This window comes from Jaculus jaculus, chromosome 9 (assembly GCF_020740685.1).
Source record: "Jaculus jaculus isolate mJacJac1 chromosome 9, mJacJac1.mat.Y.cur, whole genome shotgun sequence".
NCBI lineage: Eukaryota > Metazoa > Chordata > Mammalia > Rodentia > Dipodidae > Jaculus > Jaculus jaculus.
The window spans coordinates 56,546,923-56,619,011 of record NC_059110.1 but is presented as its reverse complement, the minus strand read 5'-3'; the positions used below and the strand labels follow the sequence as shown (position 1 = coordinate 56,619,011).

The following is a 72,089-nucleotide window of genomic DNA, read 5'->3' as shown; positions in this document are numbered from 1 at the left end:
GGGGAGTCTCGGGGCACGCAGGGGGATCGGGGGACACCTGGGCGCCCAGGCGCTGGACGCTGCGGGGCGCTTTGAGCGCACCTGTCGCGTGTGGCTAGGGAGCGTTGGGCGCGCTGGGGGGGAGGCGGGGGCGGGGCGCGCGGGGGGGGCTCGAGGCTCGTGGGGGGGGGGTGTGGGGGTCTCAGGGCGCACGGGGGGCGCGGGGGTGCAGGGCACGCCTGGGCGCCCGGGGCGCGGGGCGCTTGGGGCGTGCCTGCTGTGTGTGGATAGAGAGCACGGAAGGCGCGGGGGGGTAGGGCGCGTGGGAGGGTGGGGCGGGCGTGGGGTGGTCTCGAGGCACGCGGGGGTGGGGCGCAGGGGTCTTGGGCGCGCAGCGGCGCGGGGCAGGCCTGGGTGCCCGGGGCGCGGGAAGCCTTGGTTCGCTTGGGCCGCGTCTGCCGTGTGTGGATAGGGAGCGTGGGGCGCGCTGGTGGGGAGGGGCGTGCTGGGGGGGTGCGGGGGGTGCGGCGGGTGTGGGGCACGGGGGTTGTGGGGTGCGCTGGGCCGCCGGGGCGCGTGGGGCTTGATGTGCACGGGGCGCCGGGCCGCTGGGCGCGGGGCCGCGCCCGATGCAGTTATTCGCGGCGGGCGGGGTGGCGGGGCGTGGGTCGCGGGGGTGTGTGCTTCCCTCTTTTATCCCAATCTGTGCCCTCCCTCTTCAGAAAGTTCCTAATTTCCCTTGAATACTTGCCTTTTTTTCCCTCGTTGTTTGTAGTGCAGCTAGGTGGTCGCCATCTTGACCGGAACTCCAAATAGCCTTTATTATATTGAGATATCTTCCTTCTGTTCCCAGTCTCTGTAGGACTTTTATCATGAAGGGATGTTGGATTTTGTCAAATGCTTTCTCTGCATCTAATGTGATGATCTTGTGATTTTTGACCTTCTGTCCATTTATATAATGTATTACAGTTATAGATTTTCATATATTGAACCATACCTGCATATCTAGGATAAAGCCTCCTTGTTCTGGATGAATGATCTTTCTAATATATTGTTTACTCTATTTGCCAATATTTTGTTGAGAATTTTTACATCTATGTTTATGAGGGGAATTGGTTTATAATTTTCTTTTTTTGTTCTATTTTTACCTGGTTTGGGTACCAGAGTGATGCTGGCTTCAAACAAGGAGTTTGGTAGAATTCCTTCTTTTTCTATTTTATGGAAAAGCTTAAGAAGCAATAGTGTTAGCTGTTGCTGGAATGTCTGGGAAAATTCAGCAGTGAATCCATCTGGGCATGGGCTTTTTTTTTTTTTTTTTTATTTGGGAGATTTTTTGATAACTGTTCAGATCTCCATGCTTGTTTTAGGTCTATTTAAATGATTAATCTCACTTGATTTCATTTAGGTAGGTCATATAAATCAAGGAAATCATACATTTCTTCCAGATTTTCATACTTTGTGGAGTATATGTTTTTATAGTAGGTCCCTATGATTTTTTTGAATTTCTCTGGCATCTGTTCTGATGTTACCTTTTTCATCTCTAATTTTATTAATTTGTGTCTCTTCTCTCTTTCTTTTGGTCACATTTGCTAAGGGTTTATCAACCTTGTATATCCTTTCAAAGAACCAACTCTTTGTTTCCTTGATTCTTTGGATTGTTTTTTTCAGTTTCTATTTCATTAATTTATGCCCTAATCTTTATTATTTCTTCTTGCCTGCTGATTTTGGGTTTGCTTTGTTCTTCTTTTTAAAGGCTTTAAGGGGAAGCATTAGGTCATTTACTTGTGACCTTTCTAATTTATTTTTCTTTTTTTCATTTTTTGTTTTTCGAGGTAGGGTCTCACTCTGTTCCAGCCTGACCTGGAATTAAGTATGTCATCTCAGGGTGGCCTTGAACTCATGGCAATCCTCCTACCTCTGCCTCCCGAGTGCTGGGATTAAAGGCGTGTGCCACCATGCCCGGCTTTCTAATTTCTTCATATTGGCACTAAAAGGTATAAATTTACCTCTTAGGCCTGCCTTCACTTTGTCCGAGAGCTTTGTTTTGTATTCATTATCATTTGACTCTATAATTTTTTTTTTATTTCCTTCTTGATTTCTTCTTTGACCCATTCATCGTTTAGTAATGTGTTGCTTAATTTCCATGATTTTGTGTATGCTCTATGATCTTTCTTGCTATTGATTTGCAGTTTGATCCAATTGTGGTCAGATAGAATGCAAGGGATTATTCCTGTACTTTTTAAGATTTGCTTTGTGTCCTAATATATGGTCTATGTTAGAGAAAGTTCCATGTGCTGCTGAAAAGAATGTATACTCTGCAGTATTTGGATGAAATATATCCTTATATATCTGTTAGTTCCATTCCTTCTATGACCTCATTTAGTCCAGATGCCTCTTTGTTTATTTCTTCCCAGCATGACCTGTCAATTGATGAGAGTGGGCTGTTGAATTCACCCACTACCACTGTGTTTGGTTTTATCTTTGTCCTTATTTCTAACAGTGTTTGTTTGATGAATTTGGGGGCCCCCATGTTAGGTACATATATGTTTAGGATTGTAATGCCCTCCTGTGGAAGGTGCCTTTAATCAACCTAATGTGGCCTTCCTTATCTTTCTTAACTAATGTTGGACTGAAGTCTACCTTGTTAGATATTAGGATAGCAACTCCTGCGTATTTTCTAGTTCCATTTGCTTGAAACACCATTTTCCAACCTTTGACCCTAAGATAGTGTCCATCCTTTGTGGAACGGTGGGTTTCTTGTAGGCAACAAATTGTAGGATCCTGCTTTTTAACACAGTCTGCAAACCTTTGTCTTTTGTTTGGTGCATTGATGCCGTTGATATTAAGAAATATTATTAAAAGGTGTGTATTCAATTTTGCCATTTTTTTTGTAGTTCTTCCGGTTTTACCTTTGCTCACTTGTGTTAGCTAGTATTTGAGTATTATTTGTTTTTTCCTGGTTCCTTATATGTGTGCTTTTCTTTTTCTTCAGCATGGAAGATTCTTTCAAGTATTTTTGGTAGAACTGGCTTTGTCTTCAAATACTCCTCTAGCCTACTTTTGTCGTGGAATTTCTTTATTTCTCAGTGTATTTGAATGGATCACTTCACAGGATAAAGTAATCTTGGTTGACAGTTGTCATCTTTCAGAACTTGGAATACATCACTCCACACCATTGGCTTTTAAAGTTTGTGTTGAGTAATCTGATGTAATCCTGATAGACTTGCCTTTGTAGGTAACTTGGTTTTCTCTTTGACTGCTTTCAATATGTTTTGTTTGGTTTGTATGTTTGGTAGTTTGATTATAATATGGCGAGGAGAGGTTCTTTCCATGTTTTGTCTGGCTGGTGTTTTAAAGGATTCCTGTATCTGCATTGGCACCTCTTTCACAATTTGGGGGAAGTTTTCTTCTATGATTTTGTTGAAGATGTCAAGTATGCCTTCTTTATTTCATGAAATTGGTATCCTGAATCTTCTTTGATTCCTTTGATTTCCTCTTTGACTCCTTTGATTTGTTCTCTGACTTCTTTGAACATATTTACAATCATTCTTTTGAAATCTTTTTCAGGCATTTCCTCTAACTCGTTCTCACTGAAGGTCATTTCTGATGCATTAATACTTTTAGGTGGATTTATATTGTCTTGCTTTTTAGTGTTTCTTGTGTTACAATGTATATATTTTTGCATCTTGGATTTCTAGCTAGCTGGGTATTCTTAGCTGTAGCAATTGATTTGATGTTATATATTTTCAGGGTAGGAGCTTAAGGTGTTAGATGTGGCTCTTAAGATTCTGAGAGTATCTACAAAGGTGCTCCTAGGGGTTGAGTTTCCCTGCTATGGGAGTATTCAAGTAGGCTGAGTGGAATAAAACACAGGTAGATTCTAAAAGTTAACTAAACACTGTACCCATTCAGTCAAAAACAGCCCCAAGTATGTGTGCCAGAGTAGTTATTATAACAACCAGATCCTCTATCAACATAGAGGTTAAAATTTCTGGTCTGTTGAGGGATCCCAGTCAGCTCGTGACCGAGTGAGACCCTTCCCTGATGCAAACCTAGTTACCTTGGATGAGTTTAGTCTCAGTCAAGTTGCTGCCTGGGTCGTCGGGCTGCTGTTCCGATTTCTCAAGCTGGGCACTGGCTTTTCCTGGGGGCAAACCAAACCTGGCAACTGTGGCCCTGCAGATCAGCACCCCCACTGCTGGAGCTGCTGCTGTGAAAGCTGCCTCTGGTGGGTCTGTCAGCAGCTCAAGCTGCTGCTGCTGGGCCCACTGCTGCTGTTGCCTCTGCTGCTGCTGCTGCTGCTGCTGCTGTAGCTGCCACTTCTGGAGCTACTGCTGCTGCTGAAGCTGCTGCTGCTGGGTCTGCTGTTCTTGCCGCTCCTGGGTCTGCTGCTGCTGGGGCCGCTGGTACCGGTTCCGGAGCTGCTGATGTTGCTGCCGAACTCTGCTCCTGCTTGGGTCCCACTGTCGGCTCAAGTTGGCATGGCCGGGTCCCGGGATGCTGCTCTGTTCACTGGAGCTGGGCTCAAGTGGTGGGGGATGGGAGGGAGCCGCAGTTGCTCTGGGTCTCTCGCTGTTCCACGTGTTCTTCTACCTCGGGGTCTGCTCCTCCATTGCTCACTGCCGCTCTTCCTTCACGTTTCCTGAGTTGCGGAGAGCGCCGGTGTGAGCGGAAGCTCCCGCACCTGGCTTTTCCTGTGGCTGGAGCCGAGCCTGGCAGCTTTCTGGTGCGCCCCGCCGCCATCACTGTTGGCAGAGCTGCCGGCCTGTGCGGGCTCTGGATGCTCTGGATCTCTCCTACTTCTCTGCTGCTGCTTCAATTTCCTATACTCCTCACTTTTTAGTAAAAGTGCATATTTTGCTGAGTTTTTTTGGTCCTTTTTCTCCCCAGGCTGCTTTGGCGTTGTACCTACGCTGCCATCTTAACCAGAAGTCCCTCAGTTTGTCTTTTATTTTGGTGTCATGATCTTTTCCTCTTATGATGGTCTTGTGCAGATAGTTTCAGGCACTATGAGGTCATGCATATCCAGGCCATTTTATGTCTGGAGGAAGCACGTTGTAAGGACTCCTACCATTACTTTGGCCCTTACATTCTTACCACCACCTCTTTCGCATTAGACCCTGAGCCTTGGAAGGTATTTGATCTCTTAACAGTAAGTTCCTCTAAATAGTTTGTCTTGGATTTTCTTTTCATAAAATCTTGCTATGCTTAAGATGTTGTGAACTTTTTTTACCTATTAAAATTTCAGAATAGGTTATCCATGATTGCAGGAATGGTATTATTTACTTTTGGAAATTTCCAAGCCATTTTCTGCTCAAATAATACTTGGTTTACTTTTTCCTTCCTCTGGAACTCTGTAAGTTAATATATATAGATTTCAAATTGCCCCATATGTCTCCTAACTTTTTTTCATATTTTATTTTCCCTATTTTGTCAGAATTATTTTTCTTACCTTATGAAGGCCATAATGCAGCAGAAATGATTCAGTCTGGGGAAACCTACTGCAGACAAATTGTAGTTTCCTTGCACATTGTCATGACTCATAATATTACTTAGGTTGGGACCCAAAGACCCGTGAGTTCAGACCAATTTGCTAATCCATGGTGAATTGTGATACCTTTAAACCTCTGATATAGTTTGAACATACCATGAATAACACAATTCAGGGTGGTTAACTACATATCAATAACTTATTGCAACCAAAGACCCTTATCTCAGTACTCTAAGACAATATACAATTATATCTCACTACACTGTCTTTCTGATGATTAATCTACATATTTTTACAGCTAGCTGATCACTAGTATTCAATAAGCTGTGAATTCAGTATTCACCTGAATATTCTACAACACATACATGAATATATATGTTGACTAATTAGATGATGATTAGAATGTCACAAGAATAAGTTCTGAGGAACTTGCATGTTTATCACCAGTGGGAAGATTTTCAAGAGAAACCTAAACTTTGAGGGAGTAGACCAAAACACTATCATGTTTTCTTAGTCTTAGCAAGCCATAGGGCAGCCTGTTTTCAAAGAATTGAAAATTAAATTTCACTTTTACATAGTAGGATTTATAAAGATGTGAATAAGGGCAGACATAAATTTACAGCATTAAATACTTTAGAACATTGGGTAATCCAAGAAATTGTGACATTATTAATGTGAGAAATGCAACTCAGTCATTTTTGGCAATTGCTTTAACCCATGTATATAGAGTGGACCTTGGCTATTTTCCAATGGCCATTTTGTTAAGGCTTGCTCCCCTATACATAGCCCTATTAGGAGAGGTAGTGAACTTCTTAAGGGGATTCTCACTGAATTCTGTGCAGCATTGAGGGAATGCCCCTGTAAATAATACCTCCAAAGCACATACACTGTATTTGGGAAGGTTCAGAATTTCAAGTTAGATTGAAAGATAATAGGTGTTTTGTCCTTTCATTACCAAGTTAACTTGATGGTTGCATTTTCTTTCACATTGTCCTTAAAAATAAAATTTTGTCAATTGTGACTTTACTATAATAGTATTTCTGATATTGTTCATTTTTTATATTGATCTTTTAATTGACAATTATCACACATACACATAAACTATTTTAAACAGTGGCAAGTGGCCCTGGCAAACCAATATTCATTCTCTCTCTCTCCCCCCTTGCAAATAAATATGTAAATAAAAGGAGTTGGAGAGTTTGTCACCTCCAGGAGTTGGAGGGGCATGGTTCTACATACAGCAAGTGAGGAACAGTATGGTACATCCTGGGTACAAGGGAGTAAGGCACTTCAGGAGGGCATGGGAGAGGGGTCATGTCAAGTGTTGTAGGGAGGGAGAGCAAAGGACATTTGTATTTGGAGAATGTGTTACTTCTGTGAGTTGGAGGGAGTGGACCCCATGTCAGGAGTTGGAGAGAGGGAGAGAAAAGGGTGTTGGAAGTTGGAGGGACAGAGGGAGAAAGCCCCATGTTGGGAGTTAGAGGGAGAAAGTGGTACTTTAGAAGTTGGAGGCAGGGCTGGAGAAATGGCTTCTTTTTTAACGCTCTTGCCTGAAAATCCAAAGTATAAAAGAAAAAAATAAATGATACTGTAACAAAAAAGAAATGTCAAGAAGAAAAGTTGTGATTTGTCACACTTGTTTTTTTCTTTGTTTTGCTTTATAAATTTTTATTGAGAACTTCCATAATTATAGACAATAAACCTTGGTAATTCCTTCCCCCCACTTTCCCCTCCACAATTGCACTCGTCATCATATCCTCTCCCCCTCTCAATCAGTATCTCTTTCATTTTGATGTCATCATCTTTTCCTCCTATTTTGATGGTCTTGTGTACACAGTGTCAGGCACTGCAAGGTCATGGTTATCCAGGCCATTTTGTGTCTAGAAGAGCACACTGTATTGTATCCTTTCCTTCTTTTAATTCTTACATTCTTTCCACCACCTCTTCCATAATGGACCCAGACTCTTTCTTTGTGTGTGTTCAGGTCATGAATAATATTAGTTGCAGTTTTCAGCAGCATCTGATGCTTAATAAATAAATATAATAAAATACTATATCCAGAAAAAATTCACATGAATTATAGAAGACTCTTCCTAAGTTTTTAAGTCATATCTTCCTGATTGTGTATGTAACTTATTTGCAATATTTTCTAATGTGTACAAACCCTTTCATTCTTAGCTGTATCCAATAATGGGCAGTTATAATAGCAATTTAAAAATAAAAATTCTAATAAATATTGCATAAGTAACAGATTAAGTAAGGTTGCAATACATTGCAAAACTAAGTATTACTTTGCAAGTGGGATAAACTGAATGTTTTATTGAACTGTGAGAAATTCTCCTAAATAGCACTAATTACTGCAATGACTCTTCTAACCAATTCTCAAGCAATTTTAACTATAGAAATGAAGACATTCCTTCCCATAGTGGACAAATTCTAAAAGAGCCTGCCTTGTTCTGATTGAGCATCACTACAGACAGTGCAGTAGTCAACTACCTTTCTTGGTGAAAGGAATCACACCTGTGCTCATCACACAGGTGAGCAGGAACACATGCTGTTCAATAGTATATCTTAGATTTGAGCACATGGGTGAAGATTGTTAAATATTCCAAACAAAGTTGGTGGTAGCAGTTGTCTTCTAGTTGTGGGACGAAATACCTAACCTGAAGAAGCTTATAGAAGGAAAAGGTTTATTTTAGATTTGTACTTCTAAGGGGAAGTTTCAGATAGCTGGGTTTCACATTTTGTCACTTTAATGGGGGCGTGGGTGGGGTAGGAGAGCAAGAAGAGCTCACTATGAATACCAAGTGAGGTTGGACTGATAATCCTCAAGTTTCCCCCATCCACACAGTGACAATTCTTCTCCAGCAAAACTTCACCTCTTATGGGACACTCAGTTGGGGATTAAGTGTGAGTTTTAATCATAAACACATAAGGCTATGGGAAACATTTTACAGTAGAACCACTACATATGTTAAGAAATTAATTTAACTGGGCATGGTGGCGCACACCTTTAATCCCAGCACTCAGGAGGCAGAGGTAGGAGGATTGTCATGAGTTCAAGGCCACCCTGAGATGACAGAGTTAATTCCAGGTCCGCCTGGACCAGAGTGAGACCTGAGACCCTACCTCAAAAAAAAAAAAAAAAAAAAAAGAGAAATTAATTTAAATGACCAAGTGAGGGAAATAGGAACTCAGTGTCAACTGTATCTCTACCTACTCTCCATATTGTGCTGGCATCTAAGAACACTTCTTACACTCATAATGCCTTGTATACACTTTAGTTTGCATTTCCTGTTTCACCATCCTTGACTTCTACAAGGTGGGGAACATTAGCTCACTGTGCACTTTTTACATGGGAGTTCTCTGAGGACGGGTTGATGTAGATTGAGAGCAAAAGGGCATGCCCTTCTCTTATGATGGCATAAATGCAAGAGGTACCAACCTGTACCTTCAAGGGCTTCTTGAGATTATCTGTACCTGTGTCTTTTTGCTTAGCTATCCATCAAAGAAAATTATCTGGCCTGTCCTTAAGTAAGTAATTAGAAATCCATTTATTCCATTACCACAGTACAAAAGTACCTCGCCAATACATGGGAAAAGAAATGGAAATCCAGATGGATGACTTTAATAGCAATGCTATCATATTGTTATCATCTGGTTATTTGTTCAATTGCAATTATGCAGCCATAACTACACAGGGGATTATAGTATATTTTAATCATAATTCTCAATACTTTCTCTTGTCCACTGTCCCCATCTGCTTTCCATTGAACTTTTTCTTCCCAACTAGTCCCTCTTATACTTTGATGTCCTTTTTGTTTGTGTGTATGTGTGTGTATTCCACTGAGTCTAATTAGGATCATTTACATGAGCATAACCATTGAATTTATTACCTCACAGATACTGTTATTACCTCAACAAGACCTGCAAAATGTTGAGCTCATTGTAAGTTTTAAATCAATAGTGGAGGACATGAGACTCATATCCATCTCTTAGAAACTATTGATAGATAATGTTTTAAGTAGAAAAGTGAGGGATAGGTGCAATGAGAAGAGAACATTTACTACAGACCTACAAGAAATAAGCCACTACCTGGATAGATGAGCCAGAATTCAGTTAATATTACAAATGGGGAAAGAAGTAATGCAAAGCCAGCCAAATTATGAGAACAAAGAGAGAAAGATAAACATGGATGGAAAAATTAAGAATGAAAAGGCAAAGAACACATGTGATATTTTTAGGATCTTTGTCTCTCAAAATGTCATGTGCTAAAGGCTTACTTCCCAGGAAGTCCTTGTTGGTAACTGGAGACTTCAGGTTGTAATATGCTAAAGAATCAATCCTTGGTGGAAGCTTTAAGAGGAAACACATAGTAGGGGGTCTTTAACTGATTTGAAGTCTGGCCTACAAGAGAACTGTACACCCTGGTATATTCATCTTACACGTTTTCTCTCATAGCAAAAAAGTGAATGAATATGTACTATGTACTGCTTTCCCATTGATGTAGCATCTTGCCACAGACCCTACAAAAGCCAGATAACTGATCATGCATTGAATCCTCCAGAGATGTGAGCAAATCTAGAGCCTTCCTCTTTTTTGAAAAGTTGCTTGTTTGTGACCCCACTGACGTCTATTATCATTGAAACCTGTCAGTTTTCTTCTTAGGACTTATATTCATTATCCCATAGGTTTTGGAATATTGTGTTTTCATTATCATTTAACTCTAGATTTCTTTCTTCATTTTTTCAATGATCCATTCATGATTCAATAATTATTGCTTGAGTTTCACAGATTATATGTATTGTATAGCCTTTCTTCCTGTTGCTTTATAGTTTTATCCCATTGGAATGAGAAATAATATATTATTCCAACTTTCCTGAATTTGATAATATGTTATCTATTTAAAAGAAAGTTGGATGTGCTTCTGTAAAGTGTATGGAGTGCAGCATTTAGATGGAATTTTACGTACATGTCCATTAGGTCCACTTATTTTCTGATGTCGTTTAATTCAGATGCTTTTATGTTTATTTTCACTGGGATGGCTTGCCATTTGGTGAGATTGGGGTATTGAAGTCACCCACTATTATTGTGTTTAGGATTATCTGTGACTTCACATCTAGTAATGTTTGTTTAATGAAACTGGAAACACCCATGTTTGGTGCATGTAGCAGACAGCTTCAGGTTCACTGAGATGAACTTTCAGACCAGACACAGTTATGGAGGAAGGGATTTATTGTAGCTTACAGATCTAGGGGAAGTTCGATAATGGCAGAAGAAGCTGGCCTGCCTTCACAGGCCCAAGCAGAGAGAGAGAAGTACAAGCCAAAAAGCCAAAAGCCACAACATACTTCAGGAACTCCAGCTAGACACACTTTGCAATCTTTAGATTGAAAACTGAAACCCACCACCACACCTTAAGATCCACCCAGTGATACTGCCTCCAGCCATGTGTCTGCAGATTCAAACTACAAACAAACAACTGAATATATTGGAGGTCATATATTCTGTTCAAACCACCACAGTGCATTTATTTAGAACTGTATAATGTCTTTTGTTGGATTCTTCCCATAATCATTATAGAGTGACCTTCTTTGTCTCTCCTTTCAGATATTAGAAGAGTGATATCTAATTGTTTCCTAGACACATTTTTTTTTGAAATAGCAGTTCCTGCTTTTTCATAATGTTAGTATTTGTCTTTTAAGAGAGTTTCTTGGAGGTAATCAACAGAAGGATCCTACTTTTGAATTCATTCCACTAGTCTGCATCTTTGATTGGGGAACTAAGACTACTGATATTGGGTTATTATTGAAAGATTTATATTCATTCTTACATTCTTGATTTTTGTACTGCTTGCTATTTTTCTAATCTTGTCTTGCATCAACAATTATTCAAGCCTGGTTTATTCCTTCCTGCAGCTTCATGTATGTAACTTTTTCCTCTCCTTGGTATGAAAGATTCCTTCAAGTATTTTCTGTAGAGCTTGTTTAGTGGTTATGTATTTCTTTATCTTGTTCTTATCATGGACAGTTCTTTTACCTTCTGAAATTAGGACAGATAGCTTTGCTGTGGATAGCTGGCTGTGTTTTTGTTTTTTAAACTTGGAATACATTCCATGCTTTTCTGGCTTTTAGTGCATTTTGTAGAAGCTTTGGTTATTCTTATGAGCTTGTTTTTATAGGTGAGTAGGTGCTTCTCTCTTACTGCATTCAGTATATTTTCTTTGGTCTGTGTATTTATTAGTTTGATTATAATATGATTTCTTTTCTGGCTATGTCTACTTGGTGTTCTAAATGCTTACTATTGGCATCTTTCCTCCTAATTTGGGGAAATTTTCTTTTATGATTTTGTTGAAAATTTTTACTTTTTTTAAGTTGAAATTCTTCTATGGCCTAACTTCTCAGGTTGGATCTCTTCGTACGATTACAATTGTTTTAAAATCCCCATTCAGATTTCCTTATTAATTAATTACATCTTTATCCCTGTTGAGAATGTCCAAATTCTCTACCCTGTCTTGAAGTTCAGATATTTTGTTCTCCTCTTGATGTATCCTATTGGTAGAAATTTCTAAAATTTTTTTTTTATTTGACTTAATGTTCATTTATAATAGTTCATATTTTTTTCTTCATTATCTGTCTTTCCTTATTCATTTCTTGTATTGACATCATTCTTTTATTAAGGTGATTTCCTTTGCTCTATTTTTATTTATTTATTTATCTATTTATTTATTTAACAATTTATTTTTTATTTGTTTTGTACTCAGTGAATATAGTCAAGTTGGTACCATTGTTAGCCTCCTCCCTGACCACCCCCTCTGCAGTGACCCTCCTTGTTGTGGAATATGGGTTGTGAATTGTGGGGTTAGTCATCAGTTATGAGTAGGGAGCAACAATGTCTCTGTGTATCATGACCCAACATGTAGCTCTGACTTTCTTTCTACCCTGTCTTCTGCAAATTTCCCTGATATCCAGAGACATGGAAGCCCTCAAAACCTCATCACAAAAGTAAGCCTATACTCTCCTTTAGTAATTTTTTTCTATGATTCATTTCTTTTTGTTTATTTATTTATTTATTTATTTTTTCAAGGTAGGGTCTCATCCAAGCTGACATGGAATTCACTATGTAAACTCAGGCTAGCCTCAAACTCATAGCAATCCTCTTACTGGGATTAAAGGCATGTGCCACCATGACAGGCTTTGATTCCTTTCTTTTCTTTTCTTTTTTTTTCATTGATTTATTTGGTGTGGGGTGGTGTTTTGAGTTAAAGTCTGGATATAGTCCAGGCTAACTTGGAATCCATCATTTAATCTCAGGCTGACTTCAAACTCACAGTACTCCTTCTACCTCTGTCTCCTCAGTGCTGGGATTAAAGGCATGTGCCACCATGCCTGGCTCCCTTTGAACATACTTATTATCATTCTTTTGAGTTCTCTGGCATTTTAACTAATCAATTCTCACTGGAGGTCATTACAGTTAGATTTATAATTTGGGGCATAAGTATATTATCTTGACATTTTGTTCCTTACATTACCATTTTTGAATTTTCTTAGCTTGGATGATTTCATTGCTTGGATTTTCTATTTATCCATTGTATTCTTAAATGTGTAGGTCATAAGTTATTTCTTCAGGGTAGAAGCTCAAGGTGCCAGGTATGGACTCTATATAACTCAGAAAATATAATAATAATATCAGTAGCGGGCCAACACTGTGGATTTTCTTTCTATGAAAAATTTTCTCGTTGCAAATTAACAATGGTCCTTTTGATGATTTAGAGTATGCTATGCTTTGGGTTATTCAGAAATGGGACAGGTAAGCATGTATAAGAAAGAGTGTGAACTATCAAAGAGATGGAAGTGGTTGAAGTATCTGGGAGAGGCAAGTTGGGGTACTATTAGGTTTCACAGGTTGCTGAGGTTGTAGCTATGGAAAATAAAGAGGTTAAGGAGGGGATAATGTAGGAAAGTGATTGGAAAATGAAAACTTATATGATTTATGCATTGGAAGAATAATATAGTAATCCTGATAACTGAATGTAGAAATTAGAGGACAATCCTGAAACTTAACTAAGCAATATTCAAACCCCTTTGTATTTATAACTTGATTATATTAGACATTTATTACAGTAATGTTGGCAGAATATTGGCACCAATTAGTGTCTGTTATCACCTTAGCATTAGAGAGTCCTTTGTAATTGGTTTGAAAGATGAATTTGGAGAAAAAAAATAGGATGGCAGACTAAGATGTGGGATGTTGTACAGATAGCTCAATATTAAATTTATTGGGGTTCAGATTGGCAAAATGCCAAGTAACAGGCAGTAATGTCAGACTTGACACAACTGAGAATTAAACAAGAAGATACTGTGTGGGTTCCTGAGTTCTTGCTTGGGGGCCAGCCATGGTTCCCCCAAAGGCATCACAAGCAACAGTAGAGACCAAGGTTGTGTAGGCATGATGAGAGAAAGAATCACTCACTCCTAGGAGTCAGCTCTGATGTCTCGGTTTATTGTCAGGGAAAATGAATTTATAAGCATCCGAGGGTTGGAAAAGGGCCCTAAGAGGATTGGTGGTGTTAAAGATTGCTAGTCTATGGGGACATTTGCTCAAGAATGTAGGTAAAGGTGGGTCAGATGATTTAGAGTCCCAGGGGATGGGCTGTGTGAAGGTGTTAGCTGATAAACAGTTTCCTAGGCAACTGGCCAAATGATATAGAGTTATGGGCAAAGCCTAAATCTTATCTGAAAGTCCAGGTATCCTATGCTTGGAGAGTGAGTAGCCTTTCTTCCTGCCAATCTCGGTGTCCTGGATTTTTCTGGAGGTCCAGGCTCACTGTGACCCCCAAGAATGGGGAGAGGATCCTGGTTCACTGCAACCCCTGAGAATGGGGGGAGGAACTCACCTGCTGGTCTGGTCTCCTAGATATGGCCAGTGGTTCAGGCTGCTGCTACCCCTCCATAGCCTGGGGTCTTTGTGCCAGACAGTTTAGGTTTGTTTTAACCCAGGGCCCTGCCAATTTATGACAACACTGTATCATGGAAATGACCTACATACATTGTGTTCATGCCCTCAGATTTTGTAGGAAGCTGAAATTTAACATTATGGACTATTCTGAAGATAGTATACCAGGAACATGGGCATCATCAGCTGTGTTAAATTTATAGTGAGAATTGGAAGCAAAAATAGGCAAGGGAGAATATTTGTTCATTTTGCTATTTACCCAGAAAAAATAGTAATAGGTGTGAATAGCTATTAGTGCCATTAAAAAGAATTCAAAATCTTTGCACTAGTTCAGTAGCAATGATGCTTAAGCATCTCTGAGAAATTTCCAAGGTTACCATAACCATCTTCCTGAAAATTATGGAAAGTCAAATCTTTTGCAGTCTTTCTTTGGAGAAAAAAAAAATGTGTTAAGGCACCTAGTGCACTTAACGGAACTCAAGAGCATAATTGCCCTGTGTTTAGCCAATAAAACTATCAGAGATTGCTGTAGTTGTTCAACTGGGCCCAGGTTCAGCTCTTATCAATTGCAGATATTGGCATCATCCACCTGGTGCTAGATGTGCTGTAATAAACAATGCATAAAAATTATGGGATCATGGATGCTTCCACTGAAGTTTCAAAGGTCAGCATTGAAGACCAGCTTGTGTGACATAAGGATAATCTTCAAGGTCCATGCATGGAGCTGTCGGAATGAAGTTAAAGCCATGAAAACCCCAGAAAAAGAACAAGGTTGGCAATACATTACTACCTCTCAAGGGAAGTGATATGCAATGCACTGTCCTACCCATGAAAGAGACAGTGTGTGCAGGAATGAGCAAAGCCAGAGGGAACAGATTATATAAACCTTTGGGGGATCACATTCTACCAAAGTGTGTCTCAGGTGCTATACATAGAATATTGGAATTTTATATTTCTCTGCTTTGTGATTAATCTTGATTTTACCTTATTCCACTTTATTATTGCCTCATTTATCACTTTTAGAATAGGAATGGTTAACTTGTGCCTACACCAACACTGTATTTTTAAACTGCATAACTTGTTTTTGTTATTAATATACTTGTGATGGGTTATATTTTAGCTTGCTGTGTGTTTTGAAGCAGCCTTTGACATTGATTCTTGAGTAAGCTTCATTTAAGAGTTTTCAGACTGTTCTATAAGGAGGGACAAGAAGTGAAATCCCGCAATATAACTCATAAATGTTTTGTAGTGGTCCATGTAAGGCAGGCAAGCATAGAGAAATAACTTTACAACCCAGGACACTGTTTGGCTTGGAGAGCTAGCACATTCCTTCCTTGATAACTCACGTTGAAACCTCATGGAACCTGGGACCCCACCTCAATCAAATTGCATTTATATACTCTTTCGACAATGGAAATATTTTACCTCCCTTGACGAATTGATGATTTTCTGTTCCTGTTTCAACATACTCCAGATCAGGAGACATGTGGGTTAGAAAATTGAGTCTTCTGAGTAAATTTTTAGAAAGAATCCTCTGTTTAACATCATACCTCTCTTTATAACAAGCATTCATATGATTAAAATCAGCTGTATCATGGAAAAGGATCTGTGCACTAAAAAGTCTATATGACTCACGTCTGTGAATCAAAATAGAGAATTATCCAAACTATGTCCCTAAACAGGGAAACACTTGGCATTCTAAACTCCCACTTTTTTATGCTTTGTTTTACTCTTTGATAGCATTTCTTATTGTTTTTATCTGTGTGTACATCCTTGATTCTTTAAATAAAATACCAACAACATAGAAATACCAAGATGGAGAGCACCAGAAACATGTGTTAAAGACTTATTCCCCAAGAACCTGTTGGAAACTTTAGGAGCAAAGCATCCTGGGGAGTAATTAGGTCATTGAACAGGATGGGGATATGATCCCTTCATGCTTCTTTCCTTTACTTCTGAGTCATGAATTGAGCAGTGCTCCTCTCCCCCAGGACCCCCCTCCACAAACCCTGATGAGCTCATCATTAGCAAGATGGCACTAGGGCCAAAGAGTCATGAACTGAAGCCTCTGAAGCTGCAGCTAAAATAAGTATTTTCTCTTTTAATTTTATTATCTCAGCATTTATTAGAACAAGAGAAAGCTAGCATAAACTTTTCTAGATTTTTTATTCAGAGTGATAACCAAGTTGATGATGGATAGTTTGGGCCCAATAAAATTTAATTCTTTACAGGTTCATTCTGTTTGTTCCACTGATAAGTAGAAAATGTTTAGGAAATGCACAGTAATTTACAAGATGTGAAGTGAGGACATGGAGCATTGAGCAAAATCATAATGATGGTGGTGATGAGAGTTTATTTTTAAATTTAATTTATTCTAAGGAAGTAGGCATATCATTGCCTAGAAGTAAAGACTTGGCTAAGTAAAGAAATGAATAATGTTCCGTAAGAATTTTAGTGAAAGTAATGACATTGTCAAAGTGAACATTGTTGGAAATAACAAAGAGCAAGTTTGAGCTTTCAATAGTGACAGAGTGCTTATAGTAATTTTCTTTTCAAAATGGAGATGCTATGAGGGCAGGCAAGTTTGTAAAAGTATGAACTGAAAATATAAACAGTAGGGGCTGGAGAGGTGAGTGAACAGTTAAGGTGTTTTCCTGCAAAGCCTAACTGCCATGTTCAGTTCCCCAGTACTTTACATACAAGCAGATGCTCAAAGTAGCACTAGTGTCCAGAGTTTGTATATAGCAGCTGGAGGCCCTGACATGCCCATATTCTCTCTCACAGTCCATATATATATAGGTATATGTATATATACATAGGTATATATATATGTATATATACCTATATATGTATATATGTATGTATGTGTATGTGTGTGTGTGTGTGTGTATGTGTGTGTGTGTATATATATATATATATATATATATATATATATATATATATGTATATATATATATATATGGTACTAAATATGAAGTACATTTGAAACTAAATTTTTCAAGACATGGCTCTGAAATACAAGTTTCCCATATAATATATTAATCTATAAATATAAATATGTATGTTTAATTACCCACCATTTAAATATGGTTCTAGGTCCATATATTAGCATTATATCAAATGCTTTTAAGCTATTTCTTAAGGTATTAATTGTCTTTATTTAAGCAATAACCTTCGCCTAAAGTAGGTTTCTTAATACAATGATGGAAAGAGAATCTAAGAGAGATAAAACTGCAAAATATAAACTGAATTAAGTGAGAAAAGCAATGATAGGCTAATGAAAGCATCTCAAGAAACCCAAAGTGCATCAAAAACCAAATGATTCAATCAGTATCTTATGGCCCAGAGTCTGTAGATTGTTGCTCTGAATTATGCAAGCTTAACTACAAGAGTTTGCACATATAGCATTTAACCTGTGAGAAAGTCATAGGGAACTAGATGCAGATCTGGCATATGGATTCCCCAAAGTTATCCCATTCTAGCCTGTTACTTACAGTTTCTTCTCTACTGAATTCAGAGTGCAGTGACCTTGGCAATCTAGTTAAAAAGCTGTAATACTTTCTTGCTCCCATATCAACATGCAAGTCAGAGAGGCAGAACAATTAACTTGGTATGTGTTTCACAGATAAGATTTTGAAGCAATCTGTGCATAGGGATATTTGGTCAAGCTGGATGATTTAATTGAAATTGGTACTCATATACAATTGGTTTTGTTTTCTTTCTTATATCATTAGCACACTTATTAAAAGGGAGATACAGATAAACTTTGTGCCAATTACATAAGAAAATAATTGTGTTTTATTAATCCAGGAACTCAGGCAATCAATTAAGTCCATCATACTCTGGTCTCTGTCACCTCATTACTCTTCAGACTGATTAATCAGAAATACTAATTGATTGTGTAGAAATGAATGCTTTATTTCTTTAGACAACTCATAAAAGTTCTGAAAGGGGCAATATTTGTGTCATTGTAAGAAACATAAACTTTTACTGAACATAATTTGGTTTAAATTAGAAATGTCATTAAAGCTGTCTTTGTGGGTTCATTTTAAATTTATGCTATATAAATAAACTTTGAAAATAAAATTCACATCTTGGAAAACATCAATATTAAGTAGATAAGTGGTCAAAACAATGAATACAGATCATATGTATATTCAAACTCTGTATATTATAATTTGTTGTCTATATGTTGATTGCATTTAGCATCTTTGTGTCTCTGACTTCTCTCTTGACAGGAAGTGTAACATTGTGGCTAGAAATGATTTTTGGTATAATGCAATATCCTTACAAGTGTTTATTCCCAAGGAATTTTTCTATTTAAACTAGAGAACATGTTATATTCTGTCTCATATCAGGTCTTCCATGAGCTTTCAATTACTTTGTCCTGCTTCCACAAAAGAATTCCTAGGGTTGGTTCTAAGTCTACTTCAATGATGAAGTCTTGGGAGCATCTGTGTCTCTGGATATCTGGCTTGATGGGAGTTGATTGTTCTCTGTGTCTATCTCCTTCACCCTTGTGCTGGTACCAGGTTTAACAAGAAATCAGCAATCTTACTCATTTCCTCAGTTATTCTTTGTTTCAGTTGAGGCCCTGGTGAGGTGTGATGGGCTGGTTCTCTACTCAGGAACTGAGTCCATTTGAAAAAGAGAAGTAAATTCTCCAGTGAAGAGTGAAGTCAGCACCAGATAAATGGTATAACAATTATTATTTTAAAGAGAATTTAGTAAGTGTAGGCCCTCTTGTAGTCCATGATTGGTGGGAGCTTGACTTTGAGAAAGAGGGGCAGAGAAGATTGTGAGAGCCATTGTGGGACATTATGCTCAGACATTACCTCTTACCCATAACTGATGGCTATCCCCACAATGAATACCCACATTCCATAATGAGGAGAGTCCCTGCAGAGGGGCAAGACAAGGAGGAGGCTAATGATGATGATACCAACATGGCTGTATACACATTGTGTACATAACTAATGTGTGTGTGTGTGTGTGTGTGTGTGTGTGTGTGTTTAAAATATGAAAATCAGTAGAAAAGAAAGCTGGTCTTTCTGAGCTTTCCCTAATTCTCTTATCCAAGAATTACTTAGCTCAACCATTTTTCCTCAAATTTCTTTGTGTCATTTTTTTCTTACTGCTGTATAGAATTCCATTGTGTAGATATACCACATCTTAGTTATCCATTCTTCTAGTGATGGACATCTGGGTTGATTCCAGCTTTTAGCTATTATGAGTTGAGCCACTACAAACATGGTTGAGCAAATCACTCTGGCCTGTCGTTTGAAGGTTTCAGAGTAGATGCCTAGCAAGGGTATAACTGGGTCTGTTGGTATCACTATAGTCAGCTTTCTCAGGAGTCTCCATATTGCTTTCCAAAGTGGTTGTACCATCCTACATTCCCACCAACAGTGGATGAGTGTTCCTACTTCTCCACATCCTCGCCAGCATTTATTTTCATTTGATTTTTTGAGGTTTGCTGTCCTTATTGGGGTAAGGTGGAATCTCATAATTGTTTTAATTTGCATTTCTCTGATGATTAGGGATGATGAACATTTTCTTTTAAATTTTTTTTTTATTTTTTTATTTTTTATTTATTTATTTGAGAGTGACAGACAGAGAGAGAAAGACAGATAGAGGAAGAGAGAGAGAATGGGCGCTCCAGAGCTTCCAGCCTCTGCAAACGAACTCCAGACACGTGCGCCCCCTTGTGCATCTGGCTAACGTGGGACCTGGGGAACCAAGCCTCGAACCGGGGTCCTTAGGCTTCACAGGCAAGCGCTTAACCGCTAAGCCATCTCTCCAGCCCTTTTTTTTTTAAATTTTTTTTTTTAATTTTTTATAACATTTTCTTAAGTGTGTGTTTTCCATTTGTGTTTCTTCCTCTGTGAACTGCCTGTTCAGCTCTTTGCCCCATTTTGTGAGTGCAGTGTTTGACTTCTTACTGTTTAGATTTTTGAGTTCTTTGTAGATTCTAGAGATCAGGCCTCTATCAGTTAGATAACCTGCAAATATTTTCTCCCATTCTGTGGGTAATCTATTGGCCTTGTTTAGTGTATGTTTGTCGGTAAAGAAACTCTTCATCTTAATGTGATCCCATTGGTTGAGTGAATGTTTAATATCGTGAGCAACTGGGTCTTGTTCAGGAAGTCTTTTTCCATTCCTATATCATGGAAAGTACTTCCTAAATTTTCTTCCAATACTATTCACGTTTCTGTTCTTATATTGAGATCTTTGATCCATTTGTATTTGAGTGTAGTGTATGGGAAGGAGACCAACACAGAGAAAAATCAACTCCTACCAAATCAGAGAGCCAGAGCCTCAGAGGCCCCGAACACCTCATCACAGAAGCAGACCAAAAATGAACCCAACATGGCTCAGGGGAATTTTGCAGAAGAGGGGGCTGAAAGTATGTCCGAGCCACATGTAAATGCAGAGACATTTATTGTAGCAATAACTGTAGGCTAACTCCACAATGCATAACCCATATACATCAATAAGGAGGGGCCATTGGGGAGGGGGTAGGTCACGGATGAGCCTAATAATGGTACCAAACTACCTGTATTTGCTGAATAGAAAACTAATAATAAAATTTAAAAAAAAAAAGAATTACTTAGATCTCTAGGGGAATGTAACTTGGTTTAAGGTTTGCTTTCACTGGGTATCTATATTGTGTAACTATATATTTTTTCTTTTCTAGTTGAAATTTAAAGAAACAGAATCTAATGGCTACAATTTGATGGATTAGGGAATACTGTCAATTTGAAATTTTCTCCAGACTTATCAACTTCTTTTGTTATACTATTTCTGAAGCACATTCCTAACATGTTTTCAGTTCCTGTTTTAACATTTGTTTCATAGTCTTTCATTCATAAATTAAACATCTATTTAAAAAAAAAAATTTCTGGGATGGAGGAATGGCTCAGCAGTTAAGGCACTTGCCTGCAAAGCCAAAGGACCCAGGTTTGATTTCCCAGGACCCACGTTAGCCAGGTGCACAAGGGGGCGCATGCGTCTGGCATTCATTTGCAGTGGCTGGAGGCCCCAGGCCTACCCATTCTCTCTCTGTCTCTCTCTTCCTCTTTCTTGGTCAAATCAAATAAATAAATAAGTAAAAATACCTAGGGGTTTTGGCATGGATTGTTTTGAGAACACATGACATTCTTGGAAGGTCACATTTTTATCAATATTCTTCCATTGGTGAAAAAGTATTAGCCTTGTGTTAATTTGTGACTCTAAATCCTCACATCATGTCTATAGATTGTGCTATATCTTTCATCTATATGATGAAGCATATTTTTAAAATTTTAATACTTTGATGCACTTAGAAATAAAATTTTCTTAAATCTCTATTACTGTTATTGTTGATAAATAATATATTTTCTTATGCAGATATCACATATTGAAAGCTTGCTGAAATTAAGTACTAGTTCAACAATTTTGTAAATTTTTTTTCTAAATAAGTCTTTTCTATAAACTGCCTCACAAATATTTTATATTTTTATATAAAGCTATATATTTAAAACATCACCATTTTTCCTTATGTTGCAAATTAAGTATTGCATATATTGTAAAATTGGTATGCCTTTAGTTTTTAATACTTTTTAACATGGTTATATTAAAATTTAAAAGATTGTATATAATAGCAGCAAGGTCTTAGATTATTTCCTGAACTTCAACATATTCCATACCTTGACCTTCACTGGAAATGTGTGGGTTTTTTTCTTTCCTTTTTTTCCACCACTTCAAAAATACAATCTTACTAGTCAGCCATCTGACAAATTTTTGTGGAGAATACACAGAGTTAAAAGTAAAAGTTTGGGCTGGAGAGATGGCTTAGTGGTTAAGCACTTGCCTGTGAAGGCTAAGGACCCTGGTTGGATGCACAATTCCCCAGGACCCACATTAACCAGATGCATAAGGGTTGTACGCATCTGGAGTTCGTTTGCAGTGGCTGAAAGCCCTGGTGAGCCCATTCTCATTCTCTCTCTCTCTGCCACTCTCAAATAAATAATAACAATGACCAAAAAATTTAAAAGAAAGTAAAAGTTTTTTTCTGCGTTAGGAATCTCTGTTATTCCTGTATTTACTTTTTTATTTTAGAAGTTTGAGCATTTGATGATAAAAATATTTCAGCAACTCCTAACGTTTTTTGTATATGAATCTTCAGAGATGTCTCAAGACATTGGATTTTACACCCTGCCTCTTTTTAACTTTTCTTTTTTCTCTCTCTCTCTATCACTCTCTCCATATGTATGTATGGCCTTTTGAGCTATTTTGGGGGGTTCATTTTAAATTTATGTTATATAAATTAAATTTTAAAAATAAATAAATGACTTTCATATTTTGCAAAACATCATTATTAAGTAGCTCAGTGGTCAGAACAATGAATACAGGTCATATGTGCATTCAAACTATGTATAATATAACCTGTGAGCTATATGTTGAATGCATTTGACATATTTCTGTCTTGGATTTCTCTCTTTTTTTTTCTTTGTTTCTTTATTTTTTTAAAAAAATTTATTAATTAGTTTTGTATTCAGCAAATACAGGCAGTTTGATACCATTATTAGGCTCATCTGTGACCTACCCCCTCCTCATTGACCCCTCCTTGTTGAGGTATATGGGTCGTGTATTGTGGAGTTAGCCCACAGTTTTGGGTAAGATAAATGTCTCTGCATATCATGACCCAACATCTGGCTCGGACATACTTTCAGCCCCCTCTTCTGCAAAATTCCCCTGAGCCATGTTGGGTTCATTTTTGGTCTGCTTCTGTGATGAGGTGTTCGGGGCCTCTGAGGCCCTGGCTCTCTGATTTGGTAGGAGATGATTTTTCTCTGTGTTGGTCTCCTTCTCCCTTGTGTGGGTATCCCATTCATCAGGAAAACAACACCCTTGCTAGTTTCGCCATTTTTTTCTTAGTTTCACCTGGGGCCCTTGTGAGGTATAATGGGGTGGCTCTCTCCTTAGTATCTACATCTATCTGAAAAAGAGAAGCAGATTCTCCAACGGAGAGTAAGTTAGCACCAGTTCAAATGAGGTGATCATTACAGTTTTATAGAGAATTTAATAGGTGTAGGCCTTCTTGTAGCCCATGATTGATGATAGCTTGATATTGGAGAGTGGGCTTATGTTTGGATATGGTTCTGACTTGTTTCCCAGCTCCAGCTATGGGTCGCAAACCACTGAGGGGATCAGTTAGCTAAATCAAGAGCAGTTGGTTCCCACCAGTCTGTGTGCCACTATTGCACTTGTGTGGGCATCACAACAGGTTAGACCATGAGTTGCTTGGACAGATATTGGTCATTTTCCCCCACTCACCCATGTAGCACCTTCTGGCACTAGACCTGCTGACTGTCTGGGGACTGACTCTCTTCTAGCTTCCAGCCATGCCATTCCATTTTACTTGTCAACTGCATATGTTGTCTTCAGCAGTAGGGTCTTACCACTAACCTTTGGTGGGTCATCAAGTACTCTAACAGAAATCTGTCTGTCTCCTTATGGCAGGAAGTATAATACTATTGAATAGAATCCAGTATTACCAGATAGATAGATGGATAGATACATAGATAGATACATAGATATATAGATAGATAGTGTGTGTGTGAAATTTTTTCTTGTTTAAGTAATGCATTTTATTGGCATTGTCCACAGAACCTGGGGCATGAAATTATCAATAGCTCATCATAAGCTCCTTACCACTGAGAAAAAATTCACTTCCTCCTCCTGTGACTATTTACTGCCTACAGATTTTCAAGGATACATCGTGCTTTTGGAATTACTCTCCTATACTTTCCAAGATCTGCTTGTAAGGTCTCAGGGAGAGAAGATCCCCAGACCCATGAGCCTTCCCCATACATGAGAAGGTTTAGCAGGACCAATACCATGCAAGCTTGTGCACACTTACAATTGCTTTGAGCTCTAATGCAATAGGTGTAGTAGCTCTGAGGTCTGTGTCCACCTCACTTAAGTCCCTCCTCTTGTTATTACATTCTTTATGCTGCCTTCTTTATTAGGGTCACTGAGCCTTGGAGGGGTGGTCTACACATACCATTTATGACCAAATATTCAACAGTTCCTTTTGTTGGTGATTTAACCAATTATGAGTTACTGATGCAGTTACTCCTTTCTGCAGAAAGGAGCTTTCCTGACTTAATTGATATATCGGTATAAACATAATTATAGGGGGTTAATATGTTGGAAACACTATGTCCATCTAGTAAAACATCAGAATAACTCCCATACTATGACCTCTTTCTAGCCTGACATGATAATCAGTATTACAGTGCCAGATGTGGGTTCTCTCCTTTTAATAATCCTTAACTTGAATAGGAAAGTGGTGGTTTTCCCCCACTGCTGATGTTCCACTATAGCCCAGTGATCACTTTTGCCTGTTCAGCCAGTAGTTTTGCATAAAGGGACAAGAAAAGAGCTTGAAAATGTGGGTGACATATTTGAAGATGATTTTCCCCAACTGGCACCCTCTGGCACAATGAGACTTAGCCAGTATGGAGGAAACTTCCATCCCAGTTCTAGTTTGGTTTCTGTATGCCTTATAATCAAAATGTGTGATGTCTTCAGAAACAGCTATACACGGTAACTACTAGTGCTGTTTTGGGTGCTTCTGAAGCCTCCCTAACTAACAGAAATAAACTACTTCTGGCACCAAGAAACATTTATAAAATTTTGACCTGGGATCATTTTCTGTCTACTTTTATTCTTTTCTAGCTCACTGAGCTTCATTTAAACAAGTCATTTCTTTAGTCATGTGTTAGAAATATACTTTTTCTATAGCAGCATCATTTTCCCTTGCCTGGGGGATTCTTGGAGTCTTTGGGTTTATGTGAATTTAAAGAAGTGACTCTTTTTTTTCAAAGTACACTGATTAGGTTGAGAAGAGTGATACCTTTATCACCAACCTGCCTATGGTTTCTGAGATTCTCCTGTACAATTTTTGTGGATGTTTCCACTTATCCTATTTATTTTCTCTAGAAGGGGGAGTATATACAACTGTAAGACCTAGACTGGGTTTATAGTATTTTGAATGTGATACTGTAAATGCATGGCCTGGTAGAATCAGGTGCTTTATTAAATTAAACTTGTAACTTGAGTCTCTTGTGTGTGATTATCACAGAGAATTCTGACCTTCCTCCTTATTTGCATCATCTTAACCTTGAATATCTTCACCCATATGTGCTCTTTACACAAGGATGAGTATTTTTACTGATTGATTTTTAGATTAATTTTATTATAACTTTCTCATAATATCATATTAGCATGTGTCCCCTTTGACTCTTTTTAATTCACTGTATGTCATACATGAAACCATAGAATACCAGAGTTTTATTTATCTGTTACATTGATGTGTTAATGACTGGAAAATGAGGTAAACTCATAGGACAATGTGAATTTCAGTTACCTTTCCAATTAGTGATAAAAGTCAAAACAATTGTGATGAAGACTTCTAGAAGTAAACTTCAAGGGTCTCCTCATAGCTGTTCACTTATTGTGTCCATTGTCATCACAGGAAATTCAGATGAATGGATTGGCCAAATATCAAAATGACATGACAAAAAATTTCTAACAAAAAACTCATGATCCATTGAGGAAGAGGTGGCAGGAAACATGTAAGAGCCAAAGGAAGGGTAGCACTCCTTACAATGCAACTGTCCAGACAGAAATTGGCCTTGATATCCATGACCTTGTAGTGACTAGCAATACATTCATAATCAAGATCCTCATAATAGGAGAAAAAGACAATGACATCAAAATAAGAGAGACTAATGGAGAGAGTAAGGGGATATTATGGAGAGCAGAATTGTGAAGGGGAAAGTGCAGGAGAGGAAGGAAATATCATGGCTTATTGTCTGCAAATATAGAAGTTGTCAATAAAAAATTTAAAAAAAAACTCATTTATCTTCATTGATATTTCCTTATTGATGAAATTCTGGATGACTTTAATGAATTGAAGCCTTGCAGACAATAAAATATGGATGGACACCAATTTTTAATCAATTTGTTTTTTGCAGAGGGGGTTGTGCTTGTATAATTAAGGCTACTAATGAGAAATTATTGAAAGATATAGATCAATTCTTGCATTTTATTTTTAATGTTTGTGATATTTGGTACTTTTCTGAGCCTTCTTTGCTTTTCTACTGTTTTAGTGTAATTTATTGTTTCTTGTAACCTGTGATAATTGTGTGCATCTTTCTCTTCAGTATAAGAGGTTTCTAGGCAGTTATTGTTTTACAAAACTTCAAAGATATCATTCCATGGCGTCTTTTACTTTTCATTTGTTTAGGAGTCTCCCATTATTCATTTACTTTTACCTAGAACGTTTTCTTTCTCTCCTATAGTTTTTGATACCCTTGCATTGTTGTGCACTCTTATGGTTTTTATAATGTAATATGAGAAGGAACTTTGCTTGTTTTATCTGTTTTGTTTTCTAAATGTTACCTTTACCTGGATTGAAATTACATTCTATATCCGAGAAATTTTCTTCTATTATATAGGTGAATATACTTTGTAAGTATTTAGGTTGTAAGTCTTCTTTATGCCCATGATTCAAATTTTCAGCATTTAATTTAGATATCATCAATTTATCATGGTCTAGTCATACTCTTTTAAATTTTATACTTATTGTCCAAATGTTTTAATTTATCTTCCCACTGTATTGTATCTCATTTGATCATTTGTACTGATGAGGCTTTCCAGTGCCTACATTTGTTTGTTTGTTTGTTTTTCAAGGTAGGATTTTACTCTAGCACAGGGTGACCTGGAATTCATTATGTAGAATCAGAGTACCTTCAAACTGTGGCAATCCTCCTATCTCTGTCTCCTGAGTGCTGGGATTAAAGGTGTGCACCACAACATCTGGCTAATATTTCTTTTAATTGAGTTCTTCTTTCATATCCTGTAACTTATTTCATTCTGTTTCATTGTGTGTGTGATCTCTTTGTATTCATTCAAAATGTTTTTTTGGATTCTCCTTTAATCTACAGAGCATAATTTTGTATTCTTCATCTGAGATTTCATTACTTATTTCATTGAAATTCATTTATCATCTAATTGAAATTCATTGATCATCTCACTTAAATTCATCATGGCAGCATTTTTTTTTCCCCCAGAGGAGAAAGTTCTTTGTATTTTCATGTTTGTTGGGTTTCTGTTAGAATTTTAACACATTAGTTTAAGTTATTTATTGCAATATTTTACTCACCTGTCTTAATTCAGTTAAAATATTTGTAGTATATGAGTCAGAACACATGTTAGTAGGCAGTTATTGTTTTACAAAACTTCAAAGAGTTCAAGGAGTTATTGTCCTTCCCTTTGAGATGAAGGAGTAACTTGTAGTTAAATTATCAATCCACATGCTTAAATTACTGGGCACCATCTCTAGCAACATTCTCACAATAGCTACAGAAGCAATCATGCCTGATGTGCAGCTCTGCTATTTAAGTGCAATAATAGTCAAAACTATTACTTCTTCAAACTCCAATAACTTTTTTGAGAATAAAAGTACTAGGATAGTACAGTGTATTCTAGGGTATTACTTATTAAGTATAAGAATGGGACTTCCGGTTAAGATGGCGGCGTAGGTACCACACCAAAGCAGCCTAGGGGGGAAAAAGACCAAAAAAACTCAGCAAAATACACGCTTTTACTAAAAAGTGAGGTGTATAGGAAATTGAGGTGGCAGCGGAGAAGTAGAAGAGTTATAGAGCATCCAGAGCCCGCACAGGCGGGGAAAGCGGCTCCAGCGGCTCAGGCAGCTCGGCCAAACGCCGCAGCCGCGGCGCAGGAGAAAGCCGCCAGACCAGCTCGAGCCGCAGGAAAAGCCAGGTGCGGGATTTTCCCCGCACACCGAGCTCTCCGCAACTCGGAAACGTGAGGGGAGAGCGGCAACGAGCAGCGGAGAAGACCGTGAGGTAGAACACGTGGAGCAGCGAGACAACCAGAGCAGCCGCGACTCCCTCCCCTCCCCCACCGCCTGAGCCCAGCTCCAGTGAACACAGCAGCGGCCCGGGACCGGCCACGCCAACTTGGACTGACAGCGGGACCCAAGCAGGAGCAGAGTTCAGCAGCAACTTCAGCGGCTCCAGCACCGGTACCAGCGGCCCCAGCAGCAGCGGACCCAGGAGCGACAGTGGCGGCAGATCCCGCAGCAGTGGCTTCGGGGGGAGCAGCGGCGGTGGTCACGGCAGCGGCAGCTTCAGCAGCGGTGGTGGCTCTGGTGGTGGCAGCTATGGGAGCAGCAGAGGCAGCAGCAGCGGCTCGGTTTGCCCCGTAGGAAAAGCAAGTGCCCAGCTCCAGAAATCAGAACAGCAGCCCGACGACCCAGGCAGCAACTTGACTGAGACCAAAATCACCCAAGGTAACTGGGATTGCACCAGGGAAGGGTCTCACTTGGTCGCAAGCTGACTTGGATCCCTCAACAGACCAGAAATCTAAACCTCTTTGTTGATAGAAGATCTGGTCATTATAATAACTACTCTTGCATACATACTCGGGGCTGTTTTTGATTGAATGTGTACAGTGTTTAGTTAAATTTTAGAATCTACCTGTATTTTATTCCACTCAGCCTGCTTGAATACTCCTATAGCAGGGAATCTCAACCCCTAAGAACATCTTTGTAGATACTCTGAGAGTCTTAAGAGCCACACCTAATACCTTAAGGTCCTACCCTGAAAATATATTACATCAAATCAATTGAAACAGCTAAGAATACACAGCTAGCTAGAAAATCCAAGCATTAACTTAATCCAAGATGCAAAAATATATACATTATAACACAAGAAACACTAAAAAGCAAGATGATATAAATCCACCTAAAAGTATTAATGCATCAGAAATGTCCTCCAGAGAGAAAGAGTTAGAGGAAATGCCTGAGAAAGAGTTCAAAAGAATAATTATAAATATGTTCAAAGAGGTCAAAGAACACATGAAAACAATCAAGGAAGAAATCAAAGAGAAAATCAAAGAGGAAATCAAAGGAATCAAAGAAGAGGCAGGACACCAATTTAATGAAATAAAGAAGGCAATACAAGACATAAATAGGGAAATAGAAATAATAAAGAAAAACCAATCAGAATTACTAGCAATGAAGAACACAGTTAATGAAATAAAAAACTCTGTAGAAAACCTCACCAGTAGGATGGATGAGGGAGAGGATAGAATATCTAAGCTAGAAGACCAGGTGGCAGACCTAATGCAGTCCAACAAAGAGAAAGACAAACTTATAGAAAAGTATGAGTGGGAATTTCAAGATATTCGGGACACTATGAAAAGATCCAATATAAGAATTCAGGGCATAGTAGAAGGAGAAGAACTCCACTCCAGAGGCATAGTAGGCATCTTCAACAAAATCATAGAGGAAAATTTCCCCCAAATTGGGAAAGAGGTGCCAATACAGATACAGGAAGCCTTTAGAACCCCAGCCAGACAAAACCCAGAAAGAACCTCCCCACGCCATATTATAATCAAACTTCCAAACACACAAACCAAAGAAAAATTATTGAAGTAGTTAGAGAGAAAAATCAAGTTACCTACAAAAGCAAGCCCATGAGGATTACAGCAGATTATTCAACACAAACTTTTAAAGCCAGAAGGGCATGGAGTGATATATTCCAAGTTCTGAAAGATAACAACTGTCAACCAAGGTTACTTTATCCTGCAAAGTTATCCATTCAAATAGATGGAGAAATAAAGACATTCCATGACAAAAGCAGGTTAAAGGAGTATTTGAAGACAAAACCAGCTCTACAGAAAATACTTGATAGAATCCTCCATGCTGAACAAAAGGAAAAGCACACATATAAGGAACCTAGAAAAAACAAGCTATACTCAAATACCAGTTAACAGAAGAGAGCACAGATAGAACCAGTAACACACACACACACACTAAAATGGCAAACATAAATACACACCTTTCAATAATATCTCTTAATATCAACGGTCTCAATGCCCCAACGAAAAGACATAGATTTGCAGACTGGGTTAAAAAGCAGGATCCTACAATTTGTTGTCTCCAAGAAACTCACCTTTCTACAAAGGATAGACATTATCTTAGGGTGAAAGGTTAGAACACGGTGTTTCAAGCAAATGGGCCTAGAAAACAAGCAGGGGTTGCTATCCTAATATCAGACAGGGTAGACTTTAGTCCGACGTTAGTCAAGAAAGATAAGGAAGGTCACTTTATATTGATTAAGGGCACACTCCAACAGGAGGACATTACAATCCTAAACATATATGCACCTAACATGGGGGCTCCCAAATTCATCAAACAAACACTATTAGAACTAAGTTCACAGATAACACCAAACACAGTGGTGGTGGGGGACTTTAACACCCCACTCTCATCAATTGACAGGTCATCCAGGGAAAGAATAAACAGAGAGGCATCTGGACTAAATGAGGTCATAGAAGGAATGGACCTAACAGATATATACAGGACATTTCATCCAAAGGCTGCAGAATATAGATTCTTTTCAGCAGCACATGGAACATTCTCTAAAATAGACCATATATTAGGACATAAAGCAAATCTTAACAAATTCAGGAAAATTGAAATAATTCCTTGCATTCTATCTGACCACAATGGAATTAAACTACAAATCAGTAGCAAGAAAGGCTATAGAGCATACACAAAATCATGGAAACTAAACAATACACTACTAAATGATGAGTGGGTCAATGAAGAACTCAAAAAGGAAATCAAAAAATTTATAGAGTCAAATGATAATGAGAACACAACATACCAAAATCTCTGGGACACAATGAAGGCAGTTCTAAGAGGTAAATTTATAGCCTTAAGTGCCTATTTTAAGAAATTAGAGAGGTCGCAAGTAAACGACCTAATGCTTTGCCTTAAAGCCTTGGAAAAAGAAGAACAAGGCAAACCAAAAATTAGTAGACGGGAAGAAATAATAAAGATTAGGGCAGAAATTAATGAAATAGAAACAAAAAGAACAATCCAAAGAATTAATGAAACAAAGAGTTGGTTCTTTGAAAGAATAAACAAGATTGATAAACCCTTAGCAAATCTGACCAAAAGAAAGAGAGAAGAGACACAAATTAATAAAATCAGAGATGAACAAGGCAACATCACAACAGATTCCAGAGAAATTCAAAAAATCATAGGGACATACTACAAAAGCATATACTCCACAAAGTATGAAAATCTGAGAGAAATGGATGATTTCCTTGATCTATATGACCTACCTAAATTAAATCAAAATGAGATTAATCACTTAATTAGACCTATAACAAACATGGAGATCCGAACAGTTATCAATAATCTCCCAACTAAAAAAAGCCCAGGCCCGGATGGATTCACTGCTGAATTTTACCAGACTTTTAAGGAAGAGTTAACACCATTGCTTCTTAAGCTTTTCCAGGAAATAGAAAAAGAAGGAATTCTACCATACTCCTTCTATGAGACCAGCATCACCCTGATACCAAAACCAGGCAAAGATAGAACAAAAAAAGAAAATTACAGACCAATCTCCCTCATGAACATAGATGCAAAAATTCTCAACAAAATATTGGCAAACAGAATACAAGAGTATATCAAAAAGATCATTCACCCTGACCAAGTAGGCTTTAATCCCAGAGATGCAGGGATGGTTCAACATACACAAATCTATAAATGTAATACATTACATAAACGGGTTGAAGGACAAAAATCACATGATCATCTCATTAGATGCAGAGAAAGCATTTGACAAAATCCAACATCCCTTCATGATAAAAGTCCTACAGAGACTGGGAATAGAAGGAACATATCTCAATATAATAAAGGCTATTTATGACAAGCCTACAGCCAACATATTACTAAATGGGGAAAAACTGGAAGCTTTTCCACTAAAATCAGGAACAAGACAAGGGTGTCCACTGTCCCCACTTTTATTTAATATAGTTTTGGAAGTCTTAGCCATAGCAATAAGGCAGGAGACACACATAAAAGGGATACAAATTGTAAAGGAAGAAATCAAGGTATCATTATTTGCAGATGACATGATTCTATACATAAAGGACCCTAGAGACTCTACTAGCAATCTGTTAGAGCTGATCAAAACCTACAGCAATGTAGCAGGATACAAAATAAATACACAGAAATCAGTAGCCTTCATATATGCTAACAACAAACACACAGAGGATGAAATCAGAGAATCACTCCCATTCACAATTGCATCAAAAAAAAAATAAAATACCTTGGAATAAACCTAACCAAGGAAGTAAAGAATCTCTACAATGAGAACTTTAAAACACTCAAGCGAGAAATTGCAGAAGACACTAGAAAGTGGAGAAACATCCCTTGTTCCTGGATTGGAAGAATCAATATCGTGAAAATGGCAATATTACCTAAAGCAATCTACACATTTAATGCAATCCCTATCAAAATTCCAAAGGCTTTCTTCATGGAAATAGAAAAAACAATCCAAAAATTCATTTGGAATCACAAAAAACCTCGAATATCTAAAATAATACTGAGCAACAAAAAAGAGGCTGGTGGTATCACCATACCTGATTTTAACCTATACTACAGAGCCATAGTAACAAAAACAGCATGGTACTGGCACAAAAACAGACATGTAGATCAGTGGAACAGAATAGAGGACCCAGATGTAAGCCCAAGTAGCTATAGCCACCTGATATTCGATAAAAATGCCAAAAATACTCATTGGAGAAGAGACAGCCTCTTCAGCAAATGGTGTTTTGAAAACTGGATAAATATCTGCAGAAGGATGAATATAGATTCTTCTCTCTCGCCATGCACAAGAATTAAGTCCAAATGGATTAAAGACCTTAACATCAGACCGGAAACTTTGAAACTGCTAGAGGAAAAAGTAGGGGAAACCCTTCAACATATTGGTCTTGGCAAAGACTTTCTGAATACAACCCCAATTGCTCAGGCAATAAAACCACAGATTGACCACTGGGACCTAATGAAATTACAAAGATTTTGCACCGCAAAGGACACAGTGAAAAAAGCAAAGAGGCAACCTACAGAATGGGAAAAAATCTTCGCCAGCTATATATCTGATAGAGGATTAATATCTAGGATATACAAAGAACTCAAAAAGTTAAATAATAAGGAATCAAACAAGCCAATCAAAAAATGGGCTATGGAGCTAAATAGAGAGTTCTCAAAGGAAGAAATACGAATGGTATATAAGCATCTAAAAAAATGTTCTACGTCACTAGTCATCAGGGAAATGCAGATTAAAACAACATTGACATTCCATCTCACTCCTGTCAGATTGGCCACCATCATGAAAACAAATGATCATAAATGTTGGCGGGGATGTGGAAAAAAAGGAACCCTTCTGCACTGCTGATGGGAATGCAATCTGGTCCAGCCATTGTGGAAAACAGTGTGGAGGTTCCTAAAACAGCTAGAGATTGATTTACCATATGACCCAGCTATAGTGCTCCTAGGCATATATCCAAAGGACTCATCTCATTTTCTTAGAAATACATGCTCAACCATGTTTATTGCTGCTCAATTTATAATAGCTGGGAAATGGTACCAGCCTAGATGTCCCTCAACAGATGAGTGGATAATGAAGATGTGGTACATTTATACAATGGAGTTCTACTCAGCAGTAAAGAAAAATGAAGTTATGAAATTTGCAGAAAAATGGATGGACCTGGAAAGGATTATACTAAGTCAGGTAACCCAGGCCCAGAAAGCCAAGCGCCACATGTTCTCTCTCATATGTGGATCCTAGCTACAGATGACTGGGCTTTTGCGTGAGAATGAAAATACTTAGTAGCAGAGGCCAGTAAGTTGGAAAGGAGACATAAAGGGTGGAGAAAGGAAGGGAGGAGGATACTTAATAGGTTGATATTGTATATATGTAATTACAATGATTGTAATGGGGAGGTAATATGATGGAGAATGGAATTTCAAACGGGAAAGTGTGGGGATGGGGAGGGAGGGAATTACCATGGGATATATTTTATAATCATGAAAAATGTTAATAAAAATTAAAAAAAAAAAGAATGGGCCAAAAAAAGCTGAAAAAGACTAGCTGTTATTATAAGAACAGGAAAAAGTCAATGATGAAGAAGTATATGTTATTGGGATATTAGAGTAAATAGGTTTTAAAGATTATAATTAAGACATACTTAGAAAAAGGTCTTAAGAAGTTAAAAAATGAAGTAATAAGTGGTGGGACCTGCAGTCACCCTTGTGGTTACTGGCAGAAAACACCTGACCAAGAGCAGTTTGTGAGAGGAGAGGGTTTATTTTGGCCTACAGACTTGAGGGAAAGCTCCATGATGACAGGAGAAAATGTTGCATGAGTAGAAGGTGGACATCACCTCCTGGATAACATCAGATGGACAATGGCAACATAGGTATGTGCCAAACACTGGCAAGGGGAAGCTGACTATCACACCCATAGCCTGCATCCAAAACTACACTGCCTCCAGAAGACTACAATTACCAAATTGCCACCAGCTGGGATCTTAGTACTCAGAACACCTAAGATTATGGAGGACACCTGAATCAAACAACCACCGAGGGACTGTATGAGTTATAGGTAAAAGACACATTAGAAGTAATGCTGTAGGATATATGCAGAAACTGGCAGAACAGTTATAAAACATAACCAAGCAATATAAAAATTAAAATAAGGCAAATATTTTTATTAGTGATGGTTTAAAAGATGAATAATAAGCAAAGTGAAATAAGTGTAAAATAAAAAAAAATAATCCAGCAACACCTCTAGCTTGAGTCAATCTTGTTTGTTTCTTAAAGTGACCATGAATTTATCTGTGCAGGTTCAAGTACCACCTACTTGAGTTTCCAAATGAAACCTGTTTGAGCAGATTGGACAACATTCAAGTATCTTGAATCTTGTGGTATCTCTAGGTATCAGATCTCCTTTATGGAATGATTCCCCACTGCTGTGCATACTTTCTTCAAGAAATATCCTTTCTTCTGTGTTTTCTAGGTGATTCAGTTTTCTAGCATGGAGACTATCTTGTGACCATGCCTACATTCTCATCTCTCTTCTCACCTGTATATTATCACCTTGTCAGGGCTCAGGTTGCCTTTCTGACATCTTACCTTGAGAATGTTTGTTCCACTGAGGTTCAGTTAAACGTGTGTGTCTTTGTGTTCTGTGGTTTTCTGGGTTACATTCTCTTGGATGTGGAGGGGGCATTGGCATGTAGAGGCATGGCCATAAAAGCTTTCCACTTTTCCTGAAGAGTAGTTTGATTTCAGAATTTCTTGGGATCTGCTAACTCCTTGCTCCTACATTACAGGCAGCTTCACAGAAAGGCCACAGTGAAATATTTCTGTGTTTTATGTAGGCCCTTACACTCTGCTATCTAATGCTATGTCCCCATTCGCCTACCTTCTCTTTCAAGTCACAGGGCAGATGTTTGTTATCAAGAGTGCCATTTGTCCCTGCATCTCCGTCTTCACAGTCTCCTCCTCAGCCAATGTTGGGATGTTTATAAATCTAATAGGTAAGAGACAGTGTCTTTATAGGTGTTTTATTATAAATGTCATTACATATATATATATTATTTGTATTCATAATATGAAATATAGTTTACATTTCCTCTTCTTTGAAATGCTTATTTATGAACTGTGGATTTTTTCCTTTCATTGTTAAAAAACATACAAATATTAATTTTGTTCTATTTTTATTATTTTTTAAAATTTTTGTTTACTTTTTATTTATTTGAGAGTGATGTGACAGAGAGAGGAAGAGTGAGAGAGAGAGAGAGAGAGAGAGAGGAGAGAGAGAGAGAGAGAGAGAGAGAGAGGGGGGGGGGGAGAATGGGCATGCCAGGGCCTCCAGCCACTGCAAAAAATCTCCAGACGTGTGTGCTCCCTTGTGCATCTGGCTGACATGAGTCCTGGGGAATTGAGCCTCAAACTGGGAACCTTAGGCTTCACAGGCAAGTGCTTAACTGCTAAGCTATCTCTCCAGCCCTATTTTTATTTTTATTTATTTATTTTTTAAAATTTTTTGTTTATTTATTTATTTAAGAGTGACAGACAGAGAAAAAGGCAGATAGAGACAGACTGAGAATGGGCGTGCTAGGGCTTCCAGCCACTGCAAATGAACTCCAGATGCATGTGCCCCCTTGTGCATCTGTCTAACGTGGGTCCTGGGGAATTGAGCCTCAAACAGGGGTCCTTAGGCTTCACAGGCAAGCACTAAACTACTAAGCCATCTCTCCAGCCATTTATTTATTTTTTTAATAATTAATAACTTCCATGATTGTAAATAATATCCCATGGTAATTCCCTTCCTCCTCCCACTTTCCCTTTTGAAACTCCACTCTCCATCATATCCCCTCCCCTGCTTGAACAGTCTCTCTTTTATTTTGATACCATCATCTTTTACTGCTATTATGATGGTCTTGTGTAGGTAATATCAGGCACTGTGAGGTCATGGATAGCCAACAGGTTCAATAGTGGCACATCTGTTATGGGGGAAACCAACTGCCCTCTAATTTGACTGGAGGCCCATTCCATGGGAGGGAATACATCCCTGATACTGAAAACCAACAACAGAGGTAGTCATGAGCCCTAGGGGTGTAATGACTGCTGCTGTCCTGCTGAATGTATATACTATGCTCATCCAATGGCCCAGTAAGCACTTCTCTGAATGTTTATACCCATCTATTAATGCTACTCTCACTTTTTCACTAGACAACCTTCTTTTTTCAGATGGTGGTGACCTTGGGATACTCAGAAGGCATCATTGTGCTGAGAAGAAGTGACAGAGGAGTGCTCAGCACTGAAATATCTCTATCACACCTTCAAAGGTAAGGGTCCATTATGGAAGAAGTGGCAGAAAGAATGTAAGAGCCAAAGGAAGGGTAGGACTCCTTACAATGTGCTCCTCCAGACACAAAATGGTTTGAATTTTGTTCTATGTTTTAAAAAGTATTTTGGGCTGGGGAGATGGCTTAGTAATTTATGGCACTCGTTTGCAAAGCTTTCCAGCCTGGATTTGATTTGCAAGTAGATACATAAAACCAGATGTACAATGTGGCTCAGGTATCTAGAGTTCTTTTGCAATAGCAAGAGGTCCTGGTTTGCCCATGTGCACTTTCTCTCTTGCCCCCCACCCCAACACACACACCCATACACACACATTTAAAAAAATAAAATGGGGATGGAGAGATGGATTGGTGGTTAAGGTGCTTGCCCGTGAAACCTAAGGATGAAGGTTCAATTCTCCAGGTCCCACATAAGCCAAATACACATGGTGGCACAGTATCTGGAGTTCATTTGCAGCAACTAGAGGTTCTGGTGAGCCTATTCTCTCTCTCTCTCTCTCTCCCTCCATCCCTCTTTCTCTCTCTCTCTATCCCTTTCTCTGTCTCTAATAAATAAATAAAAATAAAATCTTGGGCTGGAGAGATGGCTTAGCGGTTAAGCGCTTGCCTATGAAGCCTAAGGACCCCGGTTCGAGGCTCGATTCCCCAGGTCCCACGTTAGCCAGATGCACAAGGGGGCGCATGCGTCTGGAGTTCGTTTGCAGAGGCTGGAAGCCCTGGCGCGCCCATTCTCTCTCTATCTGTCTTTCTCTCTGTGTCTGTCGCTCTCAAACAAATAAATTAAAAAAAAATTAAAAAATAAATAAATAAAAATAAATAAAATAAAATCTTAAAAATAAAGTGAATTTTATTTTATGTGTTGTTACATTAGTGGCTTTTTACTTATAGAATTATCCCAAATTTTGAATTTATATATGTGATAGTTAAGGTGTTGTCAACTTGATCTGTTTAGTAATACACAGAAGTCCCTTTCAGGTGGGTCCCTGAGGTTGATTCCAGGAAGGATTAACTGAAGGAGGGAGTCCTTCCCCTAGGCTGAGCCCTTCCCCAAGAGCAGGCAGTCCCTCTCAGAGGGGGACTTTATATAAGGAAACTCTGGGTGAAAAGAGCCCCTTCCTTCTTTCCACTTGGCTACCAGAGCTGCTTCCTCCCTTCCAGTGTGTATTGAAGACCAGCACAGACCGAAGACCAGCATCAACTAAGGACCCGCATGTATAGAAAACCAGTGCTCCTCAGGAAGCCTCCAGGCCTTCAGTGCTGGATTGGGACTACTGATGCATCTGGCCATATGGACTGAGCAGCTACCAGATTCCTGGATTCTCAGGCCTGCTACTGCTATTGGACTATCATAAACTAATCCAATAAATTCCCTTTATAAAATATTTATTTTGTCATTTATGGTAGATAACCTAGGCGTTATTCTTTTTCTTTTTTATAAATTAGATTTGTACTCAGTGAACACAGTCAAGTTGGTACCATTGTTAACCTCATCCATGGCCTACCCCCTCCCCGTGGTCCCTCCTTGTTGAGGTATATGGATCGTGCATTCTGGAGTTAACCCACAGTTATGGGTGGGATAAATGTCTCTGCATATCATGACTCAACATGTGGCTCTGACATTCTTTCCGCCCCCTCTTCCACAAAATTTCCCTGAGCCATGCTGGGTTCATTTTTGGTCTGCTTCAGTGAGGTGGTATTGGGGAACTATGGGTCTCTGGATAAATGATTTCATAGGAGTTGATTTTTCTCTGTGTTGATCTCCTTCACCTTTGTGCTGGTACTCGGTTCACCAAGAAAACAGCACCCTTGCTGGATCTGGAAAACAAGTCAGAACCATATCCAAACATAAGCCCACTCTCCATTATCAAGCAAGTATCTTGTGCATGATCATGATCTGTATAAAATAAGCAGAATTTAATGGGTCTCTGGGTCTCTGGGTATCTGATTTTATAGGAGTTGATTGTTCTCTGTGTTGATCTCCTTCACCCTTGTGCTGGTACCTGGTTCACCAAGAAAACAGCACCCTTCCTTGTTTTGCCAATTATTCTTAGTTTTAGCTGGGGCCCTTTTGAGGTATGATGGGGTGGTTCTATCCTTAGTATCTGCATCTGTCTGAAAAAGAGAAGCAGATTCTCCAATGGAGAGTAAAGTTAGCACCAGACAAATGGGATAACCCTTATTTTTTCAAGAGAAAATTTAATAGGTGTAGGCACTCTTGTAGCCCATGATTGGTGGTAGCTTGAAAATTGAGAGCAGGCTCATGTTTGGATCTGGTTCTGACTTGTTTCCCAGCTCCAGATATGGGTCCTGTTCCACTGAGTGGATCAGCTAGCCAAATCAAGAACAGTTGGTATCCCACCATGGTTTTGCACCACTACTGCACTTGTGGGGGCATCACAACAGGTTATTTCTGCTAAGTATTTTAGACCATGAGTTGTTTGGACAGATATTGGTCATTTTCGCCCAGTCACCCACCTAGCACCTTCTGGTACTAGATGCACTGACTGGGGACTGACACTTTTCCAGCTTCCAGCCATGTATTCCATTTTATGTGTCAACCAGATATGGTGTCTTCAGCAGTAGGGTCTTACCACTAACTTTTGGTGAGTCATCAAGTACTCTGACAGAAAGCTATCTTTCTTTAGGAGACCTTGTAGGTCTCTCTGATCAAAAGCTCATTATGGATGATAGCCACATGCTGGTACTGGGAGTTACAGGTCAATGCCCACTCAGAAAAGGAATAAAAAGATAACTAATATAAAAGAGTTATAGATGAGAGAGAGGCTGTAGAAGATTAATGTCAGTTCTCATCATACCCTTTCCAGTGTCTTGTGGCTCAGGTGTTCCCTCTAAGGACCTGGTGAAGGTTCAACCATTTGGTCTTTTAGGATATAGAATTTCATGGTACCATTGCAGTTTGGGTCTAGATTTGTGTCTCCCACCTCCTCCCTTGCCATCCCTACCCTCCCTACCCACCCTATTTTCTAGTCCTTGAGATGCTTGCTGGGTATGTCAGCATCTTGGGTAGATTCAGGTTAGGTGATGTATATGAGTGAGACTATGCGACAATTATCTTTCTGTGACTGGATAAGTTCACTGAGAATGATCTGTTCCAGGTTCAACAATTTTTCCTTAAATTTATTGTGTCATTTTTTTTTTACTGCTGTGTAGAATTCCATTGTGTAGATATACCACATCTTAGTTATCCATTTATTCTATCAGTTCTGTTCCTCTAGAGAATCCTGAGTAATACAATAGACTTAAAATGTTGCACTATATATTTCATGGAATAATTTTTGAACATTGTATATTTTGTGCCATGGGACTGGATGCTTTATGTCATCTCACATTAATTGTGCATACTTAAATCATTATACTGTTTTTTTCTCAGTTTATTTATTTATTTTATTTTATTTTTTTAGAGAAAGAGAGAGAACTGGTGTGCCAGTGCCTCAGCCACTTCAATCAAACTCCTGAAACTTGTGCACCTATTGAGCATGTGTGCCCTTGTACTTGTCACACCTTTCTGCATCTGGGTTATGTGTTATCTGGAGAGAGATCAAACATGAATCCCTAGGATTCACAGGCAAGCACCTTAACCACTAAGCAATCTCTCCAGCCCTAGTTTTATTTTTGACTTGAGGAAACACTAGCCAACACTGACTTCAAATTCATGGCATTTCTCCTTCTTCAGCCCCTTGAGTTCTAGGATTAATGGCATGACAATATATATATAGTCATTATAATATAGATCTTCTCTAATTACTTTAAATTGCTATGGAAATTGTTGCATATTATTTTCTATAAGAATTTTTTAAATTTATTATTTAAATATTTGACATATTAAAATCATGCAATTCACATAATGAAGTAATACGTAACAGTAAGAAAGTAGGAAATGAAGCCAGTCAAGGTAGCACAAATATAGCATAGCTAATATATGGCATATAAAAGTTGAAATACTGTGTGATGTGTGTATCATTTATGTGTATGTAGATTGTGTGATATGATGTGTGTGTGTGTGTGTGTGTGTGTGTAGATTGTGTGTTATGGGTAGAGGTGGAGGTCACATGGTTGTTAATCTAAGTTTTTCATTTATTTGTTATGTGCATGTAAAATGACTGACTGATTTTCTGCATGCATTATCTTGCTAAGTAAAGATTTTAACATTTCTGGTAATTAAAAAAATATAATCATTTTTTGTGAGTCTTAGCAAGTGTGATAAATGTTATTGTCACACACACATGGTAGAAATAACTATTTTAAATTCTAATAGTTTTTTTTTTGCAATATTTATATGCCAAATCCTGCACATTATTTCCTTGGTTCAGATTCATCTTTCCATACCTATTTTATTCTGTCCATTTTGAACTGTTTAGCTTATTATCTTACCCTTGAATGCCTAAGTTTTTCACATCTAAAATATCTATATGTAAATTTCACTATAGTTATCTTTAGAACTAACTATAAAAGTCATGGAACTTAAATATCATTTCATATAATCAATAAAACATTTATTTCTGATCACTAGAGCTCAAAGTGCATTCAAATGAGCAATTGATAACTGAAATGTTTGTCATCAAGATTACAATTTAAAACCTACCAATGGGGCAAGAGAGATGACTTAGAAGTTAACATTATTGTCTTCAAAGGCTAAGTACCTAGGTTCAATTCCCCAGAACCAATGTAATCCAGATGCATCTGGTGGCACATGTATGTGGAGTTTGATTGCAGTAGCTAGAAGCTCTGTCACAACCATTCTCCCTTCCTCTCTCTCTTATAAATAAATATATAAAACCTACCAGTGGTGTTATGGGTTGAAGACTTGGTTGGTAAATCACTGACTACATGGTTTTGGGAGCCTAAGCTCAAATTATCAATATGACATGTATATGAAGTCCAAAAGTCCCAGCACTCAAAGACAGAGACATCAAGATCCCTGGAGCAAGATGACTATCTAGACTAACTTAGTATATTAATTCCAGTTACAAAAAGACACCCTCTATCATTAAACAAGGTAGAATTGTCGTAAGGAAGACAACCATCATTGACCTATAGCTTACACACACACAAACACATTATACACACATATACATATCTCCCACACATGCAGATGCAACAATAACAAAAAGGATTACTGAATTATGTTACAGAATTCCCAGCTACCAAACAGAAAAATATAATCTAAAATGTATTTCTTCCATTATAGTTTTATATTAGAACTATGCCTTAGATCTAAAGGTAGTAAAATTAAAATATTAATGGTTTTTAATCAAGAATAGAAGGATAAAATAGGTAAAAGCTATGATTCTGAAAAGTTGAAGATATTCTATAGCAGAATGTTGAGAACCAATAATTTTGTACATTAAAATAGAAAATAAAATAAATTGATCCTTGCATTCCTTTTTATTGAAGAATTACAAATTAAGAGACTACATAACATTTATGTTTTGTTCAAAACTAAATTACTTTCTATACAGTTTTAATCTCCACTTGACTTAAAATTTTCATTCTTTTGTCCATTTCTAAGAGATTTCTCAACACCAGGAAAGTTCTTTTCATTCATATGGTGCTGAAAGCATTATTTAAATTATCTAATTGAGCTAATCCCAAAATGATGGACTTTTGCCTTCAACTCTGTTAACAGCCAATGGAAGAAATGAATCTTCTTGGACTGTTTATCTTAGGTCTCCATCATTTTTGTCTAAGGTATTCATGACAGATATAATCACTAAAAGCTTGTACCCTGTGGCATTAATAAATTAAAAGATACCATGAACATTGTTTTAATAAAAGCATTATAGTAATAAACACAAAAGACAATTTAACCTAAATCTGTAAGGACTCTAAAATGATTCTCAACCCATTGAAGCCTATGGGGAAGACACTGAGGCTATCTTACTGAATAATTAATGTAGGATGAAGAGGGACAATGTGAAGTTTGCCAGAGTATGACAGTGGTCTTTGGCAGGCCTGCAAAGCCAAAGGATCAAGGATTGATTCCCTAGGACCCATGTAAGCCAGATGCACAAGTTGGCACATGCATCTGGAGTTAATTTGTAGTGGCTAGAAGCACTGGTATGCCCATTCTCTCTCTCTCTCTCTCTCTCTCTCTCTCTCTCTCTCTCTCTCTCTCTCTCTCTTTCTCTTTCTCTCTCTCTCCTCTTTCCCTCCACCTCAAATAAATAAAAATATTTTAAAAAATGGTGCCCAGACAAGGTCAAGGCCAACATCATTGGTATCTAGTTTTAAACATTCTGTTGTCCTGCAGCTCATTACTTTCTTGAATATATTCAGACTTGTTTTTCACATGCACAGTTCTGCCAACATTTTTTTTAATAATGGTTTTAAGGTGGCAGAGGGAATATGATATTAAAATGAGAAGAAAGTAACTAGTGTTTGCAAAATATGCAATTCAGGGGCTGGAGAGATGGGTTAGTGGTGTTTGTCTGTGAAGCCTAAAGACCCAGGTTTCGATTCTCCAGGTCCCACGTAAACCAGATGCACATGGTGCACATGTACCTGGAGCTCATTTGCAGTGGCTAGAGGCCCTGGTGTGCCCATTCTTACTCATTCTCTCTCTTTCTCTCTCTCTCTCTTTATCTCTCTCTCTCTCCCTCTCTGTCTCAAATAGATAAATAAAAATAAACCAGAAAAAAAAATTAGAATGCAATTCAGATTTTGATACCACTTTGTAATCTCAGTGCCCATATTTGCCTTATTTCATGGCACATCTGATAATTTACTTAGCTAAGGGCACATAATTAACTTTGAAATATATATATATATATATATATATATATATATATATATATATATATACATATACATATATATATATATTACTTCTGAGTCTGGATTGAATATGATACCCAAAATCAAAGTTAAACATACTATAACTGCCTATCTTTTCATAAATCTTCCAAATTGTAGGTAAAATATATTAAGGAAATAAAAAATGGGACATTAGTATCATTATTGTAATTAAATTATAAAAATTATTTTGAAAAGCACACAGGGCACAACCTTTGCATTTACAAGCATACAGACAGAGTGCATAGAGTAGTTGATATTTTTTTTTGAAAATCTACCAAAATTCAGCTTACTAAACTGTTCAGAGGGGAAGTCAATAATCAAATAGGCACAATTGGGATTATTTTTCTCATAAATGGAAGTGCTAATCAAGTAGAAGTTAAATAGGATAGCCAGTTGCCAAGAGAAGGGATGGGCTGAAGGGAAGAAAAAGAGGATAAAACTAAATCTTTATAAGATATCTATGGCATATGCTAAATAGCACCTCAAGAAAGTATACTGGTAATGTACCCTTTCTTATTTAATCAGAACACCCAAGTCCTTTGTTATTTCTCTATTGCATCTTCCTCTTTTTATTTTAGTAACATGTTGATTAGAAATTGCTACTAAACATAAAAGTATTCAAATGAGTAATATTATACTATGTGGTTTTCCTCAGGTTCTGCATTCATTTCTTCAAAATCAATTATGACAAAATTTTAAAGCTAACATGATTTTGAGAATAAAAATGTGTTACAAATTAATAAACAATGTTATAAGAATTTGTTAGTATGTTTTATCAATGCCTATTTTGGAGATTTTTACAAAATATGTATTTTTTAAATTTTTATTTATTTATTTATTTGAGAGTGACAGACACAGAGAGAAAGACAGACAGAGGGGGAGAGAGAGAATGGGCACACCAGGGCTTCCAGCCTCTGCAAACGAACTCCAGACGCATGCGCCCCCTTGTGCATCTGGCTAACGTGGGACCTGGGGAACCGAGCCTCGAACCAGGGTCCATAGGCTTCACAGGCAAGCGGTTAACCACTAAGCCATCTGTCCAGCCCAAAATACGTACTTTTTTTTATATTTCTTTCCAAATCTCAGTGGAAGTTAAACACTGTAACCCTTTAGAATTTGCTAATTATTCATTGTATTTCTATTTCCTTATAGTTCAAAGTATTCTTCAGAGGATTTTCTTGGGTTAATCAAATATTGTTTTCTTTTTTTAATGTGGAACACTTCACAAATTTGCATGTCATGGAAATTCACATGGAAATTGCACAGGCGCCATGCTAATCTTCTCTGTATCATTCCCATTTTAGTATATGTGCTGTCAAAGTGAGTACTAATTTATTGTTTTTGATAAACCGTCATGTCAAAGTGCTTTAAGATATCTTCAAAGCATAAACTGATGAATCTAACTATATATTGCAGTAGTGTCTCTTTCAATACTTTAACTTATATGCTGTTACTACAGCAATAAAATACATTAATGTTGAAAAAAACATAATTACAGCCTCTGTTCATCTGAATTTTGGAAATGTTCCTGAATTATATGGCAATGCAGAAAAAAGTATAAAGTAATTACTGTTTAAAACGTCCCTGGATTCTTACATCAGTATTTAAGCTGCCAAAGATGAGTATAATTATAAATATATGTAGACTGCCAACACATTATTAGTACCCTGGTACCAGGCTCTGTACTAGACAAAATAAGAGAGGGATGACATTGTTAAGATATTAATGAACCATTTACATATATTGAGGATGAGGCAGACTTGAAATACCATCTCTTCCTTTGGAACTGTGGTTGGAGTTTGGATCATAAGAATTTTCTTAAATTCTGTTAAATCTTCATTGATTAATATTAATGTCTTTATTATAAACAACTTGCTCAGTGCTTATGTTTCTTTAATTAATTTCTTGGGGTCCAGAGCAATATGACTCCTCTATTGACAGCTGGTGCATCTTTAAAAAAAAAATTTTGTTACTTTTTATTTATTTATTTGAGAGCGACAGACAGAGAAAGAGGCAGACAGTGAGAGAGAATGGGCTTGCCAGGGCCTCTAGCCACTACACACAAACTTCAGACGTGTGCGGCCCCTTGTGCATCTGGCTACCGTGGGTCCTGAGGAATCGAGCCTTGAACCGGGGTCCTTAATGCTTAACTGCTAAGCCATCTTTCCAGCCCTTTTTATTATTTTTTTAATTGGCCTGGTCAGCAACTGACAACTTGCCTGCCAGTATCAGCCACTTTGAACATAATGGATGTGTTTAAGAAGTTTAATAAACCACTTCTTGCTCCCAAAGAACAACTTAAGCTCAGGAAGTCCCATTTCCAGGGACAGCTGGTACAGACATCTGCACTACACACAGCTTGCATACTGCTGGTGACAACGTAAGTCTTTGATTTCTTGATGACCCTGTAGCCATGGATATCCAAGGAAGAGCAAGGGCAGAAATTTTGTTACTAGTGAAACATAGTCTTTCATGTCTATGAAACCTGACTGTTAAAAATACAGTACTTCAATTGCATAAATACCCACCACAATCCTGCAAGTACACTTCCTATACCTTCTCCCTAGCTATGTTCACAAAATGTTCAGTTCCATTTGGAAGATGGCAGGGAGATGGACACAAACCTGTGCTATTCCCTGACATAACAAAATTAGATCCAAGAAAAGCACTACTCATTAACGTTATCATGAGGGGAGCAAGCAGAGCTGGTAAACAAAGTATGGTGAACAAGGCAGCAGAGTGGTCCAACAAAGCACTCAGTGTTTATTGTACTGTAACACAACAGCTGTTCCTCATCTGTCTGTTCTTGTGTAGAACAAAACCCGTATCAGGCGATTGGCAACATAAAAGTATGCTGATTATATCTTTCCAGTCAGTCACATTTGGAGGAATCTGACTTCTCACATTAGGGTAATTAACAGTGCCATCAGCTTAATGGGATAGCTTTTACATACACAAACATACACAAGACATTACTTACATGTAACCAGCACTGATTAGTGGTCGCTAGACTTCTGCATTCACAAAATACCAGGATTTAGAAAGTGCAATGCATGTTTTGATGTTTTATTATCATCCCTGTCTTGAAATCAATGTTAAACTCATTTTTTTTGTTTTGAAAGTGAATTTAAATGTCAGGACTGAGTGCTAATTGGAATGAAAGTAAAGCTTGAAGGTGAAGGAAAATGTAAAATCTCAGCAACCCAGTGTAAAGCCTCACTAACTGTTAGGTTGCTCTTTAGAACTTTATCCAAGCTAATAGCTGGTTTATTCACATAGGCAGTGAAAGGACCAAACAGTTGTGGTGGGCAGTGTTTTTCTTGATGAAGAGCTGTAAAAGCTTCTTTGTATTGTCACCCCTTGCTCTCTGTGGGGACCCAAGAATGACCCAGATGACCTGGGTCTGAGTCTGGTCCTTGTACTCCAGTGTCTCATGATAGTCTTGCTGTGTATCACCAATGGTGCACTTTCCAGTAGGCAATGAGCAGCGCTATCAGCACAGTGGGAGGGGTTATTCCAACTATGATAGTCTGAGGTAACAAAAATGAGAAGTTGGGATTGCTAAGCATTTTGTACTTTTCTTTTTTCTTTCTTTTTAAAATATTTTATTTAGTTATTGAGGCAGTACCTCACTGCATACTATAGGCTGGCCTCAAATTCATCGAGATCCTACTACTTTAGCATCTTAAATGCTAGGATTAGATGTGTGAGCTACCACACTCAGCTCTATTTTGGGTTTTCAACATACAGTGAAATGATATTATATTTGTACACAGAAACAACTTTATAGAGTATAAAGATGAATAAAATTGTGTTAATATATATTATTGAATTGTAAATATTTTAAATTACATGACACTGAAAATTAAACAGTAGTTTAATGAAGAAAGAAAAGTTGTATTTTTTTTTTTTAAATTTAATTTATTAGTTTTCTTTTCAGTAAATACAGGCAGTTTGAGAACTTCTACAGTGCTGCATAAACAAATACTTCTGAATTTTACTTTTCTACTGGATGCCACAAATTATATTGCAGGCTCTATATATACCTGACAAGACTTACTGAGCTGGATTTTCCCTCAGGGTTGAGTCATGTCTATAAATTTTTGCCTTATTTTTCCCCTTAAGTTAAACTTTGAAATGATCTACAATATATGTACATATCTGAAAGGAACAATTTACCCAATGACGCTGCTAGACTTTGTACCTTGAATCCCTAGTTAATAACTTACAGCCTAACTTGCATGTTTATAGAACTCACCTGAAGTTTATTCATTGAAATCAATTTCTAATAGTATTTAAAGTTTACTTCTGGAAAGTATAGTTGAGCACATCAGCTGACAATGAATCTGAGGCCTTCATATTTTCTTTTTGAAATATGAGTTTCTGTGACATGTATGCATTGTACTATGGAAAGTCAACTCCAAAGATTCCTATTTTTTAATTAAAATTACTTTGATGGCCTTAAATGTCTAGCTCACATTTATGATATCCACCCTCTATAGTTTTATAGTGTAAATGACCTACTTTCTTTCTACTGTTTGTAAAAATATTCTTTAAAGTTGTACAATCCATTTCTTATAAGGTTGAACACTTGACAAAAGAAATGTGCAATTGAGCATGAAATCATTTTCATGTATAATAGGTAAGTACAAAACTAAAGCTTAGAATGGCAGGCTTCCAGTGAGTTCTCATTGTGTGTGCTAAATTGAATGAATAGTCCTAGATTACTCATGTGCCTTGGCTGCAACTGGATCAAGTCCTTAGCCTTTACTTGCATGACTTTCTGTCTCAGGCTCACAAGACTTTTCCCAATATTATGTGGTACTTCTCTGCTAGGGCACCTGCAGCACAGAAGTCAACTAGAAAGAATGAGAAGAATATGCTATCAAGCTGAAATCTTGGGACAAAGCCCTCATCATCAGGTGAGACAGCAGCATGTGATTTTTAAATTTTTTTCATGTTTATTAAATGATAAAATCATAGATATGCTAAAGAATTGTTTTTTAAATTTATATATGTATATTTTTTTCTTTTTAAAAATAATTTATTTTTTATTAACTTCCATGACTGTAAACAATATCCTGTGGTAATACCCTCCCTAACCCCACTTTCCTCTTTGAAACCCCACTCTCTATCATATCCCCTCTCCTCTCAATCAGTCTCTCTTTTATTTTGATGTCATGATCTTTTACCTCCTATTATGATGGTCTTGTGTGTCAGGCACTATGAGGTCATGGCTATCTAGGCCATTTTGTGTATGGAGGAGCACGTTGTAAGGAGTCCTACCCTTCCTTTGGCTCTTACATTCTTTCTGCCACCTCTTCTGCAATGGGCCCTGAGCCTTGGAAGGTGTGATAGAGATATTGCAGTGCTGAGCACTCCTCTGTCACTTCTTTCCAGCACCATGATGCCTTCTGTGTCATCCCAAGGTCACTGCCATCTGAAAAGAGAAGTTGCTCTAACAAAAGTGAGAGTAGCATTAATATATGGGTATGAACATTAAGAGAAGCGTTTACTGATCAGTTTGATGAGCATAGTATATACATTTAGCAGGGCAGCAGCACACATTACACCCCTCAGGTTCATGATCTTTCTGATATATTCTTGTATTCTGTTTGCAACTATGTTCATGATGGAGATTGTTCTGTAATTTTCTTTTTTTGTTCTATCTTTGCCTGATTTTGGTATTAGGGTGATGCTGGATTCATAGGAGGAGTTTGGAAGGATTCCTTCTTTTTCTATTTTATGGAAAATTTTAAGACACAATGGTATTAGTCTTCCCCTCAGGTTCTTGTAAAACTCACCAGTGACTCCATCTGGGCCTGTACTTATTTTAGTTGGGAGATTTTTGATAACTGCTAGGATCTCCATACTTGTTATAGGTCTATTTAAGTAATTAATCTAATCTTGATTTAATTTAGGTTTGTCATATAAATCAAGGAAATTTCTTTCAGATTTTCATACTAAGTGGACTATATATTCTTATGGTATGTCCCTATGATTTTTTTAATTTCTCTTGTATCTGATTTGATGCTGCCTTTTTCATCTCTAATTTTATTAATTTGTATCTCTTCTCTCTTTATTTTGGTCAGATTTACTAAAGGTTTATCAATCTTGTTTATCCTTTCAAAGAACCAACTCTGTTTCATTGATTCTTTGGACTTTTTTTTTTTTTTTTTTTGGTTTCTATTTTGTTAATTTCCACCTTAATCTTTATTATTTCTTCCCATCTATTGATTTTCAGTTTGCCTTGCTCTTCTTGTTCCAAGGCTTTAAGGTTAAGCATTAAGTTGTTTACTTGATTCCTTTCTAATTTCTTAACATAGGCACTTGAAGCTATAAATTTCCCTCTTAGGACTGCCTTCATTGTGTTTTCATACGGTTTCAAAGGTTTTTATATGTAGTGTTCTCATTATCATTTAATTCTATGAGTTTTTTTATTTCCTTGACCCATTCATCATTTAGTAGTGTATTGGTTAGTTTCCATGATTCTGTGGGTGCCCTATAGCTTTTCTTGCTATTGATTTGTAGTTTGATTCCATTGTGACCAGATAGAATGCAAAAAATTATTTAAATTTTCCTGCATTTGTTAAGATTTGCTTTGTGTCCTAATATCTGGTCTATTTTAGAGACTGTTCTATGTGATGCAGAGAAGAATGTGTATTCTGCAGCATTTGGATGAAATGTCCTATATATATCTGCTAGGCCCATTTATTCTATGACCTCGTTTAATCTAGATGAATCTGGGTTTATTTTTTGCCAGGAAGACCTGTCAATTGATGATAGTAGGGTGCTGAAGTCACCCCCTACAACGTTTTTTGGTGTTATCTGTGATCTTAGTTCTAATAGCATTTGTTTGATGAAGTTGGGTGCCACCATATTAGGTGCATATATGTTTAGGATTGTAATGTCCTCCTGTTGTAGTTTGCCTTTAATCAATATAAAATGACCTTTCTTAACTTTCCTAACTAATGTTGCACTGAAGCCTACCTTGTCAGATATTAGGATAGCAACCCCTGATTTTTTTTTTTTCTAGGCCTATTTTCTTGAAACAACATTTTCCAACCTTTCACCTTAAGATAGTGTCCATCCTTTGTATAAAGACTTTCTTGGAGGCAACAAATTGAAGGACCCCGCTTTTTAACCCAGCCTGCATACCTTTGTCTTTTGGTTGGGGCATTGAGGCTGTTGATATTAAGAGATATTATTGAAAGGTGTCTATTTATTTTGCCATTTTTTGTAGTTCTTCCAGTTTTACCTTTGCTCTCTTGTATTAACTAGTATTTGAGTATGGTTTGTTTTCTCCAGGTTCCTTATATGTGTGCTTTTCTTTCTCCTCAGCATGGAGGATTCTTTCAAGTATTTTCTGTAGAGCTGGTTTTGTCTTCAAATTTTCTTTTAGCCTGCTTTTGTTGTTGAATGTCCTTATTTATCCATCTATTTGAATGGATAGCTTTGCAGGATAAAGTCACCTTGGTTGACAGTTGTTAACTTTTAGAACTTGGAATATATCATTCCAAGCCCTTGTGGCTTTTAAATTTTGTGCTGAGTAATCTGCTGTGATCCTGATATGCCTGATATGCTTGCCTTTGTATGTGTCAATTTTTCCTCTAACTGCTTTCAATATATTTTCTTTCTTTCTTTCTTTTTTCTTTTCTTTTTTTTTTTTTTTTTTGCAGAAAACACTTCTTTATTTCCCATGGCAAATTTAAATTTAAACAAATTGTGACTCACAGTCCTAAGGAAGAGAAAGTGTACACTCAGCTAATTTTACTGCAGTGTGTATGTGTCCAATCAGTTAGCATGTAATTAGAATAAGCTGTGTTTTCTTGAGAAGTTTCTTTAGCAATGACTTCAAAACCCTTCACGACCTTGTACAAAGTTGCCTTTTTATAAAAGATCTGGCATATAACCAGTTACCTTTCACTTCCCATCTCTGATGTAACCTGAGGCAAAAGTTGACAGAGACATTTGTGTTCTTATGCTTAACTTGCTGGAGGTCTATCAAAATATAACAACTGAAAAATCAAAGCTGAAACAATAAATAGTGGATGTTTGAACATTCAATTTTGAGTATAAATGCTTTACACAAAATAAGAATTTAAACATTAGTAAAATACGTAGAAAAATATGTATAGCCTTGTGTTAATGTTGAAAATGTAATCCATACAGATTCTTATCATAGTTTTTTTTTTTTTTGTTTTTTTTTACAATACCAACCTATTAAGTACTAGTTTTTTTTTTTTAATTTATTAGTTTTCTTTTCAGTAAATACAGGCAGTTTGGTACCATTGTTTAGGCTGTGATCTACCCCCTCCCATTGGACCCTCCTTGTTGATGTAAATGGGTCGTGCATTGTGGAGTTAGCCCACAGTTATTGGTATGATAAATGTCTCTGCAAATCATGACCCAACATGTGACTCTGACATTCTTTTCACCCCCTCTTCCGCAAAATTTCCCTGAGCCATGTTGGGTTCATTTTTGGTCTGCTTCAGTGCTGAGGTGTTGGGGGCCTCTGAGGCTCTGGCTCTCTGATTTGGTAGGAGTTGATTTTTCTCTGCGTTGGTCTCCTTCCCTTTTTCTTTCCAAGTTTTGTCTGTTTGGTGTTCTAAAGGATTCTTATATCTGCATAGGAATCTCTTTCCCAATTTGGGGGAAGTTTTATTCTATGATTTTGTTAAAAATGCCTACTATTGGGCTGGAGAGATGGCTTAGCGGTTAAGCACTTGCTTGTGAAGCCTAAGGACCCCGGTTCGAGGCTTGGTTTTCCAGGTCCCACATTAGCCAGATGCACAAGGGGGCGCACGCATCTGGAGTTCGTTTTCAGAGGCTGGAAGCCCTGGCGCGCCCATTCTCTCTCTCTCTCTCCCTCTATCTGTCTTTCTCTCTGTGTCTGTCGCTCTCAAATAAATAAATTTAAAAAAATAAATTAAATGCCTACTATGCCTTTGGAGTGAAATTCTTTTCCTTTACTATGCCCTGAATTTTTATGTTTGATCTATTCATAATGTCCTAAATATCTTGAAATTCCCACTCACCCTTTCCTAGTTTGTCTTTCTCTTTTTTGGACTGTATTAGATCTGCCACCTGGTCTTCTAGTTTAGATATTCTATCTTCTCCTTCACCCATTTTACTGGTGAGATTTTTGGTAGAGTTTTTTTTTTTTTTAATTTAATTGACTGTGTTCTTCATTGCTATAATTGTGATTGTTTTTGCTTTATTATTTCTATTTTCTTATTTATGTCTTGTATTGACCTCTTTATTTCATCAGATTGGTTTCCTATGTCTTCTTTGATTCCTTTTTCATTCCTTTGATTTCCCCTTTGACTTCTTTGAGCATGTTTACCATCATTCCTTTGAAATATTTCTCAGGCATTTCCTCTAAATCATTCTCACTGGAGGTCATTTTGGATGCATTAATACTTTTTGGTGGATTTATACTGTCTTGATTTTTGGTGTTTCTTGTGTTATAACGTACATATTTTTGCATTTCGGATAATTTAATGCTTGGCTTTTCTAATTAGCTGCAGTACTATTAGATGTATCAATCAATCTGATGTTACATATCTTCAGGGTAAGAGCTTAAGGTACTTGGTGTGGCTCTTATGACTCTCATAGTATCTACAAACATGACTCTAGATGTTGTTTTTTTCTACTATGACAGTATTCAAGTAGGCTGAGTGGATCAAAATACAAGTAAATTCTAAAATTTAACTAAACAGTGTACACATTCAATTAAAAACAGCACAGAGATTTATTCAAGGGTAGGAATTATGAAAACCAGATCCTCTAACAAGGTCATAGTCCCTTCGGATGTGGGTTGCCCCACACCCTTAATCCTGTCAAATAGGAGGCTAAGTTTTCTGGTCTATTGAGGGTTCCAAGTCACCTTGTGACCAAGTGAGACCCTTCCCTAATGAACAACAGAAAAGGAAACAAAGCCAATATAAATCAGGAAGCAACAAATGACAAGCCCAAAATGTAGCTTATTTAAGATTGGCAAATACAACCATCCATCAGATTTAGCATATAATGTATCCTGATCTGGAAGGTGCAATTACCACTTCCAACCCAAGCCTATATACCAGGATTATTTGGCTGGTACTGACCTGGTATAGTCCCAGTTACCTTTTGGGATGATTTTGGTCTCATTTATGTTGTGCTCCTTCTTGGGTCCCTCTTTGGTGCACTGTGGGTTCACGTAGGCTTGCTGGGTCACTCGATCCCTTCTCTTGTCACCAGTGCTGGGTGCTGTGAACTCCCTTTCCTAGGTCTCTGGTGCTTTCTGGTGCTTGAGCTGGTGGTTGGGGAGGGTAGGATGAGGATGGTGGCTCTAGTTCTCTCACTACTCCATGTGATCCTCTACCTCACAAGCTGCTCCTGCATTGTTTGCTGCAGTCCTCCCTTCATATTTCTTGTGTTTGTGAGGAGCTCCAGTGTGAGTGAAGCGTTCCCTTACCTAGCTTTTCCTGTGGCTGAAGCTGAGCCTTGCAGCTGTGGACCCGAGGACCTGGTGCCACCGCTGCTGGAGCTGCTTTTGCCTGCTTATGTGGGCTCTAGATGTTCTGGATCTCTCCTATTTCTCTGCTGCTATTGGTGATTTCTTATATACTTCACTTTTTAATAGAAGAGTATATTTTGCTTGGTTTTTATTTTGGCTTTTTCTCCTCTAGGCTGCTTTGGCATGGCTCCTACATCACTATCTTAACCAGAAATCTCCAGCATCATGTTTTATTGAACTCTTACTGACTATCTGCAGGGAGACAGCATCAAGACTTACTGACTCCTCCTGACTAGGCCAATGTGCTTGTGAGTTTGGATTGTGTGGGGTGTGGAGGGCAGCTATTCTCCCAAGTGGTTCCCCTTCCATGTCACCAAAGATCAGATCTTAATCACCAACATGGGTCTCTAGTGCTAGTGCAGATTTTTCAAAGTTCTGCATCCATCTTGAGGGCAGGATGGAATTCTATACTATTTCAATATAAACTTGAACACAGAACATAACTATAATTGTAGGATATTTCTTAGCTGTGAATAACAAGGTTGTTTTAATGATTTCAAGTCTTGGCTAAGTCCCATGACATTCCCTAAATATAAACAAAAGCTAAACACAACTGAGAGTGCAATAGAGAGTCCGAGCTGAGGTATCTGGGTATACACACACAAGACGGAGCAAAAGGCTGCAAAAGGCTCAAAAAAACTCAATGTTTTAAATAAATTTAGTGCTGAAACTCATAGAAAATGCAATACAACTTTTGCACTAATTGAATTTACTCTGTACACATTTTCTTAATTTAGCTTCTATTGTCTAGTGTTATGTAATGTAATTACTAAATGCTTAAAGAATGAGTGTGTTAGCAATTTAAACAATATTATTTATTTATTTGCAAGCAGAGAGAGAGAAGAGGAGAGACAGAGAGGTAGGAAGAATTGGTATGCTAGGGCCTCCAGCTTCTGCAACCAAACCCCATATGCATACACCATCTGTGCATCTGGCTGTACATGGGTACTGGAGAATCAAACTCAGATCATTAGGTTTTTCAGGCAAGCCCCTTACCTGCTGATCCATCTCTTCAGCCTTTATTTTATTTTATTTTAGTTCTATTTTTATTTGTTAAGTAGAACTTTGTATGGACATGTCATGTGTCAGTACCATCAATTCCCTCTTCCATACCTCCATTCTTCTGGGGCCCTCATTAACTGGATGGCTGGTTTTCACAATGGGGTTGTGGGTTATGAGATGTGAGAGCATCAGAAAATGAGGAAGAATATAACTAATATACAAGAGTTAGGGAGGAGAGACAGAGGGAGAGGGAGAGGGAGAGAGGCAAGATGTAGAAGGTTTAGGTCAGATTGATCCTACCCTCTCCAGTGTCTTGTGGTTCAGGTGTTCCCTATAAGGGCCTGGTGAGGGTTCAACCATTTGGTCTGCCTTTTAGGAAGTAGAATTTTATGGTGCCATTGCCGTTTGGGTCTAAATTAGTGTTTCCCACCCTTTCTATGCCCTCCCCTCCCTCCCCATCCATCCTAGTGTCTAGTCCATGAGATGCTTGCTGGGTATGTAAGGTATCTTGGAGAGCATCAGTCAACTATTTTTTTTTTGGGGGGGGGGAGGTAATGCAATGCCTTTGGACACTACCTTTCACTCTGGCTCTTAAAATCTTCCCACCCTCTCTTCTACAAAATTCTCTGAGCTGTGGTGGGTGTGTTTCCGGTCCACTTTAGTGTTGTGCATTCAGAATATTCTGGATTTCTGCTTTGAAGTGTTTTGTGTATCTTCAGTGTCTGTCTCCATCACACTGGATTTAATTATCCTGCTTATTTTACCAATTTCTCTGTTATTTCACCTGGGCCCAGGCCGATGTGTAAGGTTTGGTTAATATCCTTGGTTCTTACTGCATTAGGAAGAAGAAAAAACAGATCCTTCAAAGGACAATATGGTCAGCATATGTTAGTGGCATAAGCATTCTTTGTTTTTTTTATAAATTTATTTATTTATTTGTTTATTTGAGAGCGACAGACACAGAGAGAAAGACAGAGACAGAGAGAATGGGCACGCCAGGGCTTCCAGCCTCTGCAAACCAACTCCAGAGGCGTGGGCCCCCTTGTGCATCTGGCTAACGTGGGACCTGGGGAACCGAGCCACAACCGGGGTCTTTAGGTTTCACAGGCAAGCGGTTAACCGCTAAGCCATCTCTCCAGCCCGTAAGCATTCTTAATTAAAAGAGATTTTGATGGGTGTAGCTTCTCTTTTGGCTAAAGACTAGTGGGAGAATCTCACTGGATTCCATGATCTTGGTTTCTATAAGATTCTAACTCAGTTCCCAGTTCCAGCTTTGGGTTCCTTTCCACTGAGCTGATCTCCAGGCCAATCAGGGAGCCATTACTTACCCACATAGGCTGGGTGACACTATTGTATAGGAATTTTCATCCTTTTAGGCTGGTTGCTTTTGTACAACAGCGTGCCCTGCTTACTTACGACTTTGTTGATGATTTTTCCCCAGCACTATAAGGTCAGATAATCTAGGAACTGACATCATTCTAGATTCCAGCTGGCTTTCTTAATGTTCTGTGTTGGGAGCATGTGATGACTTCAACAGCAGGGTCTTTTACTTCAGGCAGGTAATCAAGTGATTGTACAGAAACCTGTCTTGTTTGTGGTACCTCTTAAGTCTCTGTAATCAACAGCTCAGTGTTGGTTGTAACTGACTTCTGGTTATAGGAGTTATAAACCTGAGCCCAATGTTTTAGGGATAGGCTTCATCACACCCTCTTCAGGTACCTTCTTTCATACTCCTGTTGAGGGCTATATCATGTAGTCTGCTATCCAGGAGAGAGGTTTTTAAGGAAGGAATTCATTAGTTCCTCTTCTCTGAAAAATTTCCATCCCTATTATCTGACCCTCAAGTTGCCTGTCACATATGCCTACAACTCAATATGTTCCAGATTAGGAAGTCCAGATGAGGAAGAACAGATGATAACATGTGGTGTTTCTTTCTGTGCTTATGTGAGTTTCCTTAGTATGATTTGTTTTAGTATGATTTGTGCCAAGTTCATCCATTTTTCCTACAAATTTCACTGTATCATATTTTCTTACTACTGAGTAGAATTGCATTGTATTTATGTGCCACATCTTCATTATCCAGTCATGAAATGACAGGCATCTGGGTTGATTCCACTTTTAGGTATTATGAATTTGGTGTCTGTAAACATGGTTGAGCAAATATCTATGTAGTAAGAGTGGATCCTTTAGGGTAGATACCCAATAGAAGAATAACTAGGTCAGTTGGTACCTCTATTTTCATCTTATTTAAGAGTCTCCATAGTGATTTCTACAGTGTTTATACAAGTTTGTATTCCTACCAACAATGAATGAGGGTTCCTCTTCCCTCATATTCTTGCCAAAATTTATATTGTTTGATTTTTTTTTCTAATTATTGCCATCCTGATTGGAGTAACATGGAATCCTATAGTTGTTTGAATTTACATTTCCCCAATGGCTAAGGATTTTGAACATTTTCGTAAGTGAATATTAGCCATTTGTATTTCTTGCTTTGAGAATTCCCTATTCAGTTCTCTGTCCCATTTCTTGAGTGGGCTGTTTGATTTTTTATTGTTTAGATTTTTGAGTTATTTTTAAATTCTGGATAGTAGGTCTCTGTCAGGGGTATAGCTGGTGAAGATTTTCTCCCATTCTGAATGAAGGCTGTTGACTCACTTTACGGTATGTTTGTCTATACAAAAGCTTTTTACTTTCATGGGATTCTACTGTTTGAGTGACTGTTTAATTTCCTACTGAAGGAAGCCTTTCTCCACTCCTAAATCATGGAGAGTCTTATGTTGAAGTCTTTAATCCACTTGGAGTTGATATTTGTGCATAATGAGAGGAGTAGGTATTGTGTGATTTTACATGTGATTATCCAATTTGACTAGACCATTTTTTGAAGCAGCTGTCCATTCTCCAGTGAACATTGGTGACTCCTTTGGCAAAGATCAAGTAACTAATAGTTGCTTGAACTAAGGTTTGGGTCTCCTATTCTATTGGTCTATGTGTCTTTTTAAAAATATATTTTATATATACAGCTTATTTATTTATTAGAGTGAGAGACAGACAGCTATAGAGAATGGGCATACCAGGGCCTCTAGCCACTGAAAATGAACTCCAAATGCATGTGCCACCTTCTGCATCTGGCTTACATGGGTACTAAGAAATTAAACCTTGATTCTTTGACTTTGTAAGCAAGCACCTGAAGCACTAAGACATCTCTCTAGTCCCTATATGTCTATTGTTTTGGCCAGTACTATGCTGTTTTGTTACTATGGCTTTGTTGTATAGCTTTGGATCAAGTATTGTGATACCTTCAAAGGTTTATTTTTCTAAGGATATTTTTACAAATTTTAGGGTTACTTTTTCTATTTGATGAATTATTCTGGGATTTTTATTGGCATTCTGTTGAATCTCTAGGTTGCATTTAGTAGGATTACTATTTTCACAATATTAGTTCTAACTATCCACGAACATAGAAGGTCTTTTCATCTTCTCAGGTCCTCCTCAATTTATTTCTTGAATGTTTTCATCTTTTCAGTATACAGGTCTTTTACCTCCTTGTTTCATGTTATTTCATGGTACTTAATTTGTTTGTGGCTATTGAAAATTGGATAGCCTTTATGAGTTCTTTATATATGTATTTGTCTTTTGCATATAGTAAGGTTACTGATTTTTTTTTTTTTTAATGTGTGTGTGTGTGGTGAATATATCCTGTCACTTTGCTGAAGGATTTTTTTTTTTTGTCACCTTTAGGTGCTTTATGATAGTGTCTCTCAGGTCACTATGTGTAGGACCATGTCATCTGCAAATAGGGATAGTTTGACTTCTTCATTTGTTTTTTTTTTTTTTTTTTTTTTTTTTTTTGGTTTTTCAAGGTAGGGTCTCACTCTAGCCCAGGCTGACCTGGAATTCACTATGTAGTCTCAGGGTGGCCTCAAACTCACAGCAATCCTCCTACCTCTGCCTCCCAGTGCTGAGATTAAAGGCGTGCACCACCACGCCCGGCAGACTTCTTCATTTTCGAATTTGAATCCCTTTTACATCTTTCTCTAGACTTATTGTTGGGTTAGGAATTTCAGTACTATGTTGAAGAGCACTAGTTACAGTGGGCACACCTCTCTTACTTCCATTCTTAAAGAGAACTCCTTGTGTCTTTCCCCATTATGTATGGTTTGGGATTTAGGTATTTTTTTTGAATTATTTATTTACTTATTTGAGAGCGACAGACACAGAGAGAAAGACAGATAGAGGGAGAGAGAGAGAATGGGTGCGCCAGGGCTTCCAGCCTCTGCAAACGAACTCCAGACGCATGTGCCCCCTTGTGCATCTGGCTAACGTGGGACCTGGGGAACCGAGCCTCAAACCGGGGTCCTTAGGCTTCACAGGCAAGCGCTTAACCGCTAAGCCATCTCTCCAGCCCGTTTTAGGTATTTTTTTATATACACTATATCAAGTTGAGATATAAACTCTGCATGCCTAGTCTCCCAGCATTTTGATCATGAAGTTACATATTATATCAAAAGCTTTATCGGCATCTATAGAAATGTTCATGTTGTTCTTATATTTAGTTTATTTATGTGATGTATTATGTTAGTCAACTTCCGTATTGTGAACCATCCAGCATTGCTAAAATTAAGCCTGCTTTACTGAGGTGGATAATGCTTTTGATGTGTTGTTAAATTTTATTTCCAAGAATTTGATTCAGGATTTTTGCATCAAAGTTCATCAGAGATATAGGTTTCTAGTTTTCCTTTTGTATCTGTCTGGTTTTTGTATTTGTGTGATGCTCACTTCATAGAAACAGATGGGAGGATTTCTTGTTCTATGTTAATGGCAAATGGCTTGAAAACATGTGGTTTTGGTTCTTCAATGAAGATTTGGTATAACTTAGCTGAGAATCCATCAAGTCCTGAAATTTTCCTTTTGGGGAGGTTTTTATTTACCTTTTTAAACTCAATGGATGTAATGATTTTTCTTTTAGGAGATTCATCATCTCTGAACTTAGTTTTGGTAGGTGGTACATGTCTAGGAATCTAGGAAACAGTCCATTTCTTCCAAGTAATCCAATTTTGTGAAATAGAGGTTTGGGAAACATGTCCTGATGATGCTCCTAATTTTACTGATTTCTGTTGTGAACACCCCATTTTCATTTCTAATTTTGTTGAGACATCTCCCTCTCTCTCTCTCTCTTTCTCTCTCTCTCTCTCCCTTCTTTTTCTTTCCTTGTTTTTAGTTTGATCAAATTTTTCAGGAGTTTATCAATTTTATTCATTTTTCCCAAGAACCATCTCTTCATTTCTTCAAATTTGTTAATTATTTTCTTAGTTTCCAATTAATTATTTTCTGCTCCAATTTTAATTATCTAATTCCATCTGGAACTTTTGTGGTTGGATTGTTCTTTCTTTTCCAATACCTTTAGGTGGGTCAACACATAATTAATTTGAGATCTGTCATTGTTATGAAGGCATTTCTTGCTATAAATTTTCCCCTTAGGATTGCTTTCATTGTATCCCATGAATTTTAGTATATTCATTTTCATTATCATTTATTTCAAGAACTTTTTCAGTTTTCTTTTTGATTTGTTACATGACCTATTTAATCACATGTTTTTCAGTCTCCAGGAGCTGGTGTAATTTCTATTGTTTTTCTTGTTGTTAATCGCTATATTTAAAATATTGGGGTCTTATATGCTGCAAATAGTTATTAATTTTCTTGAATTTATGGAAGCATGTTTTTTTTGCCCTAATATTTAATCTATTTTGGGGAATGTTCCATGTGGTGGAATATTCTATAGATGTCTGTTAGGTCTAATTGATCTATGGTGTTTTCAAGATCCATTAATTCCCTATTGATTTTCTGCTTCAATGATCTATCTGTCTAATGATGAAAGTGAGATAAGTAAGTACCCTACTACAATGGTTTTGGGATTTATATCTTATTTGTTGTCAAACAAGTCAACTTTTATGAAATGTGGTACACCTGAATTTGGTCCCTATAGATTTATAATTGTGATGTCATCTTGTTGGATTGTTTCTTTGATGAGTTAAAAAATGCTCTTTGTTCTTTTTAATTACTTGTGGTTTAAAGTCTATTTGAAGATATTACATAGCCACACTCCCTTGTTTCTTATTTTCATTTTCTTGGAAAATCATTTTCCATCCTTTCACATTTAGTATGTGTCTATCTTTAATGGTGAGGTGGGTTTCTTGAAGGCAGCAGATTGATGAGTCCATTTTGCTTATCTAACCTGTTAAATTGTATCTTTCTATGGGTGAGTTAAAACCATTAATATTTAAGGGTATAATTTAAGTTTGATTTAATATTTTCCATGCTAGTGGGTCCGTGGGTTTGGTTCTTTGAAGTTTTTCATACTTGCTCTGGTTTTGGTTATTCTGCTCAACCTCTTGTAGGATCCTGAGGTTGGTTGTTTGATTCTTCTATGTGGAATATTTCCTGAAGTATTCCCTGTAGATTTGGCTTTGTGTTCATACAATGATCAAGCTGGCTTTGATCATGGAAAGTTTTCCTTTCTTTACCCATTTTGAGGGATATTTTCACTGGTAATGGGTTGAAAGCAGTAGTTTTTAAAGTTTTGAAGTGCTCCATTCCAAGTCCTTCTGGCTGTTATAGTTTCCACTGGAAAAAAAAAAAAATAATAAGTTAACTCTGACCAAATTGCCTTTCTAAGTAATGCTGCTTTTAGGGCTCCCCCCCCCCCTCTCTCTCTCTCTCTCTCTCTGTCTTCATTATTTGTAAATTTATTTTTTTTTTCATGGTTAGAATAGACCTATATTTAGTAAATGAAATTATATATACAAAATATCAGACATACTATTACAGTATTAAAAATGCAAAAGGTAATGTTTTTAAAGGTGTTTTTTGGTTGTTTTGCTTCTATAAACTATTATTTTCCTCAGCAACCTTGTGCCATATTTTCTTCTAGAGTCATGTTATTACTGGGCAGCGTTTTCTGTGTGACATGGCATTACCTCAGGTACCCATTGTAGAATGCTTTTTGTCATTTGTTTTGCCTCAGGACTAGTGTAATGACAATGAATAGCAATCCTTTTGGTTAAGACAGGTTGGTGATCAAGAAATGAAGCTGAAGTTGTGAGCTCATACTGAGGTAGTCTAACCAACTGATCTAATTTTCTTTCTTCTTTTTTATTAGTTTTATACTCGATGAATACAGTAAAGTTGGTAGCTTTGTTAACCTCCTCCCTGTCCTCCTACCTCCCCAGGGACCCTTCTTATTGGGGTATATGGGTCCTGCATTGTGGGGTTAGCCATCAATTATGGGTAGAAGGAAATGTCTCTATGTATCCTGACCCAACATGTAGCTCTATCATTCTTTCAGCCCCCTCTTCCGCAAATTTCCCTGAGCCATGTTGGGTTCATTTTAGGTCTGCTTCAGTGATGAAGTCTTGGGAGCCAGCCTCTGTGTCTCTCGATATCTGGTTTGATAGTAGCTGATTGTTTTCAGCGTCTATCTCCTTCACCTTTGTGCTGGTACCAGGCTCACCAAGAAAACAGCACTCTTGCTTATTTCCCCCATTATTCTTAGTTTCAGCTGGAGCCCTTTTGAGGTGTAATGGGTTGGTTCTGTCCTTAGGATCTGTGTGTATCTGAAAAAGAAGCAAATTCTACAACAGAGAGTAAAGTTAGCATAAGATAAACAGGATAACCACTATTTTTAGAGAGAATTTAATAGGTGTAGGCCCTCTTCTAGCCCACGATTGGTGGAAGCTTGATAATGTCTCCATTTTTGGCTCATTTTTTGATATGGTTCTGACTTGTTTTCCAGCTCAAGCTATAGATTCCATTCCACTGAGCATATTAGTTAGCCAAATCAAGAGCAGTTGGTTTCCCACCCTAGTTATGAACCACTATTGCACTTGTGTGAGCATCATGTTAAGTGGTTTGCTGCTGAGTAAGTTAGACCATGAGTTGCTTGGACAGATATTGGTCATTTTCACCCATTCTCTTCTATAGCATCTTCTGGCAATAGAAGTGCTAACTGTCTGGGGACTGACTCTCTTCCAGCTTCCAGCCATGTCACTCCTTGTTATATACCAATAGCATATGGTGTCTTTAGCAGTATGGTCTTACCACTAACCTTTGGTGGATCATCATGTACTCTGACAGAAATAACTATGATGTGCCTTAGGTAATTTCTTCTTTGGTCCTGTCTGGCATTGTGTGAACTCCTTGTATCTGGAAGGGTATCTCTTTCATGACATTGGGAACATTTTCTTTAATAATTTTGTTGAATCTGTTCTCTATTCCTCTGGCCTGGATTTCTTCCCCTTATAGTATACTTATGATCTAGATATTTGATCATTTCAGGCTATCCCACAGATTCCTCATATTCTGGTCACACAATTTTTTGATCTTATCACAGTTTTTGAACTTCTGATCAATTTCACTTGTCTTGTCTTTCAGTTCAAAGGTTCTATACTCCACTTGATTGACTCTGTTAGTGAGAGCTTTTAGAGAGGCTTTTTAAAGCTCTATTTAATTTTCGTTTGCTGTTTTATTTTTCTGCATCATATCCATCTCTATTTTGAGGTCAAATTTTAGCCAAAGGTTGATTTTCTTGATGCTTCCTGGAATTAATTCTTGCATTTGATCATGTCTTCATCCTCCATTTCACTCACCTACAAATCACTTATCTAATTTTTAGGTCTCCCTGACTTTCCTCAATTAAGTTAAGTCTCATGACAAGGGATGTGTGCATTTCATTTTTCTCAGTGTTGATTTTTTAAATATTTTTTAAATTTTAATTTATTTGAGAGCAACAGACAGAGACAGAAAGAGGCAAAGAGGGAGAATGGGCATGCCAAGGCCCCCAGCCATTGCAAATGAATTCCAGACACATGTGCCCCCTTGTGCATCTGGCTAACGTGGGTCCTGGGGAATTAAGCCTTGAACCAGATTCCTTAGGATTCACAGGCAAGCACTTAACTGCTAAGCCATCTCCCCAGCTTGGAGTGTTGATTTTTTGAAGGTACATTTCCAGTTCAGCATTTTGCTGATCAGGGTCACATAGCTTATTGCGCTTTAATTTTGGGATTCAAATTCTGTTTTTGTTTTTGTTTTCCTGTGTTTTCAATGGAGGCTTCCATTGTGAGACTGGACATCCTTGCTTGAGATGTCTCAGTTTGTTGTCTTGCTTGATTGCTTAATTGCTTTCCTTCTTTCTTTCTCTCTTTTTTAATTCCTTTTGTTCCTGTGTGTGTGTGTGTGTGTGTGTGTGTGTGTGTATTTGTGTTGGTGTTTGGTGACTACCAACTGGGGGTAAAATTATCATTTTATTAAGAAGGAAGCAATTATTTGTCCTTCAGTGAGTGGGATGGGTTTATAACTTCAACTGTGCAGGTTGTGGAATATATAAATGCACCAACATCTCTAGTCTGGTGGCTGATAGGAAAGATGGTTTGTTAGTGTGTAATCTCTTTAGCCGTGTTCACAACCATGCTTTGCCTGTGAGCTCGGGATCAATAGCACTTTCCCCTATGGTCCCAATGTACCCCAACTTGAGCAGGTTGTGGAGGTGCACAGATTTTTCCTTAGGCTTGCCTGTTGCTCCTGTGCTTCCACCCTTGGGCAGAAGTGCTACGTCCACGGCGACCTCGCCTGTGTAGCAAGCAGAAATGCTTCTGCACTGGAAGAGAGCTGAGGACAGAGGGCCAGCACTCCTCGGAGGGATGCCCCCGGTGACCCCTTGGCAGTCAGTTACTGTAAAGGTTCCTGCTGCCCATGAAGTCACGACGACCTAATTGCTGGCGCCAATGCTGTTTCTTTCCTGCTTTCTTCTAGCTGTTTGTCTAAGAACAGCTAATTCAACACTTATTAGTAATCATGCACGCAATCAGAGTACAAGAAACAATCTAAGTATTGAATGTGCCCCTCCTATGATTAGGGCAATGGAGAGAATGTATAACTCTACTAGGAATAAAAAATTAACTCTAGAACAGTTTTTAGATGGTGTAAAGTAAAAACAGCTTATGATGTTTGAGAACGATACTGAGCCTGAGAATATGAAAGTAGAAATGTTGATCGGTAGTGTTCATAAGAAACATGACAGTTCTGCAGATAAGGAGTTACAAAACTTAGGCATTCCCACCAGGAAACTTCCTGGGGGATATGTTCAGTACTTGATCAAGGGCAGATGGTGGACTCCTAGAGCTGGAATCTACTTAGTTCCACTCCCCTATGAGGGAGGATATGATAAATTCGGTAATAGATGGGTGAATTATGAAGAAAAAAGGAGGCTATGGCATTCTCTTCCATTTATGGGAACGCTTAACAAGGAAGCGTAAGCCTTGGTGTTTATACAGTCCTTGGGGTATAAGAAATAAATAACCTGTTATTCACCTTACACCTTTTACCCTAGTTTCTGTTTGTATAATGTTGTGGTCAATGATACAAGGCGCCCTTCTTAAAAAATGGGTACAGTTCCTGCCTGATCAACATTACATGTATGCTTACAATAGAACAATACTCAAGATTGTTTAGATTAATGATTTCTGAGATCACTTGTTGGCTTGCTAAGTTTCTCTGTTCAATCTGTATAAAATCTTCATGAAACCTTCAGTAAATTGCAGCAGCATATTCTACCTAGAGTGTGTCTGTCTGTCATTTCCTCGCCGAATCCCGAGTTCTCCTTGAGCCTTCGCCCTTGTTCTCCCTCGGTCCTGATCTCCCCAAGAGTCAGTCCGCGGCACAGAAGCCAGGTGTCAAGGAGCAGTGTGATACATATTGGGCAATATAAGCAACAGGGGATGAAGGAATGGTGGAACCAGGTTCCACGGACTATACCTGACCAAGGGTTCAAGGAGTTGGGCTGTTAGGGGATATAAGTCTGCAGAGGTGACAAGGGAAGGAACAGAAATGTGGACATGGCTGTAAGCATGGCTTGATGCCAATCACCAGAAGTGGCTGAGATGGGTTCAGCTGTGTCTACCTACTCCCAGCAAGCAGCCTTTCTTCTGTGGGTTCCTGCCCCCCTGAGCACTTCCCTGGGGGTTTCCGATTCCCAGCAAACAGGTTTTCTCCCTCTATTAATTGTTTATTAACCCAAAACTTATGGTTCATAACTTCTGGGGACCCATCCTCAAGCCTCATATCCTGCAATACATATGAGGATCTGGTGGTACCTTAACCACTCTACTGGAGAATAGGAAGCCAGGACATAGCCTTGCTGAACATGTATGTAGAGTCTCAGTCACCACACACTAGCAGCAGAGGAACAGGGATCTAGGAACTCGGAGGTGGAGAACAAGGACCTCAGGCCTACTCATTGCACACGTGCGCACCCTCTAGCATACACACTCAGGGATCACACACCTCAATGCATGAGAACCAGGAGCCAAGTCCTGGTGGCTGGGGAGACAGAAGGCCAGGCCTTCTGGTGATACAGAAACATAGGGTCCAAACACCCCAGGAGTGGTGAAGCTGTTAGGTGGAAAACCAGGAGTTCAGGTCTACTTACTCTGCACCATTCAGCAAAGGGGCACCTGGAGTTGGGGAATGGGAGCTTGGGAATAGGGAGCCTAGGCCTGTCCTTACTGTAGGAGCTGAGGGTCCAAGGTGCCCTATGCAGGCATCACGTATAAGAAGTGATGGAACTGGGAGGTCTGTTTTAGCAATGTTGAGGCATTTGTATTTTTGCTTTTCACAACACAATCATCTTTGTAATTTTCTTAAACTCTGCTTATTTTATATGTCTCAGATAAACCCTAATTTTGTTAGTGACAGAAATATTTATTTTCCATTCACACAAGTCAATTACTTCAAAGAATGATGTCAAGCTAAATAAAAGGTAAATTACTTAAAATTCTTCCTATTCATTGTTTTAGAGTAAAAAACACTTAGCTTTAATTGGGTCAGACTTCTGAAGAGCTGAGTAACTAAGCATTCCAAATCTAATTATTTTTTATTCTTATTAAAACTTGATCATACAAAATGACTTAAGGCTATTTACCTAGCATTTTGATCTACTGTGGCTTATTTCACTTCATAACAGTATTTCTAAAAATTTTTCTAAGCACTACAAAAATCTATATCTTATAAGATGATACTAAAGCATCATTTTATTATGGCTAGAATTTTAATTTCTAAGTTATGACCATTATAATTTAACAGTCTAACTTTTATTCGCATTTTTACTAAAAGATATCTAATTTCAAGAGTAAATTGGATTTTGGAACTATGTGAATGATTAACCAAGCATAAATATGCCTTTCAAAAAGATTAGAAAATTTCAGGTACCAGCTGACTAACATTTTCAGAAAGTTTTAAAAGATGGACAGAATTCATAACTCCACATAATTATTTTACTACTTTCCTTGAAATATTGATATGATATTTCTATGCTTACTATGTGTTAAATCTATCTTGTTGCTAGAAGTCATTCTAATTTCTAGATAATATTCCAATGTGGTTTAATTTGTATTTTATCAATGGTTATATGTACTGAAAATCATTTCATTTACTTGTTGGCCAGATTTCAAACCTTTCTACATACTTTAGATTTTAAACAATCTTGAAAATAACACAATGCATCTTCAGTATGGGTTCAGCCTTTTAACTCCTGAGCCTGTGTAGAACATGAACTATGGCAACTCAAGTGGCAATAATACATGCCAGTTAGGACAAAGTTCAAATGTCCTTATTGATTGAATGTAGGTTCTCCACACACTATTATTTTCATTTACCATGATTGCTCACCATGAGAATTAACTTTTAAAGCAAGAAAACAGGCATCTCAGGATTGTAGTTAGTGTGATTGCCTCCAGCTTATCTTTTTCACTGTGATAAAAATGTCCATTTATAAATTAACAAATAAATGTATAAAATTCAGCAGTTATTAAATTTTCAACTGAAAATGAATTGTATCTTGCATTTTTGAGAACATATGTATATAAAACATTATGAATTCCCTAAACTATTGTGTGGATTCTTTGACTAAATGTGGGACTGCCATGTATTATTAAATAATAAAAATATACATTTTCACATTATTACTAAACAATAGTGTGCACATAATTTCCACTTTTTTGGCTCATTCTATAACTATTTATGCTGAGACAGATACACTATGGGCACATGGACATGGCCAATGAAACTCTATGTATGTCCATGAATGGCAAAATGAATATATAACCCATGACACTGAAGGTGTTCACGTGAAGTCAAGAATAAAATATGCAAGGTGTTCTGATACCTGCCATGTTCAAAACAAATGAAATATAAGAAAATTGTTCTGGATTGATAGATAGTATGATGAACTGGGCCATGGCCCAAGGAAACATTCTTCTTCAATTAATGAATAATTCAAGGAAATGTTGAGGCTTGTCTATTAATGTATTAATTAAGATATTAAAAGAAGCTACCACTATAGTTCAATGTGGCGATGCATGCCTATCACCCCAGTTCTGTGGACACTGAGATGCGAGAATCCTAGGTGCTCACTAGTCAGTTAGTTATGACTAAACATGGAAGCTCCAAGTGAAGTGAGAAATTCGGTTATAAGGAAACAACAAAGAAAAGCAATACAGAACGATATCCTATGGTATCCTTGGGCCTCCACACATGTATTCATAGAACACTTTAGCCTTCACATGCATATGTCTACATATACATACACATATCATACACACAACACAACACACCTACTGTGCATACATAACCCTAAAAGAGAAAGTAAAAAGAAGTCATGAATTACCTGAGTAAATCATATATATATATATATATATATATATATATATATATATATATATATATATATATATATATGTATATGTGTGTGTGTGTGTAATTGTTAGAATAATATTGTTTTAGATGTTGAAATAGAAAAGTTAGACATAAGTAAATAATAAAAAATAAATTTTTGACTAAAACTGAAGAAAAAAATACCTGAACAAATTAGCTCTATATTCTGTCCACTCAGCATAAGAATATAATATTGATCCAAGAAATGTGAGACAGAACATGGAGTGATGTGTCATCACATGATAATAACTTCATGTACATTAAGATAGTAATTATAATAATTGATACTTAGGAAATTAGGATTATGGAAATAGAATAAAAGTTGAAGTATTTTTCCCCTTTGATTATGACTTCTTTCAAAGTTTTGTAAATGTTGCAGTCAGGTTCGCATTGCTGGTAGAAATTACCCAACCAAGAGCAGCTTGTGAGAAAAAAAGGTTTATTTTGGATTACAGGCTCAAGGGGAAGCTTCACGATGGCAGGGGTGTTCATCACCCCCTGGCCAACATAAGGTAGACAATAGCAACAGGAGGGTGTGCCAAACACTGGCAAGGGGAAATTGGTAATCACACCCATAAGCCCACCCCAACAATATGCTGCCTCCAGAAGGCATTAATTCTCAAATCTCCATCACCTAGGAACCTAGCAATCAGAACACCTAAATTTATGGGGGCCCCTGAATCAAACCACCACAGTAAGGCATTCGTGTGTGTGTGTGTGTGTGTGTGTATGTATGTGTGTGTCTGTTATTCAAGATGATACACTCAGCTTTAAGCTTGCTAGGCCAGTGCTCCACCACTAAGCAATACCCCAGCACCTCAGTATTTTTTAATATGTACAGTGGAGAGTAATAATAATTTTAAGGCAAGATATACCGTTCCTGGAGCATTGTTTATCAAAGTGGTTCATCACTCTCCTCCTTCTTTCTTAGTTTAATAAAAGGTGAAGTTGCACATTAATTTTTAAAACTCACAAAAACATTAAGACAACACTGTTGTGAAAAAGAGATATGTACTCTAAGTGTCTGGGATAGATAGAGTGAATTATGTGCCTGATATTCAAGAATTCTGGTCAATTGCATGTTATTGATCTATTTAAAGCAGAGTCGTGTGTGATGTCTAAATTATCTTGATTCATCAATGAAAATGATATTTATTTTTAGGACAGAAAAGCCTTAAACAATTCTTACATTGTTAAGATTTTATATGCATTATTTCATTTAGTCATTTTTTATTCATAAGGGGAAAGCAAGAAAAATGTTAATTTGCATGTGTATGAAATATGGAAACCAGATTATATCAGGAAGCCTTTGCTTAGAGTCTATGACCAAAAAAAAAGTGTTTCTACTTAGAAAGTGTTTCCAAAACACTAAGAAAGTGTTTCCAAAACACTAAGAAAGACAAAAGCCCTTAGAAAGTGTTTCCAAAACACTAAGAAAGACAAAAGAGAATGCATGTGTGATTTTATCAGTCTTCCCCTGCAGATATGTCATTAGGGAGTGAATGATTTGGGTGCTCTATTACCCTACTTTTCTATTTCCATCCACAAAAAGAGATATTGGGCAGATTCATTGGAACATTTTAGTATTTGTTTGTTTGTTTGTTTGTTTATTTATTTATTTATTTATTTAATTTATTTATTATCTTCCCTTTCTGTTTCTAGAGGTAAATTCACAGATGAACCTGAAATGCTGCTCTAGAATATCTATACATGTGAATTTTCTTAGGAGCTTTGACTCATTGGTTGTTGTGTGTGATGTAGGTCTGGAGTGGGGAGTCTGTTCATGTCTCCTCAGCACACAGCACCTTTAAGTGCCCTTTTTGCCTATGCACTATTTGCACTGTATGAGGAGGTTAATGAAGATGCTAAAGGAGATGGTCTTATGAAGTTATTGTAGAGTTACAACAAATGAGCCATTAAGGAGCCTGTTTCTGTTCTCATTATTGTGGGTTGAAATGACATATATGACTCTTGCTATTTTATCAGCTAAAATTATAAATATCTGACCCCTCAAAAATGTATTCTGTGGGCTGGAGAGATGGCTTAATGGTTAAGCGCTTGCCTGTGAAGCCTAAGGACCCCAGTTCGAGGCTCTGTTCCCCAGGACCCACTTTAGCCAGATGCACAAGGGGGCGCACGCGTCTGGAGTTCGTTTGCAGAGGCTGGAAGCCCTGGCGCGCCCATTCTCTCTCTCCCTCTATTGGTCTTTCTCTCTGTGTCTGTCGCTGTCAAATAAATAAATAAATAAAAATAAAAATAAAATGTATTCTGTCATAATACTATTTATCTATGAGAGAGAGAGAGAATAGGTGCACCAAGGCCTCTAACTACTACAAATGAACTCCTAATGCATGCACCATCATGGGCATCTGGATTGCATGGGTTCTAGGGAATTGAACCTGGGTCCTTGGGCTTCTCAGACAAGTACCTTACTAAGCAATCTATTCAGCCCTTGTTACAATACATTTGATCCCATTTTATCTTCCCTTGATCAACTGTTAGTAAGCAGTAGACTCATGGTTTCCTACTCCATTACCTTTGTCCTACCCTTTGCCCTTCCCTTCTGTCTTTCCACAGCATTCTTAACTAAACTAGATATTCTATGAATCTCATAAAACTAACTGAAATGACTTAAAATACAATTTGTTTAACTTCATATTTTTACTTATCACGGAGATATGACACTAAGGCAACTAAGACACAGAAAAG

At 37.8% G+C, this 72,089-nt stretch overlaps 1 non-coding gene across 1 annotated transcript; it reads right to left on the bottom strand.

Annotated features, from left to right (window-relative positions):
* Positions 1-45,280: 45,280 nt before the first annotated feature.
* LOC123463807 lies at positions 45,281-45,384 on the bottom strand. Its single transcript, XR_006639188.1, has one exon. It is a non-coding gene; the product is annotated as a U6 spliceosomal RNA (small nuclear RNA).
* Between the last annotated feature and the right edge of the window lie 26,705 nt (positions 45,385-72,089).